The sequence below is a fragment of the Triticum urartu genome, chromosome 7A, assembly GCF_056163025.1.
Source record: "Triticum urartu cultivar PI428250 chromosome 7A, HENAU_Tu73, whole genome shotgun sequence".
Classification (NCBI taxonomy): domain Eukaryota; kingdom Viridiplantae; phylum Streptophyta; class Magnoliopsida; order Poales; family Poaceae; genus Triticum; species Triticum urartu.
The window spans coordinates 9,676,998-9,749,086 of record NC_141879.1 but is presented as its reverse complement, the minus strand read 5'-3'; the positions used below and the strand labels follow the sequence as shown (position 1 = coordinate 9,749,086).

At 44.2% G+C, this 72,089-nt stretch overlaps 2 protein-coding genes and 2 pseudogenes across 3 annotated transcripts; 2 read left to right on the top strand and 2 right to left on the bottom strand.

Annotated features, from left to right (window-relative positions):
• Window positions 1-10,183: 10,183 nt before the first annotated feature.
• On the bottom strand, window positions 10,184-11,991 carry LOC147956857 (UDP-glycosyltransferase 86A1-like). Its single transcript, XM_087537814.1, has one exon. The coding sequence runs from the start codon at window positions 11,889-11,891 to the stop codon at window positions 10,368-10,370; it is 1,524 nt and encodes a 507-aa protein (XP_087393940.1). The 5' UTR covers window positions 11,892-11,991; the 3' UTR covers window positions 10,184-10,367.
• A 15,775-nt stretch (window positions 11,992-27,766) lies between these two features.
• On the top strand, window positions 27,767-29,156 carry LOC147956856 (uncharacterized; annotated as a pseudogene).
• A 6,397-nt stretch (window positions 29,157-35,553) lies between these two features.
• Window positions 35,554-58,105, bottom strand: LOC125531340 (uncharacterized; annotated as a pseudogene). Its single transcript, XR_015612257.1, has 12 exons — window positions 58,007-58,105; window positions 57,782-57,854; window positions 57,468-57,703; window positions 45,371-45,629; window positions 45,050-45,272; window positions 44,821-44,971; window positions 44,471-44,725; window positions 44,122-44,380; window positions 43,572-43,803; window positions 43,341-43,491; window positions 43,050-43,235; window positions 35,554-37,620 (listed from the first exon to the last, which is right to left on the bottom strand). The product of XR_015612257.1 is annotated as an uncharacterized LOC125531340 (transcript).
• A 1,420-nt stretch (window positions 58,106-59,525) lies between these two features.
• LOC147956855 (uncharacterized) lies at window positions 59,526-61,856 on the top strand. The gene is made up of 3 exons (XM_087531492.1): window positions 59,526-60,366; window positions 61,113-61,741; window positions 61,848-61,856. Exons 1-3 carry the CDS (start codon window positions 59,526-59,528, stop codon window positions 61,854-61,856), a joined length of 1,479 nt encoding a protein of 492 aa, XP_087387618.1.
• Window positions 61,857-72,089: the final 10,233 nt, after the last annotated feature.

Genomic DNA, 72,089 nt, shown 5'->3' with positions numbered 1-72,089 from the left:
AAGGATGTGATGAATGATATATGTGATGTATGAGATTGATCATGTTCTTGTACAAGGAATCACGACTTACATGTCGATGAGTATGACGATCTACAAGGATGATCATGGAGCCCCAAGATGGAGATCAAAGGAGCTATGTGATATTGGCCATATCATGTCACTATTATTATTTGATTACATGTGATGTTTATCATGTTTTGCATCTTGTTTACTTAAAACGACGGTAGTAAATAAGATGATCCCTTACAACAATTTCAAGAAGTGTTCTCCCCTAACTGTGCACCGTTGCTACAGTTCGTCGCTTCGAAGCACCACGTGTTAATCGGGTGTGATAGATCCTTTCGTTCACATACAACGGGTGTAAGAAGTTTTACACATGCAAAAACACTTAGGGTTAACTTGACGAGCCTAGCATGTGAAGACATGGCCTCGGAACACAGAGACCGAAAGGTCGAACACGAGTCGTATGGAAGATACGATCAACATGAAGATGTTCACCGACGATGACTAGTCCGTCTCACGTGTTAATCGGACACGGCTTAGTTGACTCGGATCGTGTAACACTTAGATGACTAGAGGGATGTCTAATCTGAGTGGGAGTTCATTAATAATTTGATTAGATGAACTTAATTATCATGAACTTAGTCTAAAACCTTTACAATATGTCTTGTAGATCAAATGGCCAACGTTGTATTCAATTTCAACGCGTTCCTAGAGAAAACCAAGCTGAAAGACGATGGCAGCAACTATACGGACTGGGTCCGGAACCTGAGGATCATCCTCATAGCTGCCAAGAAAGATTATGTCCTACAAGCACCGCTAGGTGATCCACCCGTCCCACAAAACCAAGACGCTATGAACGCTTGGCAGACACGTACTGATGATTACTCCCTTGTTCAGTGCGGCATGCTTTACAGCTTAGAACCGGGGCTCCAAAAGCGTTTTGAGAGACATGGAGCATATGAGATGTTCGAAGAGCTAAAAATGGTTTTTCAAGCTCATGCCCGGATCGAGAGATATGAAGTCTCCGATAAGTTCTTTAGCTGTAAGATGGAGGAAAATAGTTCTGTCAGTGAGCACATACTCACTATGTCTGGGTTACATAACCGCTTGACTCAGCTGGGAGTTAATCTCCTGGATGACGCGGTCATTGACAGAATCCTCCAGTCGCTTCCACCAAGCTACAAGAGCTTTGTGATGAACTTCAATATGCAGGGGATGGTAAAGACCATTCCTGAAGTATTTGCAATGCTGAAATCAGCAGAGGTAGAAGTCAAGAAGGAACATCAAGTGTTGATGATGAATAAAACCACTAAGTTCAAAAAGGGCAAGGGTAAAAAGAACTTCAAGAAGGACGGCAAGGAAGTTGCTGCGCCCGGTAAGCAAGCTGTCGGGAAGAAGTCAAAGAATGGACCCAAGCCTGAGACAGAGTGCTTTTATTGCAAAGGGAAGGGTCACTGGAAGCGAAACTGCCCCAAATACTTAGCGGATAAGAAGGCCGGCAACACCAAAGGTATATTTGATATACATGTGATTGATGTGTACCTTACCAGTACTCGTAGTAACTCTTGGGGTATTTGATACCGGTGCTGTTGCTCATATTTGTAACTCACCACAGGAGCTGCGGAATAAACGAAAACTGGAGAAGGACGAGGTGACGATGCGCGTCGGGAATGGTTCCAAGGTCGATGTGATCGCCGTCGGCACGCTACCTCTACATTTACCTACGGGATTAGTGATAAACCTCAATAATTGTTATTTAGTGCCATGTTTGAGCATGAACATTGTATCAGGATCTCGTTTAATACGAGATGGCTACTCATTTAAATCCGAGAATAATGGTTGTTCTATTTATATGAGAGATATGTTTTATGGTCATGCTCCGATAGTCAATGGTTTATTCTTAATGAATCTCGAGCGTATTACTACACATGTTCATAGTGTGAGTACCAAAAGATGTAAGGTTGATAATGATAGTCCCACATACTTGTGGCACTGCCGCCTTGGTCACATAGGTATCAAACGCATGAAGAAGCTCCATGCAGATGGACTTTTAGAGTCTCTTGATTATGAATCATTTGACACGTGCGAACCATGCCTCATGGGAAAAATGACCAAGACTCCGTTCTCAGGAACAATGGAGCGAGCAACCAACTTATTGGAAATCATACATACTGATGTGTGCGGTCCAATGAGTGTTGAGGCTCGCGGTGGCTATCGTTATGTTCTCACCCTCACTGATGACTTAAGTAGATATGGGTATGTCTACTTAATGAAACACAAGTCTGAAACCTTTGAAAAGTTCAAGGAATTTCAGAGTGAAGTTGAGAATCAACGTGACAGGAAAATCAAGTTTCTACGATCAGATCATGGAGGAGAATACTTGAGTCACGAATTTGGCACACACTTAAGAAAATGTGGAATAGTTTCACAACTCACGCCGCCTAGAACACCTCAGCGTAATGGTGTGTCCGAACGTCGTAATCGCACTCTACTAGATATGGTGCGATCTATGATGTCTCTTGACGATTTACCGTTATCCTTTTGGGGCTATGCTTTAGAGACTGCCGCATTCACTTTAAATAGGGCACCGTCGAAATCCGTTGAGACGACACCGTATGAATTATGGTTTGGGAAGAAACCTAAGCTGTCGTTTCTAAAAGTTTGGGGATGCGATGCTTATGTCAAGAAACTTCAACCTGAAAAGCTCGAACCCAAGTCGGAAAAATGCGTCTTCATAGGATACCCTAAAGAAACTTATGGGTATACCTTCTACCTCAGATCCGAAGGCAAGATCTTTGTTGCCAGGAATGGATCCTTTCTAGAGAAAGAGTTTCTCTCGAAAGAAGTAAGTGGGAGGAAAGTAGAGCTTGATGAAGTATTACCTCTTGAACCGGTAAAAGGCGCAACTCAAGAAAATGTTCCTGAGGTGCCTGCACTGACTAGAGAGGAAGTTAATGATGATGATCAAGATACTTCTGATCAAGCTCCTACTGAAATTCGAAGGTCCACAAGGACACGTTCCGCACCAGAGTGGTACGGTAACCCTGTCTTGGAAATCATGTTGTTAGACAACAGTGAACCTTCGAACTATGAAGAAGCGATGGTGGGCCCGGATTCCGACAAATGGCTAGAAGCCATGAAATCCGAGATAGGATCCATGTATGAAAACGAAGTATGGACTTTGACTGACTTGCCCGTTGAACGGCGAGCCATAGAAAATAAATGGATCTTTAAGAAGAAGACAGACGCGGATGGTAATGTGACCGTCTATAAAGCTAGGCTTGTCGCTAAGGGTTATCGACAAGTTCAAGGGGTTGACTACGATGAGACTTTCTCACCGGTAGCGAAGCTGAAGTCCGTCCGAATCATGTTAGCGATTGTCGCATTCTATGATTATGAAATATGGCAAATGGACGTCAAAACGGCATTCCTTAATGGTTTCCTTAAGGAAGAATTGTATATGATGCAGCCGGAAGGTTTTGTCGATCCTAAGAATGCTAACAAGGTGTGCAAGCTCCAACGCTCGATTTATGGGCTGGTGCAAGCATCTCGGAGTTGGAACATTCGCTTTGATGAGATGATCAAAGCGTTTGGGTTTACGCAGACTTATGGAGAAGCCTGCGTTTACAAGAAAGTGAGTGGGAGCTCTGTAGCATTTCTCATACTATATGTAGATGACATACTTTTGATGGGAAATGATATAGAACTCTTGGACAGCATCAAGGCCTACTTGAATAAAAGTTTTTCAATGAAGGACCTTGGAGAAGCTGCTTATATATTAGGCATCAAGATCTACAGAGATAGATCAAGACGCCTCATAGGTCTTTCACAAAGCACATACCTTGATAAGATTTTGAAGAAGTTCAAAATGGATCAGTCCAAGAAAGGGTTCTTGCCTGTTTTGCAAGGCATGAAATTGAGCTCAGCTCAATGTCCGACCACGGCAGAAGAGATAGAAGAGATGAGTGTCATCCCCTATGCCTCAGCCATAGGTTCTATTATGTATGCCATGCTGTGTACCAGACCTGATGTAAACCTTGCCGTAAGTTTGGTAGGAAGGTACCAAAGTAATCCCGGCAAGGAACACTGGACAGCGGTCAAGAATATCCTGAAGTACCTGAAAAGGACTAAGGAAATGTTTCTCGTTTATGGAGGTGACGAAGAGCTCGTCGTAAAGGGTTACGTCGACGCTAGCTTCGACACAGATCTGGATGACTCTAAGTCACAAACCGGATACGTGTATATGTTGAATGGTGGAGCGGTGAGCTGGTGCAGCTGCAAACAGAGCGTCGTGGCGGGATCTACATGTGAAGCGGAGTACATGGCAGCCTCAGAGGCAGCACATGAAGCTATATGGGTGAAGGAGTTCATCACCGACCTAGGAGTCATACCCAATGCGTCGGGGCCAATCAAACTCTTTTGTGACAACACTGGAGCTATTACACTTGCCAAGGAGCCCAGGTTTCACAAGAAGACAAGGCACATCAAGCGTCGCTTCAACTCCATTCGTGAAAATGTTCAAGATGGAGACATAGAGATTTGTAAAGTACATACGGACCTGAATATAGCAGATCCGTTGACTAAACCTCTCCCTAGGGCAAAACATGATCAACACCAGAATTCCATGGGTGTTCGATTCATCCCAATGTAACTAGATTATTGACTCTAGTGCAAGTGGGAGACTGTTGGAAATATGCCCTAGAGGCAATAATAAAAGCATTATTATTATATTTCTTTGTTCATGATAATTGTATTTATTCATGCTATAACTGTATTATCCGGAAATCGTAATACACGTGTGAATACATAGACCATAATATGTCCCTAGTAAGCCTCTAGTTGACTAGCTCGTTGATCAACAGATAGTCATGATTTCCTGGCTATGGACATTGGATGTCATTGATAACGGGATCACATCATTAGGAGAATGATGTGATGGACAAGACCCAATCCTAAGCATAGTACAAAGATCGTGTAGTTCGTTTGCTAGAGCTTTTCCAATGTCAAGTATCTTTTCCTTTGACCATGAGATCGTGTAACTCCCGGATACCGTAGGAGTGCTTTGGGTGTATCAAACGTCACAACGTAACTGGGTGACTATAAAGGTGCATTACAGGTATCTCCGAAAGTGTCTGTTGGGTTGACACGGATCGAGACTGGGATTTGTCACTCCATATAACGGAGAGGTATCACTGGGCCCACTCGGTAATGCATCATCATTATGAGCTCAAGGTGACCAAGTGGTTGATCACGGGATCATGCATTACGGTACGAGTAAAGTGACTTGCCGGTAACGAGACTGAACAAGGTATTGGGATACCGACGATCGAGTCTCGGGCAAGTAACATACCGATTGACAAAGGGAATTGTATACGGGGTTGATTAATCCTCGACATCATGGTTCATCCGATGAGATCATCGTGGAGCATGTGGGAGCCATCATGGGTATCCAGATCCCGCTGTTGGTTATTGACCGGAGAGTCGTCTCGGTCATGTCTGCTTGTCTCCCGAACCCGTAGGGTCTACACACTTAAGGTTCGGTGACGCTAGGGTTATGAAGATATGAATATGCAGTAACCCGAATGTTGTTCGGAGTCCCGGATGAGATCCCGGACGTCACGAGGAGTTCCGGAATGGTCCGGAGGTAAAGAATTATATATAGGAAGTGCTGTTTCGGCCATCGGGACAAGTTTCGGGGTTATCGGTATTGTACCGGGACCACCGGAGGTGTCCCGGGGGCCCACCGGGTGGGGCCACCTGTCCCGGGGGCCACATGGGCTGTAGGGGGTGCGCCTTGGCCTTCATGGGCCAAGGGCACCAGCCCTACTAGGCCCATGCGCCTAGGGTTTCCACCAGGGAGGAGTCCAAGTGGTGGAAGGCACCCCGAGGTGCCTTGGGGGGGAGGGAAACCCTCCCCTGGCCGCCGCACCTAGGAGATTGGATCTCCTAGGCTGCGCACCACCCCCCCTTGGCCCTCCTATATATAGTGGGGGAGAGGAGGGATTTCAGACCTCAGCCTTTGGTGCTTCCTCTCTCCCCGTTACGTCTCTCTCTCGTAGTATAGGCGAAGCCCTGCTACTGTGACGCCCTGCATCCACCACCACGCCGTCGTGCTGCTGGATCTTCATCAACCTCTCTTCCCCCCTTGCTGGATCAAGAAAGGAGGAGACGTCATCCGTTCCGTACGTGTGTTGAACGCGGAGGCACCGTCCGTTCGGTGCTTGATCATCGGTGATTTGAATCACGTCGTGTTCGACTACATCATCCCCGTTCTTTGAACGCTTCCGCTCGCGATCTACAAGGTACGTAGATGCATCTAATCACTCGTTGCTAGATGAACTCCTAGATGGATCTTGGTGAATCCGTAGGAAAATTTTTGTTTTCTGCAACGTTCCCCAACAAAACATTGGTAAATGTTTTGATAGCTTGCAAAATTCGTCACCGTATGACATTCATGGAAAATGTGGAAAAATTTGATGCTCCAAATTGTTATTTAGAAACGCATTTTGAAGCATCAGTTTTTTATTTTGTTACGTTTTTCACAAATGTCATTTCATGATGAAATTTTGCAAGCTATCAAAATATTTGTCAATGTTTAACACAATTGTTTTTAGATGATTTTTTATTTTACTGATCACCCGAGCTTACATGAGCTAGTGATTAGAACAAGGAACATTTACATTCCCACCCCCCTTCTAATTTCGGCCTAACCTCATCTTTACTCCTAAAACAATAGTGCTCAACTTTGCCCCTCTTCCGTTAAGTGCGCTTACAGAAATACCCTCCATACAATTTCTATCTAGTCAAAGCCCTTTGACCATTAAGTGCGCGTATAGAAAAATCCTTTGACCGGTCGAAAAATGTACGAAAGGGTATTTCTATAAGCGCACTTAACGGAAGAGGGACAAAGTTGAGCACTTTTTTTAGGGGTCAAGATGAGGTCGGACCGAAATTAGGGGGAAAAATGGAATTGACCCTTAGAACAACACTTTGGTATTTTAGCTATTAATATTCACTACGATGTACAACTACAACATATTAAATAAAAACCACTTGGAATGAGTTGTTAGCTATCACAAAAATCAAACAACATATTCAATACAAATAATATTTACTTTGTGGCATTTCAGCGAACAAGTTGGGTGCGCTAGCCAATGGAGTTCATTCAAGACAGAAGACAAGTTGGACAACAAGGGATGGTGGCGGGAGGGAGGCCAAGGAGGCGCTTAGTTCCAACAGCAGGACATCCCCCGCACGTCGAGAGCTCGACTCAGGCAACAGCGATGCGCTGGTCATTGCCAGGCTCACACACGTACGGGGCTCGGGGTGTCCGACGGAGTGGCGGTGGGACGACATATCGTGTGGTGAGCTCAACGAGCATCAAGGCAGAGCAACAGACAGAGTTGAGGGGCGGGATGAGACCACAGGGTTTAGGTGTCCGACGGAGTGGCGGCAGGATGGCGCATCAGGGTGGCAAGCTCAACGATTGTCGAGGCGGCTGTGGCGGATGACACCGAGGGGGGGGGGGGGAGGGGGGAGGGGGCGGCAGGCAAGGTTGTCAGAATCGTGATTCTGAATCGAATCGGAGCTCCGATGGTAGGATTGCAAATCGTAGAATCTTCACTATCAGGATCGTAGAAACGTAGATTCTAGAGACTAAAGTCGTAGAATCGGAGGGGTTAGTTTGGATCGTAAAGTCATAGAATCGTACAATAGAATCACGATTCTGACAACCTTGGCGGCAGGGATTGAGGCGGCTGGCGGAGTGGCGACGGCGGCCGATCAACTGGTGTGGAGGTGGGGGTGGGGCGGCAATAGGCTTGCCCCATAGACTTATGGCAATATTCTGTGATGACCAAAAAAATGTGGACTTCAATATAACTCTTTTGGGCTAGAAATCTGACGCCCTCAAATACGTCATATTTCGATTGAATGCATGCAATTAATCGATGCAACATGGCAATTTTTTTGTTGACTTTTTACACTACATGAGAATTTTCACTGCAAAGCAAATCCTATACACAAGCATGAGAATTTTATCTGTTTACGCATGGAAAATCTGATTGTCTGATTTCTAGCGCTAAAAATCTGACATAAAAATTTTAAATTGTGAAAGTTATTGGTCATACGAGTATATTTTCTGGTGGAGCCATTTAGATGGGCAGTGGTACCTAGCCCACAATGTATCCGATTTGGTTTCTTTCCATGACGTTTTTGTCGATAGCGAGGAGTATGTGGTAACATCATTAATTTTAAGACATGTCGGCTCAATTTCTCGGACGTGACCGTAAGGATAGAGTGTAAGTGTCTGATGAGTGTATGTACATATTTATGAGTGTCCGAACGAATGTATTGCGTTTCAGAAAAAAAAAATTGCCGGAAAAAAATAGCTTTCTGATCATGCGTTTTTACCTCTGTTTGGAGATGCTCCAGTAGCGTGCTTGGACACGATGCCTCAGATACCACCAAAGAGGATACATGTTGCATACACACGTGTGTTGTGTGCTCATTCATGTACAGAAGTGCACCCGACAGTTTGTGAAGATGACTTGTGCCTTCCTTCGATGCATGCATGCATGCATGGGTGATTGTCCTTGTCGGCATGACTCGACAAATGAAATCAAGGATGTGGGGCCGGCACTGTTGCTGCCACCTATGCAATGCAAGGACTTGGTCTGGACACCGGTCATGCACATGCATGAACACCCCACAAGCAATTATAACAATAATAATAAATACCCTAAAAACAATAATAATAATACAAAAGTCAGGACTTGGCATCCTATGCAACCAGAGTGTGCTCCTAAACAAGGAACTAGAGTGAAGATAAACCCTCTACTCTGGATGCAAAGTATTCACGGACGGGTTTTTTCTTCGAAAAATATTCAGATCTATCTATTATAAAGATTTATTAAAAATACAAAGCATTCCGAACATAATGAACCTCATGCGTGCCAACACATTCAATATTTTGGAGCATTAGCTCTCCAGTTTGTAAACCAACGAACAACCACCGCCACGGCCAGATCGAGCCAGGTGACAACACATTCAATTTAAAGACGCCAAAAAAGCAACAAAACATTCTCATTTTAGCCACTGCTAATGCTACCTCTCTTCTCCCTTGCAAGCTGGAGCATTAGCTCTCCAGTTTGCAACAGAGGTTCAATGCAAAGGAAATCACAATTTTCGCAGACAACCTCATGCGTGCTTACCCCCAAGAATCCAATCATTCGTCCTAGTAATGCTAGCATTTTTCTTTTCCATTCGATGGTGGGGTTTTGTCAGCTTCTTTTTGTTCTTCGCCCATAGCAAGGTTCACCCCACTTGCTTTTATCCCATTTTTGTTTTGGTCTGGTTGTGTGGGATCCAGCTTGTCTGCTTCCTTTCCATGCTCCCATCCGTGCTCCCACTTCATCATTACGGCTGTCTTTTTTTTCCTTTCTAATCTAATGATCTCCCTCCCGGATTTTAAGAAGGTGGGGCCAGGTCTTATTTTGTTCAAATCAAATCAAGCCACGTACGCGGGAGCACGGATGGGCACACGCGCGGGGAGCAGGCAAGTCTCTCCGGTTGTGTGTGCCCACATATTTTCATTTGCTCGCCATTACCATATTAAAACTTTTCTGGAAGATGCATATGGTACAATCTACAAACCACATGACAATGAAACAAGGCTCTATATACTTGTACTTGCAACGACGATGATAATTTACTTGGATATTTTGTTTTTCTGCTACCATATAGGTCGGTATAGTGGAAATTTAGCTCAAAATTTTGGATGTACAACTAAACATACAATGCTTACTATGTGCAATGGATATCAATAAGGAAGAATCTAAGACCAAGAACATGCATTACTAACTCCCTAGGATACATTGAATGATTGAAATGCATGCTTAGCTCAACTTACGTCCGCCGCAACGGCAGTTCTGCTCGTCGACAAATTCATCGAAGCTCCTCTTCTTTTAGTCAACCGTCATCAAAATTGAACCGGAGCGTAAAGTTTTTTGTAAAATCGAGTACGTACAATGGCATTGCTCACTTGTTTTGGTGTGATTGTGCCCACATCTTTTCCCTTTTGTTTTCATTCGCTCGTTAAGTCGCTAGTGACATTATTGAAACTCTCATGGAAATGCATATGGTACACCCCACCAACCATGAACAATGAAACTTGTACTCGACAACGACGATGGCAATTTACTTGAAATGTCGTTTATAGCAGGTATATAGTGGAGGACATCTTCTATGGTAAAAAGAGCAATATCTCCATAACACGCAAGATCATTAGTAATACTTACTCCCTAGGATAGGATACAGTGCATTGAATGATTGAGATGCAGCTAGGCCGCCGATCGGATCGGGTTTTAGGTCATCAATGTACGTTGGCCGCCGCCGCCGCAGCGGTGGGTGAGCTCGTCGACGAAGTCGTCGAAGCTCCTCTGCGACGACCCGCCGGGCGCCGCGGCGGCCTTGAGCTTGGCCGTCACCTTCCTGAGCGCCTGGCGGAGCTGCTGGCCCTCTTGACCGGATATGACGCCCTGGATCCTGGCGCTCACCTCGTCGGGGAACACCTTGCCGCGGTCGCCGATGGGCACGCCGACGCGCCACTCGCGCACGACGAGCCGGCGGTTGGTGAACTGGTCGGTGAGCAGCGGGAAGCAGAGCATGGGCACGCCGGCCCACACGCTCTCGAGGACGGAGTTCCAGCCGCAGTGCGTGAGGAAGCCGGCGAGCGCGGCGTGGGCGAGCACCTCCACCTGGCAGCACCAGGGCACGACGAGGCCGCGGCCGGCGGAGGCGGCCGCGAAGCCCCCGGGCAGCGGGTCCGGGTCGTCGGAGCTGACGATGTCCGGCCGCATCGCCCAGAGGAACCTGGCGCCGCTGGCGAGCACCCCGGCCGCGATGTCGTGCAGCTCCTGCCGGGTGACGTGCGCGTAGCTGCCGAAGGAGATGTAGAGCACGGAGCCCGGTGGCTGCGCGTCTAGCCACTGGGAGCAGTCGGACTCGGCCCACATGGAGGTGGCGACGCCGCCGCCGCCGGCGCCGCCGCCGCGGGGGAAGCCGATGGGGCCGACGGCGTAGAAGGGCTTCTCGGCGCGCAGCGCGGCGACGGTGGACGGCTCCAGCTCCTCGACGGTGTTGCAGAGCACGTAGTCGGCGCGCCGGGCCTCGTCGAAGGCCTTGAAGATGATGCGGTGCACGACGCTGGTGGCGTCCGTGTCCTGCAGGTAGGACATGAGCTCGTGCGGCTCGATCGCCGGCACGCCGGGGACGTACGTGATGGTGTCCTTCCGCGGCGGGCCCTTGGCGGAGTTGAAGTGGCCGTGCTCGGCGAGCAGGTCCATGTGGTAGTAGAGGTTGAAGATGAGGGCCGGCTCGGTCCAGAAGGACACGTAGGGCACGCCGAGCTTCCGGGCGAGAGTCGCCGGCCAGACGAAGAAGGTGTCGGCGACGAGGCAGGTGGAGGCCGGGTCGACGACGACGCGGCGGAGCAGGTCCTCGACGTGCGCGGCGAGCACGTGCAGCTCGCCCTCCTTGAACTGGTCGTGATTGAGCGAGCGGTCGAAGCCGAGCGGGAAGCCGTCGCTGAGCAGCTCGTACCGCACGTCGAGCGGCTCCTCCTTGTGGCCCGAGGAGGCGCGCGCGCCGGCGAAGATGTCGTAGCGGTGGCGGTCGACGCCGAGGGCGCGCGCGGTCTGCTCGTGCACGGACTCCGTGTTGACGAAGGTGACGGCGAAGCCGCGCGCGGCGAGGCGCAGCGCGAGGTGCGCCGCGGGGATGACGTGGCCCTGGTACGGGTACGCGATCACCACGGCGTGCGGCTTGGTCGCCGTCCTCCGGCCGCCGCCGGCGCCGTTGCCGTTGGACGCCACCATCTCGTGCCCCATGCGTGCGTCTAGATTTTGGACTCGTGGTGCGCGTGATGGGTGGTGGGTAGGAAGGAGAGGACGATGGCGTCACGTAAATATACAGAAGAGAAGAGACGCTGGGATCCATGGCCGCGCTCCGACAGCAAGTGATGAGACAAAATGCTGGGCGGGCTCACATACCATGTGACATGTAGTGACCACTCTGTTGGCCTTATCCCATGAAACAAGATCTGCTCTAGCCCCTCAATCTCATTCAAGTTCATCAAAGATTTAAATTTTGGAGGTTCACATTTGTTGAAGCTTAAATTTATGAAACTTCAAATTTTTCCCTAAAGCTGTTTTTTGAAAGTTCCATTTTCATAATCTATGGCGTTTCTCAAAAAGGAAAATCACGAGAACAACCCTCAGATCGTTTTACAGAGTTTGAGGTGCCCTGCGTTTTCTTAGAGAGAGCCAATGTTCAGACGTGTTTTAGATTTTGAGAAAGTTATGTGGCGAACTACTGTTTTTTTGTTGTTACAGATCCGAATGGCCCGGAGCCGTTTGATCGCGATCGCGTGACTGTGATCTGTAGGAGTAATCGCATGGACAGTTGGTGCTATAACTGGATCGCCATTTTCACGGGATTGAGCTTTTAACGGAGATCACACGTGTGAAGGTGGGTGTCAACCATATTTCTTTCCCTTGCACGGTCTTAATTGGACCGCGATTTTCGTGGGATCGACGCTTTTAATGGCGATCGGGATGTGATTTCTTTCCATCGCACGGTAAAGATTTCATAGGCGATGTGAGCCCAGGCGGTCGCAATTTGCATGGCGAACATGGGCAAGTGGACGTGATGGTGGGCCCAGAGTACACTATTTAGTTTTGTAGGCCAAAAACTCATGTCCAAGCCAGTACTACCTCCGTCCTGATTTATTGGTCCATTTTGTAATTTGTGTTAAATTTTGATCAAATATTTAAAGAGCAAATTGTTAATGCATATCAACAAAAATTATACCGTTGGACTCATATTTGAACATAGTTTCTAATGATATAATTTTTTTATAATATGCATGGGCATTTTGTTAGTTAAATTTATGGTCAAAATTTGGCACAAAATATAATGGGGACCAATAAACCATGATGAAGGTAGTAGTTGAACTAAAGACTATAACCTTAAGACCTTCATCCATTTACCAACTACTCTTCTTTGTCAAGTTCGAAGAAAGTAGCAGTATTTGATCATATTGTCTCTTCTTACTAGTGCATAAATACATTACACTCTGGAGGCTGTTTAAGTGCTTTGCACATCCCTGAAGGAAACGTGCTAGTTGTGTCTTGTGTGCATGGGCCATGAAAAGCATGCACATGCATTACCAGAACCATGCTATTAACCCCGGTAAATAGCATGGTAATTTTATGCAACATAGACCTAATAGCTTATTTACAAACACCGTGGTAACTTCTGGCTCCAGGACTTTTTATTGAAACATACCCCTGCTAACTTGTGTGTAAATAATATGGTACTTTACACATCGCAGACATGATAACTAACCTACACAAACACCGTGATAACTTTGACCAGGGGAAAAATGTTGTTGAAACATATCACAGTAACTTATGTGTAAATAATATGATAATTTACGCATGGCAGACCTAATAACTTACGTACAAAAAAACGCAGTAAGTTTGACCCGGGGTAGGGGGAGTTGTTCAAACATACCTAGCTTCTGCGTAAATAACTTGGTAATTTAGGCATCGTAGACATGATAAGTTATGTACAACACCATGTAATTTTGACTTTGAAAAAGGTAGTTGAAACATAACCTGATAACTTAGGTGTAAAAAGCATGGTAACTTATGTAGCATAGGGTCTGGTTACTTTTGACAAAAAAAATCATCAAAATATACCAACATATGATCTACTTTTGAATGTCTCATCACGATAGACTTGATGGCGAAAACGAAATTTTGAATCAGACTGGCGGTTTAAGCTAAAAATGTTTTAAATATTTGAAATGGGGATAATCTAGGATGCCATTAGATTTTTTTTTCTCTAGTGTGTGTGGGGAGAAGGGTGAGGGAACCATTTTCTATGCTCCTCGTAACTTTATTGTAAACACCATGATAACTTACATACTGCATGCATGGTAACTTATGTAGCCCAGTCATGATATTTTGAACGAAAAAAGTCATTGGAACAGATCAACACATGATCTACTTTTGAAGATCTCTTCACGATAGATTTAATGGTGGAAATGGATTTTGAATTGGACCGACGGTTTGAGCTACACAATATTTTAGTTTTTTAATATAGGATGAAATCTAGGCTGACATCAACAGTTTTTTTAATATAGTATGAAATCTAAGCATCTATCTAATGAGAGAGGTGAGATTAATGGACGTATGTAAGAGAGAAGGAGGAGATGTTCGCTGATATCCCAAAAAACATAACGGTCATCATATGTTAGACTCATTTAAATTTTATAGGTCTGACATTGTTGAAGTGTAAATTTATGAAATTTCAAATTTCCTAAAGTTTAATATTGAAAAATGTTTATCATTTTTCAAAAAAAAAATCTCCGGAAAATCACAAGGACCATTTTTCAAAGTTTGAGGTGCATTGTAGCTCCTGCGCTAGCTAGCATTTTTCTATAGAGAGCGGAAAGAGTTTGGGAGAAGAAGACAATACTATTCAATGCGCACGTGTCCATTTTTGTTCCTCTAAATTAGGTCATGATGTGTGGACCCAGTGTCATATCTACCATGAAAGGGGGATAAAACGCGTGTTCATTGTTATTTCTCGTTGGTTACTTTTTTTACGGGAAACTGTCTATCTATTCATCTTCAATCATGGCAGTACAACGAACACCAGAAATAATAAAAATTGCATCCAGATTCATAGACCACCTAGCGACGACTACAAGCACTGAAGCGAGCCGAAGGCGCGCCGCCGTCATCGCCCCTCCCTCGCCGGAGCCGGGCACAACTTATTGTAGTAGACAGTCGGGAAGTCGTCGTGCTAAGGTACAATAGGACCAACGCCCCAGAACAGCAACCGTCGCCGATGAAGAAAATTTTAGATCGGAAGGATCCAACCTGAAACACATGAACAAAGACGAATAAAGACCGGATCCGAGTGGATCCACCAAAAACAACCAGCGACCAAATCTTGCGAGATCCGCCAGAGACACACCTTCGCACGCCCTCCGACGATGCTAGACACACCATTGAGACGGGGGCTAAGCGGGGAGAACCTTATTCCATATTCAAGAAGCCGCCGCCGTCTCGTCTTCTTGAGCAGGACACAAAACCTAACAAAACTTGAAGAAGCACCTGAAAACGGAGCCCTCCCGCCGGCAAGGGCCGGGATCCACCGCGCACCCATGGCCCTAAGGCCACAGGAGACGTGGGAGATCGGCGGCGCCGCCGACGGGAGGCAGAAACCCTAGCCGCCTTTTCTTGTAGGAGGGACAAAGGGAGGAGACGAGCGCCATAGAATCGATCCCTTTCTGGTTCTTTCTTCTCGTTGGTTACTTGAGGGTTGGTGGTTTTTTTTCTCAAATAGGTTAAAACAAGGTGGACCAGTAGTGGCGTAGATAGAATACTAGGACAAGCCTCGTGGCAAATAGTGCTGCTAAATAGTGCAAAATGGTCAAAAAACGCTGGAATAGCATTTAAAAAATGTTTCTTATGTGATGGTGAAGAAACTATCACCATTTGTTCCTTTATTTGCTCACCTGGTTTAGCGAGTGGCATTCATGGCTGTTAACCTTGCCTCCTACTAGTATTTCAAATATGGTTGGAAAGTGGCATTAGTAGACAAGTATGTTCTATTTGAACTTGTCGCAATGATATTTTTTTGATAATCAAAGAGTTTCTAATTTCTTGCAGGTTATGCATTAGTCTATGCATTATATTTGTAGGTGGTCATCACTTCTGTCTGTGAAAGCGCGGGTTATTTTGGACTTTGGGTGCACTAAATTGAGATGGTCGTATGGGCTTTGTTCAGCCGATTTGGGAGGCAGCATAGTAATAGTATTTGTGATACAAACGTGCATCATATAATCTTGTGATGCTTTTGGCAAGTGGACCTTTTTTTTTATCTCTCATGTACTCGTTCAGGTCTTTTATAATAAATTATGATTGTGTGCATCAATTGATGCAAAGGCTGGCATTTTCATTATTTTTAAAAGAAAAAGGAAAGTACAGTAGATTAAGACCGGACGTATCCAATGATCGGACCATTAGTTGTTTGTCTCACGTATGAGTAACTAGCACAAATGCCCGTGCGTTGCAACGGGAGCCGTTGTTACACATCTCATGCTTTTACCTTTTTTGCTACTTCCTCGTCTCGGTTCGTCACACGCCCATGTGTTGCAATGGACAAAAATTCCTTGCACTCCTATGGTTTGTTACTATGCTTTAAAAAAAATATGTCTGGTTGGTTGATGAGCACGTTAAATATGGTCATCGACACTTTTTCTTATGCTCAAGAGTGCTTCATATATTTTATTTTAATTATTGAAGCTTCCGTTGGTGCAACGCCTTACTTTTAATTATGCACCATTATGCAAGGCAGCCCACAATATCAGTCTAGTGGGATTTATGCCATTGGATTATGCAGCCTCTCCTTTAATTATGCACTTAGAAGATGGTGCAAACGTCTTCATTGTATGGAGTTAATATCCTTCCCGATTCTGACAAGTATTTAGTCTCCTTCTCCTCGCATCGCAGCCCCGTAATACAAGGAGTTCATTTCCTTCTCTATTCCAGGAACTAATAATTGATCGATGCAACTTTCCCTTTTACCCATGCAACAATCCTCACACAATCCTATCGATTTCCTTCATAGGAGCCCATAATTCCTGGGAGTTAAATTCCTCCCAGTCTTCCAGATATATATTTGCCTCTAGCTCGACCCTGTGTCACTGCCGACTTGTTGATTCCTGATCTGGTAGGTATATTAACCGGTCTGACTATGTTTACAAAGGTTAGGTGGGAGTGTTAATTATCACAAATGGTTGGATCTGTTGGTTATTGCAGTTGAGCGCCTAAGAGGAGGTAATGAGTTCGATTCCCCTTTGTGCACTTTATTTTTCGCTTCTAAATAGCCCGGTCGTTTGGTTGGCGGGCCAGAAGGCCCAACAACGCACATACACACGATCGAAGCGGACGAAAAATCATTCGATGGTGGTTTCCCGAATTAGTATCACCTAGCTGATATTTTAGTAAATATATAAAATTATTTAAGCAGGACGAAACCAAGAATATCACCTTACTTTAATAGTAAGTATATAGATTAAAATATAATATTAGGTTGGTGAACTCTACACTCTCATAATTTCTTACGATGGTTGTGATCTAGCTCACGTATGTCATAGATCTGATCTAGTCTTTTTTTAGGGGGACCTAGTCTTGTTTAAAAATGCAGCTCATCTCACAAGATCCAAATTAGCACGTAGTTACTTCTTAACAGGAGGTGATGAAATTAAAAATAGGACCATGATTGGTTAATGCCCACATTAGGACCTTATAAATTACATTGAATATAGTTAACATTTGACAAGTTGTGATCAGGTGTTCGATTGAATTCACATTCAACAGCTTTGAGTATATATTCTCGCTAAAAAAGAATATCTTAGTTATGACGTCGCATCGCGCACAGTGCATGTGGGCACAACCACGTTTGCATGTGGTGGCCCCGGGCGTGCTATACTTCTACACATGTCGCTGCCGCCTGCCGGCTACAGTACTTCTGCTAATCGGTATAGTGGTCACTGGTCATGGAACGCATGCGCCCGATGTGCTACTGTGCTCAGCTACACTGCGTTCCATTACCATTGTTACTCGTACTACTACCTTGGTCCTGTTTTAATTGATCCCTTTGTATTTTGTGTTAAAATTTGATCAAAGATTTAACTAAAAAATATTAATGTATGTCATCAAAAAATTATATTGTTGGATTCGTATTTAAACATAGTTTTCAATGAAATTATTTTTTGTAACATGCATTAATATTTGTTAGTTAGATCTATAATCAAAATTTGGCACAAAATACGATGTGATCAATAAACCAGGATGAAGTAGTATTTACTAAGCGAGGGAGCTAAACTAGCTGCATTTTTAAACGGTGACCATATCTAATTTGTGTTTCTTCAGCTGCCTTGTGGACATTGTACCGTCACCTCTCAATCTGCATGCATATCAAAGATAGCTTTTTCAATGCAGCTGCGTTGAACATGCTAGCTTAGAAGAATTTCACATAGTGGAATAAACGACGAACCAGTGCATCCAAGGTTTATGTCTGCCCCTAAATGTCCGGACCGCGTGGTCATCACACTTGCATCGAACGGGATGAACCAAACGTCCGCGGACCAGTTCAAAGCACCAAAATTCGCTAAATCAGCCTCAAACCTGGAGGAGCTTTGGGGGAGTAAGGATAGTCCCACTAGACCCACTGTCATTTGGACCATAGGTCCTCACAACGCATGTGTTTTTTTCTTTATGTCAGCCTGGCCCACGTCTGGCCATCCCGTTGTTCGGATTTTATACTTATGTGATCCATACGGATGGATGATCGGCTCCACTACCGCTGTCCACGGACACGCGTACAGATGTGTCCGTGGATGTTTCATCTGTCTGATTTGAGGTACTAGTCGTCAATCCGTGCACCTGCAGAGGCTAGCGAACTTGAGTCCAAAAACATGGTTATTAATACACTATGGAAAAAGAATAAATGGCGTAATAGTGTTCACAATTTCAACTTATAAGTGTTCTTTTGAGAATCACGGTCACATTCTTTAGCCTTCGAATCAACACACAACTATAATTAGTCGCAATGTATAAATTTGATGTATGTCCAATACAAAATGAGAAAATAATCCCTAATTCATGGTAGTAAACCCAAAAATTACCAAAAACAATCTAAGTTGTGAAAATTATTGGCAAAAATGATACTCCCTCCAATCCAAATTAATTGCCACGACTTTATTACAACTTAGGAAGTACATGATTTAAAAATAGAAAGTTAAAAATTGATTAATATTTTTGTTAAAGGGCACATTATTGGCAACTATAAATTTCTTCTTAGTTACGTTTATCAATTTGAAATAATAGGGATTCAGTTTTTGTGGGTCTGTAATTAAATAATATAGTTCCGCCACTTCAAAATAGTTTGATTCGCCAGTCTTTATCCATGGGCATGAGGTATTATAAATATTTGTGAGTATACATTATATAGTCAATATAGAAATTATTATTTGTCAGTAAAGTATTAGAAGTGTCAATTCTTTATTGAACGAAGAAATTGTTACAAGTAAAATTAAGGGGACTTCAGTCTTCGAGATGTGCAAATGAATGTCACACATTTGTATACCTAAAATTGCACACTACCATTTATTCTCCTTTTATATCCTGCAACTTGATAGGCTTAGAAATAACATTTGCTCAATCCCTAAGAAATAGTAAATTTAACTAAAATATTATAATGCAATACAAGTTATGAATACAATGTGGTTTATGTATGTCATTTGAATGAATCAATACAAAGTGGTTTTTATAGGTCGTTATCGAAGTTAGAAAATATATTTTGAATTACATAGGTCGTAATTAGAGTTAAAAATATCTAGTTTGGAAATGTCGTAGTTCAAAAGTTCATTTGACATACTTTGCATTACCTTTTTCTTGAATTGTGTTCTGCCTTAAATCATGAATCTTAGTTGGTACCTCATAAAGTGGGGAAATACAGTGAAGCTTTTTTCTGGGATAAATCATGAAGCAAATACCCATAGAAATAGAAGCATTGAAGTAGGTGAAAGAAATATGCATAACTTCAATGTTGATATTTTTTTTCTTTTTGGCTACATTCACGAACATTGGAGGAACCTCACCACATCAAAGCGAGAAGAAGTTGGCGATCGAGGGAGACAAAAGGAAATAATCGTCAACATCATGCACTGTATTATATCCTAAAGAGAGTTAAAATTAACTCTTTTTCTTGAGGGTGTATCCCAGAACTCTTGGCTTTTTTATTGTTCATATTAAATCTTTTCTTGAGGGTGTAGTCCAAATCAACTCTATTTTTTTGTGCTTTTATCACTTGTACGCATGCATCTTGTACTATGACCAAATCCTATACACATACACATGCAGATGCCCTATGTATGGATCGCTAATAAATCTCCTTGCTAAGTATACATTAGGCCAATCCAATCCATCCATGGAAACTTGCTGGGTATGGGTTCCTTTTTTCTTTCTTTTCTTTGGTGGCAAGCGGTAATGTGTCTGTTTTGGAAACTGCATAAGGACCAGAAATCCAATTTGCTCCCGGGAGCACGTGCTCCTGTGCGAGAAAATTTGTTTTTGAAATGTCAAAAGAATCCCAAGAATTTTTTTTATGTATTCATAGTCACGATCAAATGCTATCTGCAAAGTTTTAGGCAAAAAGGTTAAACATTTTGTCTTGTGCAAAGAAAAACAAACAAATTGGACACCAAATGTTACCCTAAAATGTCAACCCAAATTTATTTTTTCATAGACAGAATACCACTGCTCCGTTTCGCAAGAAATTTGCCAAGCATGCTTGCGACACTAGCACGAACATTGAGGGAAAAAAATCAGAATTGTTTGAAAACATTTTGCCACTTCTTTGCGATACTGTTCATCCAGGAGCAACCCCCCCCCCCCCCCCCCCCCCACACACACACACATGGACATGCTTTTGTACAGTGACTTCACAGGGCTGCTATGTAAAACATCTAGATTTCTTTTAATCCTAGACGTATATTAAACAATTCTATAGATACTAATATTGTTTATCTAGGATTAACATGGAGCCTTGTCTGGTGTTTACAATTAGTAAATACTAGTCGCCAATCCGCCCATTCACACAGGCTAGTTTGGTAAGCTAGTATTTCAACTTGACATATACTATAAAATATGTGATTCATTGTTTGAGATTATATTTCATTTACTGGGTCTAAGGAAATCAAGAACTCCAAAAATGATAGCATATTTTTTCCATCTCATCTAATGACCACATAGGTTTAATATTCAGATCTTAACACAATTAAACAGTTTAAATCAGATAAAAGAATATTAAATGAAATATATACACAGATTTTCTCTCTAGATTAGAAATGAAATTATTTCATCGCTTCTCATCGTGGTATACAATGTCTTTACAACACTGAAAATGTTTTTTTATTGTTTGTTCACCTGACACTACAGGAATCAGCTACTTTGCCGTCCTCCATAGCGGACGGCAAAGGCACGGATGGCGGACCGCGAAGACCTTTGCCGTCCGCCGCGGACGGCAAACGGTTCCGGCAAAGACAGGGTCGGCGAGGGGTCCGGAGGGCGCCGTGGCGCCGTGGCCGCGGGTGATGGGGCCTGAGGCGACGGGTGACGGTGTCGGGGCCGCCGGTGGCGGCGAGCTCGGATGCGCGGCCGGAGGAGCTCGATTGAGCACGAGCTCGTGGTTCCCTCCAGTGCCAGATCGAGCGGCCAACGTCCTCTGTTCGTCATATAGAGAGACAGGAGAGAGAGAGAGTGAGAGATACGAGAGTGAGTGGGGGTGGGGCAGGATAAAGGAGAGAGAGAGTGGTGGGCCAAGAGAAAGAACGTGGTGGGGTGAGCTGCGCGCCGTCCATGGGTTGGCTGCCCGTGCGATCTGATGAGGTGTGCTTTCTCTTTGCCGTCCGCAAGATCCATACGGCGGACGGCAAAGATAAATCGGACGGCATCCAACACGTCCATTTGACCCACGTCCAGTGGGGTCCAGCTAAGCTCTTTGCCGTCTGCCTTTTTGGGCCTTTGCCGTCCGATAGCGGACGGCAAAGAAGTGGCTGATGGCAATCTGGTAATTTGCCGTCTGCCTCTTCTTTGCCGTCTGCTTTTCGGAAGCAGATGGCAAAGACCCTCTTTGCCGTCCGCAAGCGGACGGCAAAGAACAGGTGGACGGCAAATTTCATGTTTCTAGTAGTGTGATACCTATTCCGACCTGTGTCTAGAGTGATTAAGCAATTTACTTTAGATAGATGATAAGAGAGCCTCACAGAATCAAGAACCAAAAAAAAAATTGATCTTCTATATTTACTAAGAAAGAGAGGCATCAATACATGCATAAGTGACCATTTTCGTATTAGCTTCTTTTCTTATTCCTTCATTTCCATAAGAAAAAAAATTCCTCACCTCCAAACTGGATATAGTAAAAAATTCATGCTTCAAGGGAAGATCATGTGGTCGAGCTTCTATGCCTTAGTGGCGGCATATTTGCGCATTTCCTTCAGTTTCAGCATATCATATTGTATAGCTCCAAATATGTTGGCTTTGGCTATATAAGTTATTTACTAAATCTGAAATGGAAATTGTATTTTAAACATTCATGTCAACATGGAAAGTCTATTGCAAAAACATGAGTTGTTGTAGACAATAAATGGTATCCAACAATGATGATACTCTGGGTAGATAATTTCTGTCACCGGAACTCCTGGAGACAATGATAAAGGGATAAAATTGAGAACAATAAATGCTTTTTATATAAAAAAATATTTAATAATATTTAAAGGAAAAAACAAATTTAAAATCATCATTAAAAAAGTTACTTAGAACTATTATTTTGGTATTCCAAACAATATTTCAAATTTCTGAACATGTTTCAAAAAAAATAGTAAAGTTCATAAAGGAGAAAATTGAATTAACAAAAAAGAGAAGAAAAACAAAAAAAGTGAAAAAAAAGTATGCTTAGGCCTTGGCCCAACTAGGCATGACATGGCTCCCGTTGGGCGGAACTGGCCCGCTCCAAGTGCTTGCTGATTTGAAAAAATGTCATCGATTTTGTTAAAAAATTCATGGATTTGAAATCGCAGATTTTTAAAACCAAATTCATTAAAAATAGTTGGAAAAAGTAGCGTTCCAATTTTGGAACCTTAGCTTCACATCAGATTTTTTGATTTTGGGAACCTTCTAGGATATTGCCAAGCCGCGTTTTTCTATTTTTCTTTTTTTTTCTCTTTTTATCTTCTCTCATATTTCCCCTTTCTTCTTATTTTTTGCCTTTTTCGTCTCATTTGACTTTTTTCCTTTATTATTATGTTTATTGTTTCTATTTTCATAAATTTTAAAAAAATTCAGAAATTACAAATTATGTTCAGAATTTTTAAATATTTAATTTTCAAAAAAATATTCAGAATTTCAAAAAATGTATTTATTAATCAATGTTCTAAAAACACATAAATATTTCAGAATTTCTAAATTTTGATCAGGTTTCAAGTTTTGTTCATTTCTATTAATTAATGTTCGAAATTCAGAAAAAAATATGGCGTTGTCAATTTTTCAGAGCTGCAAAAAGTGTTCCCATTTTAAAAATTGTTGAGAGATCCAAAAATGTTCACATTTTGAGCTATTTTTATAGGCACGAACATTTATTTGAAATTTCTGTTAAAAAGATTCACGAATTTAAGCAAATGGAAAACATAAAGTTCATGAATTGGGACCATTTCAAGTTCATCAATTTGCATTTTTTAACGATATTTGATTTTTTTATCAATTTGAATAAAATTTCATGAATTTGAAAAAAACTCACGAATTTAATAAAAAGTTCATAAATTTGAAAAATATTCATGAATTTTTAATAAAATTATGATTTGATTTGTTAGTGTATTCAAGCAAATGGAAAAGAAAAGACAAAAAGAAAAAAAACAGAAGATACCAGACATAGAAGACGGACAGGAAGAACAAAAAATAAATTAACTAGGCACAACAAAGTTGCTTTTCCAGTTGGTTAGATGGTGTGGAAGTATATTAGGAGGTCGGGAGTTCGAACACCTTGCTTTCCCAGTTGGTTAGATGATGTGGAAGTACACCAGGAGGTCAGGAGTTCGAACCCCACTTTGACGCACCTATTTTTTCGAAGGTTAAAAAAAGGTAAAAAGAATAGCTAATGGGCACATACAGCGTGGCTATGATTTGCCAAAGATCCATATTGACTTTTATACGTTTGGTGAGGATGTTGTACCGAAGCGGGACTCTGAATCTAAAAAATAACACACAAATGAGAATCCAAAGCAAAACAAAGGCCCCTAAATACACCCAAACTTTAGGCCGCTGCGCCGTCAAGCAAGACCTTAACAACTTCTACAATGCCACAATAAGGTCACTCTCGTCAAACGCGCATTCATGGAATGTCGCGACAAGCAGCAACGTTAATCAACGGGCACGAGGAAGCTCCCAAACAGCCATAGTAGCATGGTGTGGTTCCCGCTTTCTCCTTAGAACATGAATACGATGATCAGAAGCTCCAGTAGGGTTGGAGACAAATAGTGGTGGAAAAAGGAAACTCAAACACACATAGGCAAAGATCACATTCAGGGCCGGCCCTGGGCCAAGGCAGCCAGGCCATATATATGCTTGCTAAAGGCTTGGGTACAGCCGTAGAAGCCCAATATTAATGAAAAACAGAAAGGCCTGTGAGGCCCATCTGTGATATGTAGATTAGAAACCTAATGAACGACTTACCTCTCAAAACTTGAATAAAGTGTGGCTTAGCCCTAAAAAAGTGAAACCCAATGAACGAACACATAGCTTAATTCGTTCCGGAATACGGATCGGCTGTACGTGTGTGCACGTGTTTGCGCCGAGCCGTGGCTGTTTTTTTTTGTTTTTTTAGGGAAGGACCTTTCCCATGGCTGTTAGTTTGATTGCTTCTCCAATTCTTCAAACCCAATCTAGCAATCTTCTTCTTCTTTTTCTTTTTTGCAGGATCAATCTAGCAATCTTCACTCGCTCGGGGCCCATGGCTTTGTTTCCCGTCACACACGGAGGACGGAGCAGGCCCGTGCAACTCTGCCGCAGGCCGGAGCGTTGCAATGGCTGCCGGTTGCGCCTAGGGCGAGGAACATACGGACGATAGAGGTATTTCTTGACGAATTCTTTTATCCCTCAATTTTAATCTGGTGGTTGATAATTGAATTGTATTCTTGTTTTTATAACGCTTGCAGTTTCGTTGGAGGGGGGATTGGATCTTTTCTCCCACTTTACTTGAGGTTTGATGATTTGCCCCATGCCTGTCTCAATGGCAAGTGGCCCCGGCCCCACCCGTCATTCTCGGGGGGTGGGGCAAATGATCAAAGTTAGAAGAAAAGTGGGGCAAAAAATCCAATTTGTTGTTGGAGAACACATTATTGCTGCTAATTTACTCCAAAGTTGAGGTGTGCTCTTTTTTGGTTTTACAATCATGTTGCTTAAAAACATTTATCTAGTTCCAAGAAAAGAAAAAAGAGAAAATGAGCACATTAGTTAACCAAAATTTTAGAAGGAGGTTATGAATAAATTTATTTTTTGGAGTGACACTACTGATAATCTAAAGCAGTTAGATGTCAATATTATTGAAGCATTACAACCTATTATTATCAAATATAGTCTCCGTCCCAAATTAATTGTCTTAAATTTGTCTACATACCGATGTATCTAGACAATAAAAGATGGAGTACTATTTATAACAGAAAATTATATCGTAGTTTATGGCTTTACAAGAGTTGTTTCCATATCAAAGTATGGAATTCCTATTTTCTCCACCGCAGTCGTTGGGCCCGCTCTTGGAGTCCGCCCTGGGGCCCTCGAAACTCCAGGGCCGGCCCTGATCACATTCTGGAGGTGCCCAGCACACCAAAACAAAAAGTGTCTTGTGGAACATACACGAATTACAAATTGAATGAAAGGTGGCCGGCACGAAAAAATCCAGTTACATTCAATTGAGGAGGGGTGGAAACTATTAAGAACATCGGTCTCATTTGCAGCTAAATATGTACTGTAGCACACACCAGTTTAATTTTGTTTCATCTCTATATGAAGCCAAGCCTGGAGCCCCAGGATGAAGGCAGGGGCCAACTTCACCGGTGAGGGTGTTGTACCGAAGCGGGGCTCTGAATCTAAGAAATAACACACAAATGAAAAAATGTGGTCCGTCAAGAATTTGGAGACGGTGATGAGTGCGGCGAACAACATGTAGATGAACACGCGACTGCACCACTGGGCAGGCTCCGACGCCACCACCATGTTATGATCCTCGACGACGTCGGCCATGGATGCGTGCAGTGGCGATTCTATGTGTTGGCTGTGGGTCAGCTGACTTCACAACTTTAAAGAAAACGAACTAAAACACGTACATTGTGAAGAAAAAAAATTAAAACATTAGCAATTACCCCACACTGTAGATTCTTGGGATTCCTTCAACTCGTGGGGTATACCAAGCCAGTACTTCTCCTTGTCGGAGATAAACATTGTGAGTATGTCATGTTTGATTGCAACACCGGGTAAATATTGCCGTATTGGGTTAAGTTGATCAGCCATCACAAGAGTCCCTAAGAATAAGGCAAGCAGCCGTCGTCTAACTGTCAGATCCTAAAGACTAGGAGGAGTAACGTGTACAAACAGCCAACATATACAGCATGCGTTAGCACCGACATCGAAATCACACGGGCCGGTCGGACAGAGACCGGGACATGGCCGACGTTCAGCTGAATCTAGACGGTGGCGCGACGGCGGTGGAGGCGGAGCCCGTGGAGTGCAGTAGGCGTGCGTTCATATGCTTGGTGGGTTGCCTCACCGTCGGGCTCGGCGTCATCCTGGCATGGATGTTCGTGTACGAGAAATCCTGTCGGCCATTGTCGACCGCGGCCAAGCTCTTCGTCGTGCTTCTGACCGGCGCCGTCTCCTTCTGCTTTGCCCGCTCTTTCGGCGAGTTTGCTCTTCTCCTCATCCACTGGTACCGTGGCAATCCCGAGGGAGAGAGGTTTGTGGATAGCTTGATCCAATCCGATCAGCCCTTGATCAACATATTGTAGATGCATTTTTTTAAGGTTTTGTAGATGCATAGTTGGATCATCCTTTCATCATTAATTTTCAAACTCTTTGTTAATTAGCGTCTAGTAGAATATACCGTTATTAAAGTGTAATGATTTTTTGTTTAATTCTTTGTATGACAAATGAGACTGTTCCACATGTTGCACAAACGTATTTTTCGATGAACACCACGCTCATCTGCTCCACCCGTTGCCGACAATCACATCTCCTCCACCTGCTTCCTCGCCGATTCCTCCAATGCCTAGGGCGTCAGAATTCCACCATCACCCTTTTGTGCACCTACAAATCTGGACCTGGTACTAAATGGTATCCTCTCAGAGCCTCTCCATCTCACGATATCTGGACACAACAACAAGCGGACTCAATTCTCCGGTGGACACGACGGCAAGATAATTAAGCAACCACCTCTCGGTCCTTCCCAAATCCACACGGCTTAACAGTTAACAATGTTCCCCCAAAAAACAATGTGCCCCTGTAAACCAGATTGCTAGTTTAGGCTTTTATTTTACTTTCTCGGTCCTTCCTGCAATGAGTGAAGTCTGAAACAAACCCTGTCTTTGTACGACCCGTCTGAATCGAACCCCCAACTCCTAATCCCTGAAATCGACACCCCCACCTCTCAAATCCCGGTCGTCACAGCCCTTAAGCCCATTCCCAAACAGGGATTGCTGAGTCAGCCTGGGGTGTGGGTCCACTGGTCGCGGCGCGGGCCAAATCTGGTTGAGCCGGCCAAGCTCCGCCTCCCCGTCGCTCTCTGTTCCCCCCTCGCCTCCCTTCCCTGCAGCCTGACGCGTCAACTTCTCCGCGGCGGCCATGGTGAAGGACGGATGATCGCGGCCATCTCCGACGAGCACTCCAGCAGAGTAGAATCAGGTATGTGATGTTCTTCCTTCTATTGCGTTTGGCTTTTTTCCCCCTCTTTGTGGGCTAGGTTTAGGGTTCTACAGTGAGATCAAGTTTGGGTTTTTGGGTGTTTGAATCGGCCGACAATCGACACTGATGCATTAGTTGCTTTGCTTGTAATGTAGGGTTTTCTTGTTGAAATCATGGACCCAGCAGAGATCTTGAATGTTAGATTTCACTTTGGGGGTCACTTCATACGAATTGGTCCAAGTCTAGATTATGTTGGGGGAGAAACTGGAATGTCAGAGATTGAGCGGGACAAGCTCTCTTTGCAGGAGCTGAAAGGGTTTTTAGGAGATCATATGACAGTGAAGGAGAGCATGAAATACTATTTCCTGTTGCCTGGCAGAGATTTGGTAAATGGATTGCTTTTTTTACATGATGATGGTGGCTGCATGAAGATGTCTGACTACATTACAGAGGGGGGAGTTGGTGAAATATATGTGGAGTACAATGGTGAAGAAGAAGAACAAGGAGAAATAGACAGTGGATCAGATTTTGAGGATGAGCTTGATGAACTGATGAACATTGGCAGTGAAGAAGAACCTGATGCAGTTATCACAGCTGAAGATTGTAGTGCTGAAGTCAATGATAATGTCAATGCCACTGAACAGACTGGTACTGCAGGAGAAATTATTGAGCATATATTTGTTCCTGATGTAGGTGGTGCGATTTCTCAGGTGATAAACAGTCCATTGAAGCAAAATGTGAGAGTTGATTATCCTACTCAGAGTTCTCAAGTTCTTAATGTAAGTCAACCATGTCAAGCAGCCCAAGACATATCTGGTCCAGTTGCTAAAGTGGCAGAAAATGGTTCAGATTCATAGGACTCAGAGGACTATGAGTATGTGCCACATACTGATGATAGTGGGGAAGAATTAGAGGTTGTTGAGATGAGAAAACATGCAAGAAAATTTAGGAAAAAGATGGGAGATTCCAAGATGTGGGCTGATGCAGATGCAACAGGGGCCGTGCCCATTGATTTGGTAGAAAATGTGGAGGAAGTTGTGGAGGACATGGAGTTTGAGTCATCAGATGAAGACTACTCCTATGATGAGGATGAGGATGGCAACATGGTTAGGAGGAAGAGCCAGTTTGTGAGGTTTAACCCAGACTCTAACATTCCTCATTTTAGTCTTGGAATGGTTTTTAAAAGCAAGAAACAATTGACTAGAGCTATGAAGAGATATGGGCTTGCTACCAAAAGAAGCATTTCATTTTTAAAGTCAGAGGAGGCCAGAGTTAGAGCAAAATGTGATTGGCCTGGTTGTCCCTGGATGTTGTATGCAGCTAGGACCAACAGGTGTTCTAGGTTTCAAATCATCACATTTGGAGATGAACACCAATGTGCACAAAACAGAGACAACAAACTGGTTACTGCTAAGGTCATTGCCAAAAGGTATGAGCACTTCATCCTGGCAAATCCTTTGTGGAAGATTGATAGTATGAAAGCCACAGTGATGAAAGACATGTTTGCTGATGTGTCCGTTTCAAAGTGCAAGGCAGCAAAAAAACTTGTACTTGACCAGCTGATGAGTGGTATGAAAAGTGAGTACAACAAGGTGTTTGATTATCAGTTGGAACTTCTTAGGAGCAACCCTGGGAGTACTATGGCTGTTTGCTTGGATCCAAAAGAGAAGGAAGAAAATATTTTTCAACAATTCTACGTATGTTTCAATGCTATGAAGCAAGGGTTTAAAGTTGGGTGTAGGAAAGTGATTGGGCTAGATGGTTGTTTCTTCAAGGGAGCCTGCCAAGGTGAGCTACTGGCTGCAATAGCTAGGGATGCAAACAACCAAATGTATCCAGTAGCTTGGGCTGTTGTGGAGAAGGAGACAAATGAGAGTTGGGCCTGGTTCATTGGTCTTTTAATCAAAGACTTGGACATTAACGATCAAGGAGCTGGATGGGTCTTTATTTCTGATAAGCAAAAGGTTAAATTTATTTACTGCCTTATTCAATTGTTGAAAAGGTTTAGTTGTGTCGACGGAGCGTCAAGTAGTCATGGCTAGGTACATGTCGAAAAGGTTTAGTCGTGTACTACTTGACGCTCGGTCTACACAACTAAACCTTTTTCAATATGTACTATGTCACTCACTGTAGTAGTCCTAGTCCTTGTGTCACTGTATTGGTCCTAGTCTTGTCTCATTGTACTAGTCCTAGCCCTACTACTTTATTTTACTAATGAATAGTTATGTATACTACAAGGCTTAATTAACAGCATGAGAGACTATCTGCCTAAGGCAGAGCATAGGATGTGTGCTAGGCACATCTATGCTAACTGGAGAAAGAAGCATAAAGATCATCAATTGCAGAAAAGGTTTTGGGCAATTGCTAAGTCTGCAAACAGAGAAGACTTCAACTACAACAAGGCCAAGCTTTCTCAACTAACTCCAAAGACTTCAAAAGATATCATAGAAGCTAGGTTCTACCCCATTATTTCACAGCAAGAAAAGATTAGGAAAAAAATGATGGTTAGAGTTCAAGAGCAGAAAACCAAGAGTGAGAAGTGGAATGGCATAATTTTCCCAAACATCTTCAAGAAGATTAAGGCCAATATCAAGAAACTCAGTTCTTGGAGGTGCTCTGGAATGGAAAGGATGGTTTTGAGGTGAAGCATTTGAATAGCAGAGGCAGGAGGTACACTGTTAACCTTGAGAAATGGACTTGCTCATGTGGTTACTTTCAGCTTGCAGGCCTTCCTTGTTGTCATGCAATTTGTGCTATCTATAAGAGTGGAAGAAAAGTAGAGGATTTCATTGACAAGTGCTACTACATTGATACTTTCAAAAAAAAATTATGAGCATTGCCTGCAACCAGTTGAAGGAGAAGAAAGCTGGCCTATGTCTCAAAACCCTAGGCCAGTAGCACCTGGCTACATTGCCATGCCAGGAGCCAGGAAAAAGAACAATGATAGGAAGAGAGAAGAGGGGGAAGCACCCAAGGGGAAGAAACTGAGCAAGCATGGCATACAGATCACATGTGGAAGTTGTGGTGGTCAGGGGCACAACAAAACTTCCTGTATAAAGAATGGAGATAACACCAAAAAACAAAGTCATATCTTGGGAAGAGAGGGAGAAAAGTGAGGGAAACAAAGGTAATTTTATTTTCATGCTGTGTTGATCTTTTACAAAAAAGTGCAATTGTTGTTTGACTGATCTGTTTTCCTTGCAGGAAGCACAGACAGATGCATCTACAAGCAAGGCTGCAGCAGCTAGAGCTTCAGGCCCAGCAAGGTCTCAATCTGCAGCAAGATCTCAAGCTGCACCAAGCTCTCAAGCTACAACATCCAGGTTTAGACCTCCTAGAAGTTCATCAACAACTAACAATGATGTCCCTAGAGGTAGCACAACTGCAGTTAGAGGGAGAGGAGTGGGGAGAGGCAATGGCAGAGGAAGTGTGGGAGGAACTGGGAGAGGGAGAGGCTCAGAAACTGGGTTTACGGCCTTCTTTACAGCTAGTGGGAATTACTAAAGCTTATGGTGGATGGAGTTGTCTACATGAGAGCACTCTCTGCATGACCTACTACTCATGGAGTTGCCTTTTGGATGCTACTGTCAGTGTGTACTAGTTACTATTAATAGTTCGAATCACTAGTTATGTGTGGACTTGTGGTTTTGTAGTGGATATGTGTTTCTGCTACTGTCAAAATATCCATTCCCTCTGCTCTTATTTGTGGTTTATGTTTAATAGCTAAATTTTAGAACTCTTCTTGCTATAAAAAAAGTGCAAGTGTTCTTGCTGTTACATAAAGCATAATAGAAAAATTATTGAGCTCTACTTGCTATTAAATGAAGCATAATAGCAGAATTTTTGAGCTCTACTTGCTGTTAAATGAAGCACAATAGCATAATAGAATTTTAAAACTCTTCTTGCTATAAAAAAAGTGCAAATGTTCTTGCTGTTACATAAAGCATAACAGAAATTTTTTGAGCTCTACTTGCTGTTAAATGAAGCATAATAGCAGATTTTTTAGCTCTACTTGCTGTTAAATGAAGCACAATAGCAGAATTTTTTTAGCTCCACTTGCTGTCAACTGAAGCACAATAACAGAATTCTTTAGCTCAACTTGCTGTTAAAAAAAGCACAGTAGCAGAATTTTTTAGCTCCATTTGCTATCAAATGAAGCACAATAGCAGCCTTTTGAGCTCTAGTTGCTGACAAATAAAGAGGGAGAGCAATTATACATCAGCATCATGAGTTGATTTAGTAAAGAGACATCATCTCAATCTTACTTAGAATCAAAGTTCACTACTAATAGAGTACCACCTAAGTTTATTTTAAATTTTAATGTATCAAACTTCTCCTTTGACAAGTTCTCTTTTTTGCCAACTCTAATGTAAGAGATACTGTATATCAAAGGAATAGAACAATATTTTGCTATTACTCCTGTATATCAAAGGAACAATATATACTTCAAAGTTCAGTAGATAGCTACTAGTACAGAGGTAGATCAAGCAATGAATCATCACTCACATTTGCATGTTTAGTTTGCATTGTGTTCGCATCTTCTAGTGCGACTGCGCGACCTCCAGTGGAATCTCGGCCACCGGCTGCACGCGCTGCAGCTCCACCATCCACCATATCCCAGGGAGCGGGTCAGCCAGAACCTTGGCCTGCCGTTGGGTGCGCCGGAGGTGGGCAGCACTAGCTGTGACGGCCACCGTCTTGCCGCCATCAGCCAAGGCCACGGCCAGGCGTGGCGCAGCGCGCCTGACGCGAGCGATCAGAGCGCGCCTGAGGCGAGCGAGCGGAGCACGCCTGAGACAACGGCCCCAGCGCGCCGGAGACGGGTGTGGCTACCATGGCAGCTCCGGGCGGAGAAGAGCGTCGGAGACGGACGGCGCTATACAGCTCCGGTCTTGCCGCCGGCCACGGCCCTGAACGGCGGATTTTACCTGGTCAGAATCCTCCCTCTCAGTGGAATGAGTGGCTATGAGCGACAGCAGCGGACCAGCGGTACACTGGGATAAAGCAAAGAACAATTATTTTCACCAACCCGACCCCATTAATCACCAAACCCTGCCGCCAGCGGTGCCATGTCACCGATCCCACTCTTAAAACGGGCTTAAGGGCTGTGACGACCGGGATTTGAGAGGTGGGGGTGTCGATTTCAGGGATTAGGAGTTGAGGGTTCGATTCAGACGGGTCGTACAAAGACAGGGTTTGTTTCAGACTTCACTCTCCTGCAATAGTCAATGCACGTTTTTGCACAGATGGCACTTTGTTTTCTCTTATACCTTTGCAGAGAAAGACTTCTATACACTCAAAGTTCATGCCAACCAGCATACTATGTATGACACCTGAGCTTGTGAAAACATATGATGCCCTAGCACTCTACTGGTTATGAAGATGGCCTTGTTCTTGCTTTGACAGAAGAAACTAACATGAGAATCACCAACACCGCTCATGAAAAAAATATTATCTCCGTTGTAGCCTTTTGGGGTGCCTTTTTTTTTAAGGAGGATATACCCCTGGCCTGTGCATTTGGGCGATGCATGCAGTTATTTTATTAATTATCTACAAAGACCTTACAAAATAATAAGTCAGTATGCCTCAAGCCATCATCTTGGCAACACACATGCCGCTACTCCTATCCATTGATGAAGGGGTGCCAAATATCTGAGCCTATTACCAAACAGACATCGCACCAAAACCGAGAGAATTCCTTATTTGGCCCTTTCTTAAAATCTTCTTCCCTTTTTGGCCCAAAAAACGATTTTCTTCCTTTTTTGACACGTAAACTTTATTTTGTTCCCTATGTGACACTTCCGTCAGATTTGGCTAGTAACGGTGTTAAGTTTGACGTAAAAAGACACTTTTACCCCTAGTGTAGTATGTGACCAGATTATTCACATGCAAACAAAGAGGTAATGTGATATATTTTGTCGTGGTTGGATAAATAAAAAAGTACTATATGACTAATCATCAAAAAAAATTGCGGGGGACTAATAATAATAGGATGAGTGGAATAATAACTACCCATTCAGCTTCTACTGTAGACTGTAGTGTATAAATTTGTGCAGATTAATCATGCGGGTGATAGTTTAGACCTTGACGGATGATGTCCCTGAGCCGTGTTCGCGCCTCAATTTGCTGCACAAGCTCACGCCACCATCGAGTAAAATGTCTCCATCGAATCGTTCCAACTAATATCTCCTCACTATCATGTATATACACAAATCAGCAGGATAGTTACGAAAGTATTCCGCCGAGATCGAATTGATCCGATCGATTAAGAGCTAGCTTTTACTGGTTTGCGTACGCATGTGAGGTGCCGGCTAGACGTGCGTTCACTGTTCACGCGAAATCAATCAGGCTGCTAGCTTGCATGCTTCTTGTGCTAGCTTTGTACCTACTCGTGCGTGAGCAACTGCGTGCCGCGCTCTCGCGGATCGAGCTGTGCAACGCGACTGGTCGGGCGCTGGTGCATATGAATATTTGAACGTGGAATCTCCGACGCGCAACACTTTCATACATTCATATTCACGCTCATTCTCTTCCCTTTTTTATGACATATATTACCATCAGGGATAAAATTGTCTTTGTACATTATAGTTAACACCATCGGATGGAAAAATGGATGAAAGTGTCACGTAGGGAACAATATGAAGTTTAAGTGTCAAGAAGGGAAAAATGAAGTTTTTTGGGCCAAAAAGGGAACCAAATTTTAAGGAAGGGCCAAATAAGGAATTCTCTCAACATCTATAGCCGGATGCACCAACCAAGCCAACGCCGGGACTGGGTCATACACCGGTCTGGCGGACTCTCAGTGGCCGCTGCCACCGTCAACCACTGATCCATCTCCAGAGCAGATACTGACGCACCAACCTTGCCAGGCCTGCCGTCGACGTCACCACAACGTCAGAAAGCGTCACCATCCTGCACGTGTCCATCCACAAGCGCCCGTCGTCGAGACTCCGCAGCGCCATGCCGCCGTGATCCACCATTGGCCTTGCGGTAGATGCAACACCGCTCCTCCTCTTGTCCCCTCCAGCCATCACTTGCTCCAAAACGATGCCCCCAGGAGGGAAAGCGATACTGCGAACACCATTATCGTCCGATCCGGGAGACCCAGATCTAGGGTTTGCCCCGGAGCATCTTGAGCCTGATGATGCAAACTGCAACGTCGATGCATGCCTCAACAAGGGAACAACATCTAAGATGCTGCCATCGTCCGCCATGACCGTAGTCGACGCGATTTTCATCGGCAGTTGCGCCACCAGGCATGCGCTGCTGGCGACGTTGGTCCCTTCAACCGAAGCAAACTCCAAAACAATGCATGGAGAGGGAGTACAATGCAAAATCACCGCCATCGCTCGATGCCAAGGAGATCTAGGGTTTCCCCCGGAGTTGCCCGCGCTATCATTGACCAGACAAGGGTAGAATCCCGGCGGATCCGCCCAGCTGCCGACGTGTCCCACCCGCCACTGCGCCGACCGCAATCCAGGGACCAAGGCTGATGCCTGGGCCCCGATCCGACCGCGTCGCCGCCGACCGTTCCGGACACGTCGGCGCCGTCCCTTAGTGACCGCGGCGATTCTATGTGTTGGCTGTGGGGTCAGAAGACCCCACAACTTTAAAGAAAATAGCCTATAAACATTGTACATTGTAAAGAAAAAAATTAAAAAAATTAGCAATAACCCCATATATTCTTGGGGCAATCGTGTAAAAAGTACTCCCTCCGTTTTAAAATAAATGATCCAATTTTGTACTAAAGCAGTATAAAGTTGGGTCATCTATTTTGGAACGGAGGTAGTATGATTGAGTATGTATTTTCGTGGGATCTACAGCTGTGGAGATAAATTTATGCGAAAAGTCATTTATTCCTTCAACTCGTGGCACGGGTACCAAGCCAATACTTCTCCTTGTAGGGCACGTCATGTTTGATTGCAACACCGAGGAAATATTGCCGTATTGAGTTAAGTTGATGATCAGCCATCACATGGGTCTCTAAGAATAAGGCACGCAGGCGACGTCCTCCTAAAGACTATGGAGAAGGAGTAACGTGTACAAACAGTCAACATACACAACATGCGTTAGCACCGACAATCGAAATCACACGGGCCCGTCGGACACGAGACCGGGACATGGCCGACGCTCAGCTAAATCTAGCCGGCGGCGCGACGGCGGTGGAGGCGGAGCCCGTCGAGTGCAGTAGGCGTGCGTTCATATGCTTGGTGGGTTGCCTCACCGTCGCGCTCGGCGTCATCCTGGCATGGATGTTTGTGTACGAGAAATCCTGTCGGCCATTGTCCACCACGGCCAAGCTCTTCGTCGTGCTTCTGACCGGCGCCGTCTCCTTCTGCTTTGCCCGCTCTTTTGGCAATTTTGCTCTTCTCCTCATCCACTGGTACCGTGGCAATCCCCAGGGAGAGAGGTTTGTGGATAGTTTGATCCAATCCGAACAGCCCTTGATCAACATATTGTAGATGCATTTTTTTTTTAGGTTTTGTAGATGCATAGTTGGATCATCCTTTCATCATTAATTTTCAAACTCTTTGTTAATTAGCGTCTACTAGAATATACCGTTATTAAAGTGTAATGATTTCTTGTTTAATTCTTTGTATATGCAATAAGACTGTTCCACATGTTGCCAACAGCCGGCCACGTCTCTCCACTTGCTTCCTCGCTGCCTCCGCCATCTCCTCCGGCGTCAGCAAGGCCATCATCACTGTTTCTTGCACAAACGTATTTGTGGATGAACACGACGCTCATCTCCTCCACCCGTTGCCGACAATCGCATCTCCTCCACCTGCTTCCTCGCCACCTCCTCCAACGCCTAGGGCATCCGAATTCCACCGTCACCTTTTTTTGCACCTACAAATCTGGATCTGGTACTAAACTGTTTCCTCTCGGAGTCTCTCTCTATCTCACGTTATCTGGACACAACAAGAGGACTCAATTCTCCGTTGGACACGACGGCAAGACAATTAAGCAACACCTCTCACGCAGCATGGTTAAGAACAAACACCGGTGATTTCCTGCTCCCCTTCCAGTGGGGTTGCCTTCCTTGTTGCTATTTCCAGTAGCTACTCATGTCGTCAAGACACTGGTGGGGTTCCACAAATCGGATCGGCCATTGCCGGCGCTAACCGCCGTTTCCCCACGACATCGCCCATAACCCCCTCTCTACTACACAGATCGCAGAACAGGGCGAGCACGTTGACCACATGCAAATTAGCCCTAGTCTATAACATCTGACCAGCAGGCCCGTCATACACTTTTTTACAGATAAATGTTACCGCAAAGAAATAAGCAGAGAGTACGATTAGTTTAACCAACACTTCCTTCTTTCCTCGATCCCAGAAAATCCCCAAAGTGTACCAAATTACCACGAATGTCCTCAGTTAACAGTTAACAATGTTCCCCTGTAAACTAGATTTCTAGTTTAGGCTTTTCTTTTTCTTTCTCAGTCGGTGCTTCGTGCAATAGTCGACGCGCGTTTTCCCACAGGTGGCATTTTGTTTCTCCTATACCTTTCCAAAAGAGAACTTCTCTACACTAGATGCCAACCAGCAGACTATGTATGGCACATGAGCTTGTGAAAGTATGTAGATACCCCTAGCACTCTACTGGTTCTGAAGATAGCCATTTGCTTTCTCCACAGCAGAAACTAATACAGAAATCACTAACAACACTCCTTTACAAACTATTCTCTCTGTCGTCCCCTTCTTGGGGGTGACTAGATGAAGGCATTGAGTATGTACTTCAAGCGCTGATGTGCATGCATGTTCTCCTTGTAATACCTCGGCACCATGAATCTACAGAATTCGAAGATTTGCGCACATTCATTGAAGCCAAGGGACTTGTGTGTTGATACAAGCAATCATGTTCGGTTACGATGCGTCGATACATGCAATCTTGTTCAGCTATGATGCGTCGGTACCTGGGGCGTATTGATACCATGCGTAAAATATGGCAATTGCTGCGACTAAGAGGAACATCCAATGCTTGAAGTGAGAAAGGTCTTCAACGCAGTCAGCTTGTTTGCCCACTGCATCCAGAGAAACGAGCGGTTATATCATGCATGAATCCATACGCGCGCGCGTGCACACGCCTTATGTTTCTTAGGTATACATGGGATTCATGGGAGAGTGCACGAGCTTCATTCTAAAAAATTGAACGATGTTATTTTTAAATAGACACCCAAAAGCCTATGATAAGATGAGTTGGTCTTTTCTCCGGCAGTTCCTGAGAATGAAGCTCTAAAGCGAAAATCCATTTCTGCACCCGAGCTCATCTGCACCCGCGCCGACGAAAAAAATCAAAACAAATACTAGAACAATTCAAACAATTTCAAATAAAATTTGTGTGGTAGATAATTTGATGCGTGAGGCCCGCTCCAAATTTCAAGTCATTTGGACATATGAGCAGCTCTCAGCCAAAAAGACAAATTGGGGGTCTGTAAAAATGTTTACTGTTCATGTGCTATTTTGGCCCGATTTGTCTTTTTTGCCGAGAGCTTCTCATATGTCCAAATGACTTGAAATTTGGAGCGGGCCTCACGCATCAAATTGTCTCTCACACAAATTTTATTTGGAATTTTTTGAATTTGTTTTGAATTTTTTACGAATTTGTTTCTAACCGGGTGCAGATGAGTTTGGGCACCAAAACGCCCTACTCGCTCTAAAGGCCTAACTGCTGGTATCTTATATTTAGTCTGTGGAAGTAATCAATGCACTCAGAGACCATCCACATAAACCCTACAATCATTGAGGATATGTTTGCTAACTGGCTTTTAGGCATAGCAAAAGCAATCCTAAGGCCAACTTCCATATGTTAAGGTTAATTCTGTTAATGATCTCCTGGATCTTGAAGCAGGTCACGCTTTAGATATGATTCACAACATAGCGGCTGTTAAACCTATGAACGATTCCGATATTGATGCGTTGGGAGTCAGGGTGTTAGATACTCTCTGTGCTGATATTGACTCATCCCTTCCTGAGACTGAAGAGGATGACAACTCTATACCTCTTGGGGATAGTGAACCCATCGAGGATCAGAGTGTTAGGTCCACGGACCCTGGTTATGACGACCGGGTGGATGATCATAATAAGTCTAAGCATAAGTGGAAGCGCAAGATTTATCTAGCGTCGGCTGTACGTAGAAGCGCTAGGATCCGTACGACCAAAAAAAATTCCATGATGAGTTATGAGAGGATTTTTTTGGAATAGCAGAGGTCTGAGGGACTTGGCTAAAAGAAGATTTCTAGCAGATGCTTCTACTGACCATAGGTTGGATTTTATCGCCCTGTCTTAAACAGGCAGGGCTAATTTATCCCCACAATTCCTAAATACGCTATCGGGAGGTGTTGATTTTGATTGGAACTGCTTACCCCCGAGAGGAAGATCAGGCGGGATCTTACTTGGGGTTAGATGCGAGACTTTGGAAGTCCGTAATGTGGTTATGGGTGATTTTGCCGTCAAGTTCCGGGTCAGATCGAAGACCGATGGGTTCAACTGGGCATTGGTGGCGGTATATGGGGCCGCACAGCCAGAACTCAAACCAGATTTTTTGGCAGATCTGGCTCGCATATGTGGGTCTGAGCAGCTTCCAATCTTAGTTGGGGGTGACTTCAATATTATTAGACGGAGAGACGAAAAGAACAATGATAATTTTGACGGCAGATGGTCGTTCATGTTTAATACCATTATTGAAAGCTTGGATCTGAGAGAGATAGAGCTTTCTGGTAGAAATATCACATGGGCTAATACCTTGCCAACCCTTATGTTTGAGAAGCTTGATCATGTGCTCGCGAGTGTCGACTGGGAACAGAAGTTTCCTCTGGTAATAGTCCAGGCGTTATCACGCGGAATCTCGGACCACATCCCTTTACTGGTTGACTCTGGTGAGGCAACGCATGTAGGGAATAAAAATACCTTTTCTTTCGAATTAGCGTGGTTCGAGAGAAAAGGTTTCTTCGACCTAATAGCCAGGGAGTGGGCTAAAGAGGTAGGAGGGAGGACTTCCATTGAGAGATGGCAGAATAAGATAAGACATTTGAGAAGTTTCTTGCGTGGATGGGCTAAGCATCTTAGTGGGATTTATAAGGTTGAAAAGGAAAGACTCCTTACACTTATTCAAGCCTTAGATGTAAAAGCCGAGTCCACAATCCTAGAACCCACGGAACTTCATGATAAAGTAGATGCGGAGATGAGATTGAAAGAACTCCTGCGAGAAGAGGAATTGAAGTGGGCATTGCGGGCTAAGGGTCGCAAATTTGTCCAAGGGAACGCCAATACTCAATTCTTTCATATGATAGCTAACGGCAAGCACAGAAAGAAAAGAATCTTTCAGCTTGAGCAAGATGAGGGGACGATCTTAGGGCAGGAGAACCTAAAATTATACATTACCAATTACTATAAGCAGCTTTTTGGACCGCCGGAGGATAATTTTATGTCCCTGGATGAGTCGAGGATTGAGGATGTTCCTGAACTAGTTGCGGATGAGAACGATATTTTGACTGCATCGTTCTCGGAGAAAGAGGTGTTTGAAGCTATCTCTCAGATGAAGAACAATAAAGCTCTGGGGCCGGATGGATTCCCAGCGGAGTTTTATAAAAAAAATGCTGGCACATTATTAAGGGGGATTTGCTGCCGATGTTCCATGACTTATTCTCTGGACAACTTCAGTTGTTTCATCTGAATTTTGGAACTATTACTTTGCTTCCTAAGGAAACAAAGGCCGTGCGAATTGAGCAGTTCAGCCCGATCTGCCTTCTTAATGTAAGTTTCAAAATCCTCACCAAGGTTGGGACAAATAGACTCACGCAGATTGCGCACTCTGTGATGCAGCCGTCCCAAACTGCTTTCATGCCGGACAGGAAAATCCTAGAAGGGGTTGTGGTCCTTCATGAAACGCTCCATGAAATTCATGCGAAAAAACTAGACGGGGTTGTTTTCAAAGTGGATTTCGAAAAGGTGTATGGCAATGTCAAATGGCCATTTCTTCAACAGGCCTTGCGTATGAAAGGTTTTGATCAAGCCTGGAGAAAACAGGTAGAGTCTTTCACGCAAAAAGGGAGTGTTGGAATTAGAGTAAATGATGACATAGGTCACTATTTCCAAACACATAAAGGTCTGAGACAAGGAGATCCGATGTCACCTATTTTGTTCAACATTGTAGTTGACATGTTGACGATTCTAATAGGTAGGGCCAAGGATGCTGGTCAAGTAGGCAGTCTGGTACCTCATCTAGTTGATGGAGGTGTATCTGTCCTACAGTACGCCGATGATACTATCATCTTTATGGAGCATGACTTGGCAAAAGCGAGAACCATGAAGCTGGTGTTATGCTTATTTATACAATTGACCGGATTAAAGATTAATTTCCATAAGAGTGAATTGTTCTGTTTTGGAAGAGCCAATGAGGAACAAGAGGCATATAAGCAATTGTTCGGATGTGAATTGGGGGCTTTGCCTTTCATCTACTTGGGTATACCAATTCATCATCGTAAGCTAACAAATAAAGAATGGAAAAGCATTGAGGATCGTTTTGAGAAGAAACTGGGATGCTGGAAGGGCAAACTGATGTCATATGGAGGCCTTTTAATTCTCATTAATTCGGTTCTCACAAGCATGCCCATGTTTCTTCTGTCTTTTTTCGAGGTTCCAGTCGGAGTTCAGAAAAGACTGGATTTTTATCGCTCCCGCTTTTTCTGGCAAAGTGACGATCTCAAGAGGAAGTATAGACTCTCTAAATGGGACATTATTTGTCGACCGAAGGACCAAGAGGGACTTGGTATTGAAAATCTTGAGGTCAAGAACAAATGTCTTCTCAGCAAGTGGCTGTATAAACTATCTAGTGAGACTGGGGCTACTTGGGCATAGATTTTGCGTAATAAGTACCTTCATTCCAAAACTTTATCCCAGGTGACAGCGAGGCCGGCGGATTCGTCTTTCTGGAAAGGACTGATGAGAGTTAAATCAATCTTTTTTAATCGGACGAAGTTTGTTATTGGGAACGGTACATCTACGAGATTTTGGGAGGATATGTGGCTAGGAGATACGCCCCTCGCGCTTCAATATCCTTCTCTCTATAGCATTGTTCAACGGAGAGATGCAACCGTTGAGACAGTATGTCAGTCCACACCCCTTAATACTCACTTCAGGAGAGCGCTAGCCGGAAGCCGTTGGGAAGCCTGGCTCCATCTTGTGAGAAGATTGATGGATGTTCAACTAACTCAACGTCCCGATCAGTTGTGTTGGAAGCTAACTAGGAATGGAGAGTTTACGGTTAAATCCATGTATTTGGATGTTATTAATTCTAGCTCTATTCCTATTTCGAAACATGTGTGGCATGTCAAAGTTCCCTTGAGAGTTAAAGTGTTTATGTGGTTTGTACACAAACAAGTCATTTTAACTAAGGATAACTTGATAAAACGCAACTGGACTGGATCCACTAGATGTAGCTTCTGTGACCAAGATTAATCCATCAAACACCTCTTTCTTCATTGCCCCTTGGAAAAAATTCTTTGGCAGTCTGTGCACATAGCCTTTAATATTACTCCTCCGATTAGTATCAACACGTTATTTGGGACGTGGCTTGATGAGGTTGAGCTCCAAATAGCAAGACACATTAGCGTAGGAGTATGTGCTTTACTATGAGCTATCTGGAATTGCAGAAATGATTTGGTCTTTAACAAAACAACAAACACTCATTTTTTGCAAGTTATCTTCCGAGCTACGGCGTCGATCCGTATGTGGTCGCTACTCACTCCGACGGAGGCTAGGGAGCGTTTGGTTACTGGATCAATCCGATGGGAGATGATAGCACGGGATATTTTCAATCGGTTTGGATGGCGGTCATGTAATAGGATAGGCAATTAGTTTTCCTATCCTTATCTTGCTAGCCGGTTGTGGCTTTATTTGTGTTCTTTTGCTCTCTGTGAGCCTTTTTGGTACTTTGTTGAGACTTGTAGACTGCCGTCGAACCTTTTTGTTTGGTAATAAAGTTGGCCGTATGTATCGTTCTGATGCAGAGGCCGGGATGCCTCCTTTTTGAAAAAAAAACTTCCATATGTTAAGGTATTGGAAGACAATAAAAATGTTTCTAACTCGATGCAGGTAATTTACATGGCCTCCTCCGTGTTGCATTCATGGCGGCTGCTACAGGGATTTGGTGGAGACAGCCTGCTGCGGGCTGGAAAAAGTATCTCACGAAGAATACTATATTTCTCAAAGAACTACATTTCCAAACAAAATACTAAATGTTTTTCCTACACAATTTATAATATTTGAATAGTATAAATTTGCTTCAAAATTCCTTTGGTGCAAGTGCACATGTTGATAATTTCAGATTATGGCAGGGAACACCCCTAAAAAAAGATTATGGCAGGGAACATATGAATTATAGTAGGATGATGAAAGACGTAAGGCCAATCATAGTGAAAAAAGGTGGTCCGCGGGAGCAGAGAATACATACCTGACATATCGGTTTACTTTTAGCGATGCCAATGTTACTTAGCTCATTGACAATCTGGGCTATAGTAGGCCTTCTGGTTCGGTCGTCCTCCACACATTTTAATGCTATTTCGATGCATGTCCTCACTTCTTCAGATAAATGGGATGACATTGTTGCTTGCAGCCTCATTCGCCAGTTTTCACATACCTAAAGAATTGAAACATAATGCCAAAAAAGGCATGCACGAATAGGGGTAAGCCACAATAAAATATTTGGGATTTTTTCCCGTGACATCGGATCTTTTTTCCTTACATGCTTAATAAATTCTTTTGGAGGTGTGTCTGCACAGTTGAAGTAGCCATCCTTTCCTGCCATTATTTGTATGATTATGACCCCGAGACTGAATATGTCAAACTTCGGACTGATTTGTTGTCTGTTGATGTATTCTGGTGGCATATATCCACTGCACTTCATCAAATATAGTTATTTTTCTATAAGTTTGAGAAAAGGAGTTGATTAATTACTTCTGAGTTATTAACTTACCGTGTTCCTTTCATATCTCGGGATTCTGTGATATAGGTTTGCATCGCATCAAATAATCTTGACAAACCAAAATCACCAAGTTTTGCTACCATATCCTTATCCAACAAAATATTGGCAGGTTTTAAGTCCAGATGGTAAATGGGAGCATCAACATTATGAAGGTAATGTAAACCCTCACATATATCTTTTATTATTTTGTAGCATTTGTCCCAATCAAGTGTGCAAGGTTCAGCTGCAGACGTAAATAAAAAACATGTTACTGTTAAAATAGAAGGTATATTAGTACTATCAAGTTTGTTTTCTATAAAACATAATCCGCCGTACTGCCTATTTTTGCTCCTAGATGCTACCAAATAATGGTTCTGTTATCTACCTCAACCCTAACCCCTTATCTCATTTCTTGTTGGTTGCTAGCTCAACAGCTAGCCCAAGAATGAATCATGTGTATGGATCCAAGGGTGAGTAAGTAGATCATGTTTACCCCCTTATGTAGTTATTTATGCTGTAGAAAATTCAAATATAGTTTAGTAGAAGTAGAGCAGAATCATACCAGAAAGTTGATCAGCAAGGCTTCCACCCTGCATGTATTCCAAACAAATCGCTCTTTCTACCACACTAGCAGAAACAGGTTTTCCTTTGTAATCGACAACTATCTGTGCTGTATGGTAGCAGTAGCCAACTAACCGTACAATATTTTTGTGTTTGACCCTCATTAGAATATTAAGCTCATTCTTAAACTGCTCATCATCAATCCACACCACTGGATGAAGTTTTTTAACAGCAATCTCTTCTCCATTTTCCATGACCCCCTGTTAAAAATCTCAGACTTTATGGCACACCATTCGTGTTGTCAACGGTAGGTTTCATTTGAAAGTTGGAAGATGAAGTAATAACCATACCTTGTAAATAACTCCATATCCACCACGGCCAACTATGTTTTTCTCAGAAAAATCATTTGTAATATTTTCTATGGACTTGAATGACCACTCAACAATATCAATCTTATTCAGTTCTTCTATGATCTCATTTATAGTATGCCTCTTCACTAGATTGAACTCCACGCATTTTAGAGCTATTTCGATGCATGTTTTAACTTGATGTGAAGTACGCTTCGATATTGTGGCTTCCATCCTATTTACCCATATTTCATATATCTGCAAAATTGAAACACAATTCCTTAGTATGCATGCTCAGATGTTTTTTCTTAGTGGGAAAAAAAAGATTCCATAATATAAGTGCTTTTTCTTACAAGCTTAATAAATTCTTCAGGAGGAATATCTGCACATTTGATGTAGCTCTCCCTTCCTGCCATTATTTGCAAGATAATAACGCCCAGACTAAATACATCGAACTTTGGTGTAATTTGCCGTTTACTGATGTATTCTGGTGGCATGTATACACTGCGTAGTACAAAAGGAATTTATTTTCACGAAAAGCTCATAAAAGAATCCGATTACTTCTCATGGTTGTTAGCATACCTTGTTCACAAAACTTCTGATGTGTTGAAGGTCTCTGTTGAACGTCTAGAGAAACCAAAAACCCCAATTTTGGGCATCATGTCGTTATCCCGCAAAATTTTTGTAGGTTTTAGTTCCAGATGGTAAATAGGATACTTGAATCCTTCATGAAGGTAATGTAAACCCTCACATAATCCCTTAATTATGTTGTAACATATGTGCCAATCAAGCGTACACGATTCATCTATATTAGTAAGCAAAATTTGTATTACCAAGATGTAAAGTTAAGGTACCATTGTTCTTACATGAAAAAAAGATAGTGTAAGTAGAACATAATCATACTCGAAAGATGTGTGTCAAGGCTTCCTCCCTGCAAGTATTCGGAGCATAAAGCTCTTTCTTCCACTCTAGCAGAAACATGTTCTCCATTGTGCTCAGCAGGCACTTGTTCTATATGATGGCAGTAACCAACTAAACGTACGGTATTTTGATGTTGGACCCTCATCAGATTATTAAACTCAATTTTAAGTTCCTCGTCGTGAAGCCCCCGCATGAGATGAAGCTTCTTCACAGCAATGCATTCCCCATTGTCCTGTACTCCCTGTTAAAACATATCTATTAGGTTACTATATGCTAACATATAGTGTTGTTAGTTAAGAATTTAATATTATGGATGATATAGGTATTAATAGATATTAATATAGATATTAATGATCCTAGGAAGTTTTGTGTTGGAGAAGTAGGATCGCCATCAGGATATCTCTCTCGTGAGGCGGTCAGATTTCGCCCGCGGACTTCCGGTCGTTACTGTGAGTGTGTCAGAGATCCAAAGAGAACTCGACAGCACCGATAGTGGGTAGAAGCACGGGAGAGCTAAAATGTGTTGATTGTTGACATGGTTTGGCATTGGCGGTTTGGCGTCCTTGCTGAAGGGGAACATTGTCTCGGATTTCCGAGGACGTTTTTGCTTGGGTGTGCCGGTGGTGCGCGTAGTGAGATCACACCATTCTCCAGAGAAAGGATTGGAGCCAAGTGCGATTTCCGCTGGATGCGGTGTACGTTGTGTGTGGTTGCTGGGCCATAGGAGCTGAGGTGGACTTCCGAACTTAGAGCATCTGCAGCCGGGCGCCTCAAACCCGCCTTATACGTCCGGGCGGGCCGACCGGTCATTGTCCGGTCATGATTTTTTGATCCAGATGGGCCCTCAAACGCCCGGGTTGACCGGCACCCCCATATCCAGCCCTAATATGCATGCCCACCACGTCGGATCCGGCCCACGCTGGCCCATCTGACCCCACGTAAAATCCTCTCCATCCGCTCGCCGGACCAAACCCTAGCCCCTTCACTCCCCCCCACTCCCCTGCACCATCCAAGCTCGTCTCCGGCTCCTTCCGGTCGTCTCCAACATGGCGGGCAACGGATCTAAGTCCTTCCCCTCCAGATCCGTCGACCCCTAGCTCATCCCACACGGCCCCGAGGAGGAGATCGCCGTCCGGCTTGCGCTCCGCCGCGCTCGGGAAGAGGCCCGTGGACGGCTGCGCTCGAACTCCATCTGTCGGGAATCCATTGCATCCGCTTAAATGGCGCATGGATCCGGCGCTAGGCCGACCATAGTTGCCTCGTCGGAGGCCATGCGGTCCGTCTGGAGTCTGAATGCGCTGGCGAACGCGCAACCCCTCCGGTGGCGCGCCGATATTGGGGACGCACCATCGTCCCACGAGGCCATGGCACAGCGTGCCCGCCGTGCAAGGCACCGGGCGCGGGAGGCGGCGGCGGACGTCGGCGAGGCGGAGCCGCAATCTCCGGTGCTCCGTATGGCGCATCAGTCAGGGTGGCACAACCGCATCGTCATCGACGTCCGTGACTCGTCCTCGGAGGGATCCGTCATTGATCTGACGTTCACCGGCACTGTTCGGGTTCCGGTCTCCGACGAGGAAGAGTATGGCATGGGAGATGGCGGCGCCTTGAGTCTCGTGAGCCGACTCGTGTACCATGCCCTACCCTACCTTCCCGGCGACCGGACCAACACTCTGAGGGGCGTAGCCAGCCGCCGAACATGGCCAGGGCAGAGCCGGGCGGGTGGGAGCAGAACCGGACGAAGCTCCCGTCAAAGATCGTTGCGTTGCATGTAATAATATGGATTTGAGGTATCCAGATGTGAAATGCGTTTTTTGAGAAGTTACCGGTCACTATCCGTCCGCGGGCGTTTGATGGGTCGGATTTGCCAAGTCCGGCTGTAAATGCTCTCAGTTGGGCTTATGCCTCGACTACACACGCAGCCAGAGACTCAGTTGGAGAAGGGAATCAAAAGGATCTGGTGTGCTGGAAAATATGAGATGGTTGAATATTGTGTTGTTGTATTGATCTGGCCCGTGTATGGGGTATATATAGAGGTACAATGAAGGGAGAGAGACTTGGAGTAGAGGGCAAGTCGTACACGATTTAATCCTATTCTATCTCCAACTCCTAATCTCTAACTTAAACATAATTATACTTTTAACATTCCCCCTCAGTCGTAGCGGGAGTGAAACGGACGATTACGACTGAATTTGAAGTCTTGCTCTTTTGTCCTCTTCTCCGCTACGCCATCATCAACTGCGGCTCTGATGGGTCGGCAGTTAAGGCGGTGACTGTGTCCCCTTCTGGTGCATTCCTGCCTTCTCCTCTATTCCCTCCCGCAGTCACAGCGGGAGTGTCATGGACGCAAGTGACAAGGCAGATGCTGTTGACTGGAGTTGTTGCCGATGAGTTGCTGTAGACGTAGCCCCGTATGTCGATGTCGAGGTAGCCGATCATGATGATGTAGCCGTGGTCGAGGTAGTCATGGTCGATGGTGTGATCGTCGTAGATGATGAAGCCGCACAAAGCCGGAGGCGCAAAAAAATGTGCTATGACGGAGCTGCAGACGTGGACGATGCACCTTGCGGATGTCAGAGGATGCCGTCGGCGATGAGTCCACCGATTTTGCCAAGACCGGAGGAAGCCCATCGAGTACACATCGGTTTTGCCAGAACTGTGTGACCGTGTAGGGTCGTCACTGTAGTGACGCCGTGTCGATGCAGTCGTGCCGTCGTGGATGACGCGGTCGATGCCGTCGTCGTGACGCGGTCATTGCCGTCGTCGAGGTCACGTCTTGCAGAAAAGTCCGTCAGAGGATGCTAGGTGTCCATCTTCTGGACGAGGCGGTGTGTACTCGATGCCACCCTTTTCTGTGGGCATTATTTGATGTTCTCATTGATATATTTATATATAATTTTTGTTTTTTAAGCATGGAGTTGCAAAGTTTAATTATTTTAAGTGCATGAGCAATTTGAAATGTTAATTTTTTATACATTTGTGCTCCGGCACAGTTAAGACAATTTTACAGGTTGCATCTTTCTGGAAGTTAAAACTTGAATTTTGTAATGTGTTAATGTTACAATTATTATTATGAGCACACACAAGGCCCCCTAGCGTCGCTCGTCAGGCGATGCCAGGGGAAAACCTAGTGCCGCCACGTTTGTTCTCCCTGCCCTGATCTGTTTGCCGCCACTGCCGCTGGCCTCCGCAGCGCGGTGGCGTCGGGCCCCGCTGTCGAAGCTGCTCGGGAGTCGGGAGGGGGGGGCGGTGTTCTCTCATGGGGCACTGGTGGTTTACTCCGCGGTCTGGGGAGGTGGTGGTAGGCCTTCTAGCGGGAGAGTGCCGGGGCGGCGGCCCTGGGCTGGGCGTGGCGTCGTATGGAGGCGGCTCGAGCGGCAGGCATGGTAGTGCTCTGCCGAGCGCGTGCTCCGTGTTGGGTGGCTGGTGGCTTCCTCCACTGGTGCGTGCGTGCTCAGTGTCTGGTGGATTGACTTCTTGTGCGGCACCGGATCTGGTTGGCGTGTGTGCGAGGTCTGTGCGACTCCAGCGTGGGTGGCTTGGCATCGGCTGCCGGTGGCGTTGTGGCTTGGTGGTCTCTGCGGTTGTCCAAATCCACCGGGATCCGGATCTGAACCATACGGGTGCGACGGCGCCGGTGTGGTGGTCCTCTATGCTGTAGGCAAGATGGGTTGCAGGCTCTTTCGCAGCTGCACAGATGGAGGTTGGTGGTGCGGTGACGACGTACTTGGAGGTGGGAGCGGGGCTGCCATGGCGGCATGAGGGGTCATAGTGGTATTGCCAGCCGTATTGGTGGTTATTGGCAGCACTGGGCTGGCTAGCGCGCTTGGTTGCAACTGGTGGCGGCTGGCTGGATTGGCTATGCTGGCGACGGGTTTGGTGAGTTCCAGGTGAAAACCTCGTCCTAGGACGTCGCCTCCCGTGTCATCTCGGTCTCCATCTCTTCGGCTGAAAACCCAAAGCTTCGGCCTTGGTTGAAGAGCTACGACATCGATGGCGACCGTCGTCGCTTCTCCCATGGGAGCGATGCCTTGGAGATCCCTTCTATCGTTAGTTTGAATGCAATGACCATCGAGTTTGAATGCAAATAGGATATGTGCTTGCCCAAGTGGCCATGTTTGCAGGTAACACCTCCGAGTGGCCTATATTTTGAGTGTTGATTAATTTTCGTTCCGGCAAATTTCAGGCGCTCGATACGTCCTTTTTTAGCAAAGTTCATGCAGGATTTTTCCGTGTGCTAGATATGAGAGAGGAAGAATCCCGACTGTTGTCGTGGGGGGTCGTTTCTCCTTCTTCTCCTTGTGATATATCTTTGTTATGCACTAGGGGAAGAAGGAGTAACGACCATCACCGATGGTCGAAAAATTAGTGAGGGAGTGTGTCCACCATATATGAGAGAAGAAGAATGCCGACTGTTGTCGTGGGGGTCGCTTCTCCTTCATTCTCGTGTGCTAGACATTTTGGCTTAATGCACTCGGGGACGAAGGGAGGAGCGACCATCACCAAGGGTCAAATATATACACCACGTGAGCTGAGAGTTTTCAAAAAAGACTCGACGGACCGATAGTCAACCCGTGCTGAATAATAAGATCTAATTTAGTTTTTGTAGTACATATATTGAATTTTGGAAGTTTAATCTTTGAACTATGAACATAGGAAATATCGTCGGACGACGAAAGTCTCGTGGAGTGCTCCTGGTGTGGCGACAACCGGGGTTTCTACGACATGCCTCACTTGGTAGAAAGTTGGCGCTTCAGCATTAAGCTCTAGGAGACCTTCGATGTTGAAATGGTACGCAACGACACCAAGTGTTTTTTTTGTAATTAAGGTCGACTTCTTCTTCAACGTGTATTTTTTGTTTTTTACAATTTGACTAGCTTATCCCATGCCATGCAAGACACTATGTTTTGGAGAGGATGAATTTTGAAGATCATGAAAATATGGAAACAAACATAGTTCACCTAAGGACCCATCATGGTTTTGATTTTTCTGTAAATCTATACAATTCTGTGAGCGTATCCCATTTTGGTTGCCCGAATTGTGAAGCACTTTGCAAGGCATATGATTTCCATGAGGGTGTGCTTGCCACCATGGATCTTGGTGATCCTAACATCGAGGAAGACAATATGTACATTTGGGTCGTTGTTGATACGCTTCTAATTCTACCGCTATGTGAGTTTCTTAAACATAGTTATTAAGTAATTTATATTGTTTATTTCAAAATAGTTGACATCTTATTTCCATTGATAACTTATTTTCATTCTTCAAAGGATGTGCGAAAGATGGTAGACAAAACCTACTACATCCATGGCGCATAATTAACTTATCAGGAGAAAAGTCATCTGATCTCATTTATTAATGATCTTTAGAATTACAATATCTATAATCAAACTCTTGCACATTATGGTCAATACGTGCCACTAGTGCACGTGTTGAACTACGGTAACATCCATGGAGATGGCATGGTAAGATGTATATTGCTAACTACGAAGTTATTACTATGTTTTCAACAGAAAATCCCAAAGGATTGTGTGCCTCATCTGATGTTTTCGAAAGGTCGCCTTGATGTTATGAGCTTACGGCCAGGTCATCCTATGCATCACAGCTGTTCATACCAGATTTCTAAAACCGATGAAGACATGACAATCAATGATTGGAAACAATTTATGGTCAGTCGTAGGGAGGTACTTGGAAGAAACATTGTGCGACGTGCAAGAATTGAAGACAGGATAATCTCCATTCTCCATAATGGAGAGTCAGGGCCTATCTTGTTTTATGCTATTTTACCTAAGAGAGTGTAGTAGGTCCTATTAGAGAGGAGTAGGTCCGATACAATGTGTTATTATGTGGTACAATGTGTTAGAGTTGATGATGATGATGAGGAGGAGTTGTGATTATGACTAGTGACCAACTTGCTATATGATGTCTTATTGACGAAAATAATGATCATGAGGAGGTGTTATATGACAATGATGTATTATGATGATAAGTTATTAATGATATGATGATGATGATGTAATAATTCATTATGATATAATAACTCATTATGATGGAAAAACAATCTCTAAATTGCTATGTATGAAAACTTGTATAAAGATATATGAATACAACATGAAATAAAAAAGAAATAGAATCGGAATAATAGTAGTAGCGCGGGCTGCGAGAAGCGCTACTACTAAGTGGATGTACCAGTAGCGTGGGTAGACCCACGCTACTGCTAACCGTTATCTGTAGAGTCGTAGCAGTAGCGCTGTCACCCGCGTTGCTAGTAGGCCAAAAAATCGCGCTACTGCTAGGATTTTCCCTAGTAGTGATCCCCGCCCCTCAATAGAGTAAAAAACCACGGGGACGCAGGTTTCAGGCCCCCGTTGCCATCCTGAGGCCAAGAGGTGTTTTAAGTTTCGTGCGGACCAACTTTTTGTTGCGGCCCAGCCAACCAAACAGGCTGATTTCTTCTCCCATGGCCTGGCTGTGGGTAATGCGACTAACCAAATGTCTCATACAAATTACTAATTAAGGAGTACTCTTTGCAAAAAACACTCCACTTTTGCAAGTCGCGACAAGTGGCACACATGCAGCGCGCCACTTGTCGCAACCTGAGAGTTTTCCCTTTTTCATAGATTCGTTTATTTAGAACATTTTATCTTTTAAACCATGCATTCAAATCTCGAACCGTTTTCACCATTGGATTCCTTGCATCGAGATCTTCAAAACTAGATCTCATGTTGATAGGTTTTGACGAACTTTTTTTTTCACGAAAAAAACCGCATGAAAAAAACCGGGCGAAAAAACAGAACCGGAAGCACGGTTTTTTCCCTTTTAGAAAGAGGCACACCTGTGCCTCTCGCAAAATCACAACCGTGCCTCTCGTGGAAGCAAAACCGTAACTCTCGTGGAAGGAAAAAAAACAAAAAACGCTTTTTTTTCGTTTCCGAGAGACACGGCCGTGACTCTCGCGAAAGCACTACCGTGCCTCTCGCAAAAGCAAAACCGTGACTCTCGTGAAAGAAAAAATAACAGAAAACACATTTTTTTTTCTTTCTGAGAGGCATGGCCGTGACTCTCGCGAAAGCACAACCGTGCCTCTCGTAGAAGCAAAACTGTGACTCTCATGAAAGAAAAAAAATAGAAAACGCGTTTTGTTTTTCCCTTTCTGAGAGGCACGGCCGTGAATCTCGCGAAAGCACAACCGTGCCTCTCGCGGAAGCAAAACCGTGACTCTCGCGAAAGAAAAAAAACAGAAAATGCATTTTTGTTTGTTTCCGAAAGGCACGGCCGTGACTCTCGGTAAAGCATAACCGTGCCTCTCGCAGAAAAAAACCGTAACTTCCGCGGGAAAAAGAAAGAAATGTGTTTTTTTCGCGCAAACATTTTTTTCCGATTTTTTTATCGAAAAGCTAAGGAAGACAGGGGGAAACAAAAATATCGAAAAACCCCTGAAAAAAGAACGTTTAAAAAGCCAAAAATGCACGCGGAAAATAAAAAAAACAAAATCCGGAGGAAGCGTCCAAAGCGTGACACGTGGTGAATAGCTGAGAGCGCGCCAAGTGCCGCTGATCGTTGCGAGGCTCGCGAAGGAGGTGCTCCTTAACTAGTTGCTCCGGCGTCTCATAAGTGATCACCAGTTTGCAACCTTTTATAAACTTTTCTCTATATGGGCCAGACTATATGGGGTGCCTCAGAACCTCCATCCCGAAGATGGTTATGTGGAAGTTGGATCTCTGGTGTAGATATGGCAAGTTTAGAGAGAATGACTTGACTAGGATCCTAGCTGAACTCAATGATGATCCTTCCATGTTTCGTATCAAGCTGAGTTACAGCCATCTAAAGAAAGTTTGAGTTACAATATATAGTAAATTCCAGTTTTTGCCACATTTTACCTCATTTAGTGTTTTCCCCAATTTTCGCTAAATACCGGCCATTTGGCCAGAACTGTTGCTGCAATTTTTGCTAAATACGATAGGCTCCCATGGTGCTAAGGATAGCAGCTGAGGGTTGTGTTTTGGCTCCAGTTTCTGTAGTCTTCTGGCAGGAAGAGGTATATATGTTTAAAGACGAATATTGCCAAAGATGAGAAACAACCCGAATTTTTAAACGTGCAGCTGTGTTGGGTCGTCGTCTTGAGCGCATGCTCATGTCCGTCAATTTCCTTCCCGACATGTGGTTAATATAAAGTGCAATTAAGTCAACCCAATCATAGAGTCCACAAAGAGGATTAACACGCATGAAAAGCACATGGTCCCCGACGTATCCGTGTACCATCCCATCCCTTGAGTTTCTCAGCAAGATATCACGTGCATGCATTTAGTGCGTGTTTCAAATTTTTAAAAAGCTATAACTTTTGAACCGAGTATAAAAGTTAAGATCCGCTTTCACCGCTAGGTTCCTGGCGACGAGCCCTTTAAAACTAGATCTCATATGAGTATGTTTTGACTAACGTTTTTAGCAACTTTGGATACTACAGAAGCAACTTTAGTGTTATAGGAAAGCAACTTCTAATTAGTCTGTGTAGTATGAATGCCTATCATCGAAAATTCCTTCAAAGTTGATTACCATACTACCAGGTTAATTAGATTCACATCTAAGTTTTCTACCATAACTAGCAAGTATTCTACCATAACTAGTTTCGCCTCCAAGTTGATAGTATTATACGCAACTTAGTTTCTGAGGTAGGCTACCAATATCCTAAGTTGTGTGCCATGACTAACGAGTAGCTTAACATCATCCTAAGTTGCCCATATATGGAAGGATTCATCCACTATAGTACGTTGATCTTTCACGAACTCGTCCGACCAACTATATGAACCCAACAATGACATAAGATGCATTAATTTCATTACAAGAAAATTCTAAAAGGATATAACTTTCAAACTGCGTGTTGGAATTATGATCTGTTTTCATCGTTGGGTTTCTCGTGATGAACTCTTCAAAACTAGATCCCATATGAATATGGTTTGATTCTTTTTAAAGCAACGTTGATGCTAGATGAGACAACTTAAGTGCTAAATTGGAGCAACTTTGATGCTAGATGAAGTGCATTGTGTGTATTAGTGATTCACCTACTAGCATACTAATAGTTGTGTGCAATAGTCTAATAGATGGTTACCATGGTTGCTAAGTTGCATACATCAAGAACTAAGTTGTCGATAGTTTAGTTGCCTACGATACTGTGAAAGTTGCTTGCCGCAGAGTGGAAAATTTCCTAACATGGCTTCTAAGCTGCCTGCCTCAGAAACCAAGTTGCCTATATTGCTATGAAGTTGCCTACACACCCCAATTGCCTAAATAGTATGAAAGTTGTCCATCAAGGGACCGAAGTTTCCTACAATGTTGAAAAGTTTTTGTGGGTTATAAGTTGTCTATCATGATTCCAAATTTCAAAACTATGTGGAGATGGATGGTGTGATAGCCTTATTCTTTCCTTTTCTTGGGGAGTGCGTGTGGGTGTTGGCTAGCCAAGTCGTGGATGTTGGTTGGTTGCATAAGTAGTGACATATGATAAGTTGCATAGCGAGTGATGAGAAGTTTCATAGGGGCGGATCAGACAGTTTCCCACAAGCCTACACAAGTTGTTCATAATTTTTGCATGAGTCGCCCATGAAAATTATTGAAATCTCCAGATATAATGATGGAAAATACACATGAGTTGCTTGTTGAATGCACTGGAGTTGCACAAAAACACCCCAAAAGTTGCTAACTTTTTTTGTCTAATATTCGGGTTGCATAACGATCTTAAAATGCCAGTCATCCGAGCATCACCTATAGGTAACTTCATAGTGTTTTAGATAACTTAGGAAAAACACAATGATAAGCAGCTTCACAATTGTAGGCAACTAATTTGCAAAGTTAGACAACTAAGCAGTAATGATACGTAACTAATTATCAATAGCAGGTAACTGGACATCAATGGTTGGTCAATTTCATAGTATTGTAGGCAACTGGGCATCACTGATAGGCAACTGAATATCCATGGTAGGCAACTGAGCAACCATGGTAGGCCAGTTGTGATAATTTTAGCAAAATTCATTGATACACATAGTGCAATGAAGTTACTTATATGTAGCACTAAAGGTGCCTCATATTTTTGTGTGATTTTCTAATTTTTACACAAACCAACCTAATAGATAGTCCTACTAGGCTAAAAATGAAGTTGCTTTCCTATAGCACTAAAGTTGCCTCTATCGTACCCAAAGTTGCCTTGAAAAAAAGTTGCCCAATCCTCATGAATAGAAACCATGTATCCAGTTGCCCACAATCATCCATACAGTTGTCTAAAACCATGTATCCAGTTGCTCAATCCTTATGAACAGAAACATTACGAAGACCATAATTTGGCTTATATGTAAAGGTTTTAGATACCTTTCGATTTTGTGTTGTGGAGATGTGTCAAGAACTTATCTCCTCGGGATGGGATCCCTTGATATGATCGTAAATACTTGGCAAATAATCATAGAGGGGGAGCGGTATGGAGCTGGTCATGGGGACGTAACTAAAACCGTGAAGTGTTTTTAGTGGATTAAATTTATCTGTGAAATCTACAAAAATGAACATGTGTATGTTGTTTATCCCTTTTTCAGGCGCCATGGTTGCCCGCAATCACCTACACAGTTGCCTAAAACTAACTATCTAGTTGCCCACAATTAACCATACAATTTGCCTAAAACCATGTATCCAGTTGCCCAATCCTCATGAAAAGAAAACTGGTCAGGTTTACTAGCTGGAGATATGAGGCACATGACTACGTGTGTGTGTGTGCACGCGCGCACATGTGTGTGTGTTTTCTCATCTGCTACTGCCTATGTGCCCAAGGAAAACTGTGGAGTTCTTCATGCATGGACTACACACGAGTTGCCAGGTGAGCTTAGTCTTTTCTACATCTAGTCGCTTTATCTATATACCAGGTCAGACTGGGGCTACATACGAGTTGTCTGATAAATACATTGTAGTTGCACCAAAACACCCCAAATGTTATTGGCTTTTTTAAGTACAACTCAAGTGCATATATGTCACGTAGTTGTTTTTCTTTTCTACCCCCAATAGGCTCTGTTGGGTGAACATAGTCTTTTCTACATGTGTCTGTGTTTATCAATATAGGAAGTTGTTGTTGTCACCTCCTTATTGCAACGGAAATGGTTGGCTCAGTGGGGACAATGTCTCCCCCTTGGCGCGTCATCTAGTTGTGAACGTCGTGTTTGCTCAGGAGCAGCGGAGAGGGCATCATCAGACAACGGTCATAGGTTGACGGCTAGATTAGCATCTCCATTTGTAGTGTGGACTCTTTGTCCATTGCGGGGACCTTAATTAGGAGGGGCGGATTTTGCTCCTCTTTTCATCCGAGGAGACGTGATCTGACTTGATTCGGAGGGAGCAATGGACGCTGAGGGGCTCTGAGAACGCCCCCTCGTCGTTTGGAGAATTTCGGACATACATACTTGTTTGGACAAATTAGATGACCGTCATTGGTTAAAAGTGTCTAGAGAGGCCGATCCCGACATTTGGGGTGATTTGGTGATCCGCGTTGGAGTTGTCCTTATGATAAGCGACTTAGAGGTGTAGCTAGTCAATTGGTAGTCATGGTACCAACTTACAAAGATCATCCGCTCATAGGTAGTCATACTACCGAAAAAATGAGTTGCTTTCCTGTAACACTAAAGTTGCCTCAATAGCACACAAAGTTGCTCGGAAAAAAAGTTTGTCGAAACCTGCTCATATGGGATCTAGTTTTGAAGAACTCGTCGCGAGAAACCCAACGGTAAAAACTTTTTAAAGTTTTTGATCCCAGAATAAATGCAGGTGGGATATATAACGTGAGCACATGGGACAAGTCGTTTTCCTTTTCTAGGTGTTCCTGTGGGACGCGTGGGTGCTCTTTCCTATTATGAGAGAACGCTCGCTCCCCCGACCGGGCGCTCGGGCGCCGACTAGTCGCGTCTGAGAAACAATGCTCTGTTTTTATGTTTTTGTGTTTCATAATATACTTGAGTAAGAACGTTTTTGACATTAGTGTAATGTCAAAAATGTTCTTATATTATGGGACAAAGGGAATAGAAAGCAAAATATGCTAGTAGTAATCGTACAGTACCTTGAAAACTACTCCATGGCCACCACGACCAATTATGCGCTCCTCGGAGAAATTGTTTGTGATATGGTTCAAGAACTCGTATGTAATTTCGTTCGTCTCCATGACGGGCTCGACGGCGACGATCTCAGCGTTCGGAAACAACTTCTTCCGCAGCCTGCCCAGGACATCGACGGGGTTAACCACGCCGACGACCGTGATCTTCCCATGCTTCGTGTTCACAGAAATCACCTCGATACCTGAGGCCCGTACGTTGTTGTCCACGTCAGAAACGGATTCACAAACAAAACTGGAAAGAAGAGAAGTTGTAGTAGTACCACGGAGAGTAGAGAGTGCTTTGATCGCCTTCCTGCTCTGGCTGTCGTCTACCTCAACCTTCACCACGATCTTCTGCAATCGTCAGAGAACAAAACGAGATGAGCAAAGTCTGCAATCCTTCCTTAGAGAACAGAGCGAGATGAGCAACCGAGGCCTGCAAATCAGCATCTACAGGGCATGCAACAACTACAAATGAATCAGCAAGAGTTCTCAGCTATAATCACCTTCCTGGCAGCCATCAAGTCAAAGCCAACGGGGGTAGAGAGAGAGAGAGAGAGAGGAAAGGAGAAGGCAAAATAGATCTGAGTCGGCCGAAGGGAGATCCAAAATCCTGCTCGACTGGAAGAGTACTAGTACAAGGAGTCAATTATTGGCAAGCAAAATATCTTGGTGGCCGTGACATCGCTATCTCCCATCTGCTGCGCTGTGGTTTGCCCTCGCACACTCATACTGTGGGGTCCGTTGTTAGCCGAATCAGACCAGAAACTTCCCATCTATTCATCTTATCATGGCAATACAGCGAATACCAGAAATAATAAAAATTACATCCAGATTCGTAGACCACCTAGCGACGACTACAAGCATTCAAGCGAGCCAAAGGCGCACTGCCGTCATCACCCCTCCCTCGCCGGAGTCGGGAACAACTTTTTGTAGTAGACAGTCGGAAAGTCGTCGTAAGGCCCCATAGGACTAACGCATCAGAACAGCAACAGTCGCCGATGAAGATAAGCTTAGATCAGAAGAATCCAACCTGAAGACACATGAACAAAGACGAACAAAGACATGATCCAAGCAGATCACCAATGACAACCACCGACCGAATCCCGTGAGATCCGCCAGATACACACCTCCACACGCTCTTCGATGATGCTAGACGCACCACCGGGATGGGGGCTAGGCGGGGAGAATCTTATTTCATGTTCAAGAAACCGCCGCCGTCTTGTCTTCCCGAGCAGGACCGAAACCCTAACAAAATTTGAAGAAGCACCAAAAAATGGAGCCCTCCCACCGGCAAATACCGAGACCACACCAGACTTGTTTCCGTGGAGTATCTAAGTTCTGTACCCACCCCCATTCTTCTCAGGGCCGGCCCTGGGGCATGGGCAACGGGGCGACGGCCCAGGGCCCAGGCGAGGGGGGGGGCACATGATGGAGTATATACATATACTATAGCCCAGCAAAAAGCAAGTTAAAAATTACAAAAGAATTAAATAAAAGAAATAGGATGGCCCATGGTAGGCGGCCCAGATATAGCTAGTGATCGCTGATCAGGCCTGTCGCTGATGGATACGCGTAGGCGAAGCCGAAGCAGCGCCGTGACTCACGCCCGTCGTCCTTCTCGCTCGCTCCGTCGCTCGGCGCCGTCGCCCTGCCCTCGCCTCGCCGGCTAGCCGTTGCCGCCACACAGCAATCTGGCAGGCAGGCGGCAGCCCGGCCAATCAGCCATCCGGTGATCCGGCATCCGGCACCGACTGGAAGTCAAGACTCAAGAAGTCAAGAAGTCAAGAAGTACGGCAATACGGCAAGAAGTACGCATCCCTGTCCATCCCAAAACCTCAATTTGACAATCTCAGTAGCAGGTTATTTATTCTTTATTTAGTATGTACGCATTGTAATCCAATCTATCAATTTTTTGTCATTCTATGTAACATGTCTAGGGTTCCAATCATCTGATCTATAAATTTCTAATTTTTTGTATGCTCTTTTGATCTTTTCTTCATGATTTTAGGACATTAGCCTGCCATGTTACCTAAGAAGAAGCAATTGTCGGGTGCTGAAAAAAGGAGGAAAAAGGAAGAAAGTGATCTAAAAATTCTAGCACTGAAGGGTTCTTTGAATAACTACTTTACATCTTCAAGCAATGTTGATGTCAGTGAAGAACAAGGGCAAGAAACTACTTCTGAGCATGCAAATCCAGATGTTGAGGTGAATGAAGATGGTGCGAGCACAGGGGAGCAAATAAATTTTGAAGCTGATGCTGACAGTACAATGGAGGAAGAAAATTTGCAGCCTTTGTCTAATGATGAACAGGAAGATTCCCTTTCATTTATTTTTGATCCAAGAACATGGGAAGTTCTTGACAATAGCAAAAGGGATATTTTAATTGAGAAGGGACCTATTAGAGTACCGGATCTGGAGTTCGAGAAGGACACCATTGGTAGACACTTTTCATATGCTTTTTACTCCAGGAAGTTAAGTAATGGTGAGTTTGTTGACAGAAAGTGGTTGGTTTACCACAAAGGTGCAAACAAAGTATATTGTTTTTGTTGCAAGTTGTTCAAATCAAAACTGAGTAAGTCTATGCTGGCATCTGATGGATTGAATGACTGGAAGCGTTTGAGTGCGCGTCTCAAAGATCATGAGAACAGTGTTGATCATTTAACAAACATGAACACATGGAATGAAGTTAGGTTGAGACTAAGCAAAAATCAGACAATTGATGATGATATGCAAAGGGGGATTGCAAAGGAGAAGGAGCGTTGGAGACAAGTTCTGGTAAGAATAGTTTCAGCTGTGAAGTTTCTTGCAAAACATACTTTGGCTTTTCGTGGATCAAATGAGAAGTTGTATCAAGATAATAATGGTAATTTTTTGGGCACGATTGAAATGATTGCTGAATTTGATCCTGTTATGCAAGAACACATCCGGCGTATTCAAAATAGTGAAATCCATCATCACTATCTTGGCCACAAAATCCAGAACGAGTTGATCTCAATTCTTGCTAATGCCGTGAGAAATGTAATTTTAAAGATCATCAAAGATGCCAAGTATTTTTCAGTTATTCTGGATTGTACCCCGGATGTGAGCCATGAAGAACAAATGACTCTCATTGTGCGTTGTGTCAATATGTCGAGCAACCTTCCGAGAGTGGAGGAGTTTTTCCTAGAGTTCCTAAAGGTTGAGGACACATATCGGGGTTGGGGCTTTTGAAGGTATTGATGGATACATTGAGTTCTTTTGATTTGAATGCTGCTGATGTGAGAGGTCAAGGTTATGACAATGGTTCCAACATGAAAGGACAATACCAAGGTGTTCAGAGTCGCTTCCTTAAAGAAAACCCCAAAGCATTGTATATGCCATGTGCATGTCATAGTTTGAATCTCACTCTTTGTGATATGGCAAAATCTTGCAAACAGGCTATTACATTCTTTGGTATTATACAACGGATATACGTGTTGTTTTCACGTTCTACTAAAAGGTGGAAGATTTTACTTGACAATCTTCCAAAAGGAACAAAACTAACTCTCAAGCCTTTGTCCAGTACTCGTTGGGAGAGTCGAATAAAGAGTGTGCAACCTATCAGGTACCAAACTATCCATGTAATTTCAGCTTTGAAGGAATTGGAGGAGACTTCTACTAATGACCCAGCAGCTGTAAGTGATGCTCAATCTTTGGTCAGTGCACTTGAGAATTTTGAAACTTTAGTTGGCATGGTTATCTGGCATGATGTTCTGTTCTCTGTAAATATGCTGAGCCAAAAGTTGCAGGAAAAGATGGTGTGCATTGATGCTACTATAAAACACATTGACGAGGTCATATTATATTTTAAGAAGTATAGAGATGAAGGCTTTCAAGCTAGTATTGAGATAGCAAAAGCCATTGCATCTGATATGGACATAGAGCCAGAATTTCCTTCAAAACGTCAACGGAAAAGAAAGAGGCATCATGATGAAATCAATGATCAAGAAGAAGAAATACAATTGTCAGCTATGGAATCCTTCAGAGTTAATTACTTTCTAGTCATCGTTGACAATGCAATTCTTTCATTGACCAGTCGCTTTGATCAGTTGAAGAAATTTGAAAAGGTGTTTGGTTTCTTATTCAATTCAAAAAATCTGAAGTCCTTGGATGATAGCAAACTACAGGAATGTTGCGCTACTTTTGCAAAAGCTTTTTCTGATGATAAATCATCTGATGTTGATCTTCATGATTTTGTCTCAGAGTTAAAAGTGTTGCAGGTAACTTTGCCAGATGGTTTGATGTCAGCGCTTGAGATTCTTCAGTTTGTTATGGCTGTAGATTGCTATCCAAATGTCTCTGTTGCCTATCGGATCCTCTTAACAGTGCCTGTGACTGTAGCCTCAGCTGAAAGAAGTTTCTCTAAACTGAAACTACTGGAAAATTATTTGAGGTCAACTATGTTGCAAGATAGATTGAATGGCCTGGCTATGTGCTGCATTGAGAAGGATATCTTGAACAATGTTGATCTTGATTGTGCCCTTAATGACTTCGCATCAAGAAATGCCCGAAGAAACTTTTTTTTGAAGCATTGAAGTATTATTGTTGTCGATGGAGTCAGTCTAATTTCATTCTTATTTGAGGTAATCATGTCATGTTAGTTTCATTTTGCTATCTTTTTAGTACCATTGTTTTTTATGGAGTCGGTTCGAATTTGGTTATTATTGTTCTCGATGGAGTCGTTTGAATTATTATACTCATACTTAAAACTAAAGATGTGTGATTGAAAGTTACTTTTAATAAGTTATATATATAACACACGCATACATATATATTGTCTTAGGACTTAGAACATAAGGGCCCATGTCGTCGAGTTCGCCTAGAGCCTTCCGAAACACAGGGCCGGCCCTGATTCTTCTTCCCAATACTAATTACCCAACCATAGAAATATCTTGCTGGTTGGCGCCTCCACCACACGTGGACTAGCAATTACGTAATCGCAATAAATGTTGTGTTGATTTGCCCGATGAATACCTATTGGACATAGAACCCATGGACATGAGCATGAATATGATGGTACCCGGGTATAGGTATACGCCCATGGTATGACTATAAAATTATTGGTACCGGCACCATACCCTACTAGGAGAAAAGTCCGGTGGAGGCTCTCTCCATCCAGCTGTGTGTGTGTGGAGCACGAACGTTTTTTCTCCAATTAGAACATGATCGCATTTATTGGGTGACTGGACTGGAGCACGTGACGGGAGAACCCCGAGGTACCCAAAAAGGAAGCTGAACGCGGGGACACCACACGGAGCGTGCGAAAGTTCAACGCGAGCACGTAGGCTAAGAGCATGTTCAACAGACGCACTACATAAGTCGCGTGCTGGAAAAATTGTCTACAAAGCACGTGCAATTAAAACTAGCGCTTTAGCAGCCGTGCTAATATCTGCGCGCGGTAAACAAGGTTCGGCGTATTGAAGAAAACAGCATCGCCCGCTGCATATTTGGTGGGCCTGCTCGCCCGCGCTGTAAAATCTGAACTGCTGTAGGTGAGATCGCCAGATTGGGCGTTATATTTTTACAACGCCGGCTGAAGCAAGCGTCTTGCTGCACACAAAAAAGGCTATTTCCGCGCTATAAAAATAATTTTACGCGTCGTGTGGTTGTCCGCATGTTGAAGATGCTCTTAGAGCAGAGCCGGATAGGCGCAGCCGACCAGGCATGTGAACGCTCACCTGCACCACTCGGCGGGCGCCGCCATCAGGAATCTGGACGTTGGCCATGGATGCATGCATGCATGTACGATCTCCAATACCATCATCTTCTCCCCGACTCTCCCGGCCCCACGTACGTGTCGTTTTCTATTCTGGAGACGGATCCGAACTATGCAACGTATATATATGACAATAAACCAAGCACATATATACTCACCTGGACACGGTGGTCATCAACACGGACGGCACAAAGCGATCGATTACGTGCTAAAGCTAGCTACAGATCAAGACTTGGCAGCCGCGGCAGCCATAGATAGTAGTTCGGCCGATGGCGGACCTCGTCCCGCTGAATAATAATCCGTACGACGGCGGCGGCGGCGAGGCCGAGGCCGTGGTGGCGGAGCCTGAGGAGCGGAGCAGGCTTAGCTCATCTGCGCGGTGGGTCTCTACTACCTTGTCTTCCGCGCCTTCTCCAACCTGCTTCTCCCGCGTCTAGTGACCTCAGTACCTCACGCTGTGAGAATAAATTTGAAGCGCACAGTCGATCTACCAAGAATCAAGCAATCACACGAGCACGACATCGAGATTTGTTAACAAGATTCATCATCTTGGCTACATCCCCGGGCCTGACTACGGGCGCTCCTCCCCGTGACACCGTCATAATACCGCACACCAGCCACCCGGGCGCCGGCTCCCTCTACGTGCCTGTGCTATTATGTTGGCATAGATTACATAGTGTGTCTACCCCGCTATATATGAGAGGCCTAAGATACAAGTGTCCTATTAGGACACGACTTCATATCCTATCTAAACACAATACAACTACAAGTCCAACTGTAACCTACCTCGTACACTATATTCGACACAACTCCAACAAACTCCACCTTGGCGAATATACTCCATCACCCTGAATTCGGCAATGCGTCAAACTTCCATGTACATTGGACTTGAACTTATCCCATGAGTACCGCTGCTACTCCAAAGACTCCATATGACTCCACCTGCAACTTGTAATCCCTTCTTTTCTTGACCACAGTCAACACTCGAGCAAAAATTAAGTTCCTTGCTACTCTAGTTTGTGCTCCCAACTTCCAGAGTATCAGTCTAACGACATCACACACTGATCACTGACCTGCGTGAAAGTGAACAACTCACATATTGGGTGCCACACATAAAAGTTACCTGAACTCAACATCACCGCTCCTTTCTTGACTGTCAGTCTGAAACTTGAAGGAATTTAACCATTGCCTTTTGTCATCCCAAGTCAAATTCGCAGTTTTCTCACCACATGTATGACCACCAGAGCCCTGGCCCGTCTCCATGTCCCGTGCGCGCCGCATGCCTCGCCGCTATTACCGCGTCGAGCCTCCGCTGTCCCGGTCGAGTCTCAAGGGTCGTGAACCCACACCACTCAACCCCCACTGCAGAGTACCACCGATTATCACCGATCGATGACGAGTTTCACGCTTCCATCAGACCATTGGGATCCAGTCCGAACTACGTGCCCCTCGCTTTTCCCACTGAATAGGCTTCGACTCTCTGTGCACTTACGCCGTAGCCCCTCAATCCAGCTCCACCTTCAACATGACTCCATGGTAGATGATCAGTCCACCCCTACGCCCCGTCGACTTCAAGCTCCGTGTGTACATCACCTTGAATCAACCCCGCGCCATAGCCTTGTCGAAGCCACACAAGCCATCGGGCCTGCGCCACGTGTTTTCACGCCCCAGAAGTCGGTCACCATTAGCATCACGCTCCTATGTCGTCGTCGCCGATCCCACCACCGTTTTCTGTACCAACCGACTTATGCCGATCTGTCAGACTGCCAAGTCAGACCCAGCCGAACTTGTCCGGCCGCATGACATACTCCAGACTCCACGAGCCTCGTACGCACGTCATCTATCTTGATTTCCCTTCGACCATCATGCTGAACAACGCCGTCGCTGACCATCTTCATACACGATCTACGTACAAAGCCAAAAACTCCAAAGGAAAAAGCACATAAGTGTTTGATAGCAAAGTATTATATAAACCAAAGTATCAAAAACTGCAATAATTTTGTCTCTAGGTATGAGATAACATGGTTTTACCATAACAGAGTTTTTTTGAAGTATTTACAATACATAGAACATGTTTGGTCGTCGCCACAAAACACAGTATTGCAGCCTAGCCGTTGCGTTCAAACTTCAAACACTCACAGCTGCCTAGCCGTTAGCAGTGCAAGCACACGCAGCGGCCGGCTGTTTGAATACTATTTCTGTTGAGCTTTTATAACTAGCTAGCTTGATATCCCTAACCATCAGCGTATATAACAAACCGAGGGTAGCTTGTGTATACAAAAAAGATCACCCATGGCACGGCGTCTCACCTGGTGGTGAAGCTACACATAGACGGAGCGGCTTGCCCTTGTTCGCGTCACCATTGAGGCGCAGCGGAGCTACGCGTGGAGGTGGCGACCCAACACGTGGCGTAGTTGGTCAGTCATCCGTGTCACTGTCGGGGGGGGGGGGGGGGGGCACGAAGAGCTGCGCGGGAACTGGAATCACGCGGCCATCGTCGGTGCATTCACTACTTGCATCGTCTCTGTCCTCTGTAAGTCCTCCTAGTTGCTCCATCAATGTGGGGGAATTTTTTGAAGCGTAAACACCGAGAAGATGATGAGTTAGCCATCATCGAAGCCGTATACAAAGGCGAGAGAGGTTCAAGCAATCGCCAACGTATTCACACTTCCATCCTTACGGGGCATGAGTACGTGAGAGAAATTTTAGAGGGTCATGAATTGAGATGTAAAAGAGATTTTCGGATGGAAAAATATGTATTTCATAATTTGGTTAAGTGCTTCCGAGAGAGACAACTTCTACGAGATGAGAGGCTTGTCTCCGTGGAAGAACAAGTCGCAATATTCTTATATACCCTTTCGGCGAATGCAAGCAACCGTACTCTACAAGGGCGATTTCAACACAGTGGTCAAACCATAAGTACCTATTTCAATAAAGTGCTACAAAGTATCATGTCATTATCTGGACAGCTCATGCAGTTGCCACCAGTTAATGTTCCTTTGAAGGTTTCAAGCAACCCTAAATTTATGCCGTACTTTCAGGTATGCATCTTGTATCTTGTTGTTCTTACATATAATTTATAAATATTGTTACGTATTTTCATTAGTATTTCTTGTCTTTATGAAGGATTGTATCGGAGCAATTGATGGGACGCATGTTCCAATTAGCATATCTCCAAGACTACAAGACCCATATCGCAATAGAAAAGGAACATTATCACAAAATGTCATGGTGGCATGTAATTTTGATAATCAATTCGTCCATGTTAGTGCGGGCTGGGAAGGTTCAGCTTCTGATGCTCGAGTGCTACAAGATGCACTAGAAAATAATTTCTATGTGCCAGAGGGAAAATTTTATTTGGTTGATGCAGGATATGCAAATACACCTAATTTTATTGCACCCTACCGAAATGTCAGGTACAAACCAGTTCTTCTATTAGAGCAACAACCCTAAAGTGCAAATACATCTATCTTCATTATGTTTTGAATTTCAGGTACCATTTGAACGAGCAAGCCAAATGCAACCAAAGGCCACAAAATGCTAAAGAGCTATTCAATCTCAGGCATGCACAACTCCGTAATCACATCGAGCGCATCATTGGCGTTGTGAAGCAGCGTTTCCCGGTATTGAAGTGTGCTTCACATTACCCAATTGAATCTCAACCTGATATTGTCATAGCATGTTGTGCACTTCATAACTTTATTCGCAATCACGAGGGGGGCGAACAATGGTTTGACCAGGTTGGCTCCAATATTGACCCAATACATATAGTTGATATTCCAAGTGGGGATGCAAAATACAGAAGTGATGTACAGTCTCTCAATGAGCGGCGTGCATTGGGTCATTCAAAAAGAGATCAAATTGCTGAATCAATGTGGAAAGACTACTGTGAGTATCTCCAGGAGCGTGCTAGAAGAAATAGCACATGACTTGTGCAATTGTTGAAGAAAGAATAAAACTCATACGATCAGCGGAATCATTTTATGAAAATAATGTAGTAGCTTTCTCATTCATGAATAATGTACTTTACATTTCTATGAGTAGATATGTAATATATAATGCAAGTATCAACTTGTGCAAGAAATATTAGTTAGTCATGTACCATGGAATTTTCTTCTAAGGACCTGATCAAATGCGCAAGGTCCACCAAAAATATTATTGCGCTATATATACAACTTACATATACTATCACCTACAAGCCGGGTGCACAAATAACATGGCGGAGGTAACAAAAATAAAACGACTGTAATTTTTAGGAAAGGAACTGGAGTGCCATCAAAATAAAAGTTTAGAGATGAGACAAATGTATGCTGAGATACATTCGTGTTCCTCTTTTTAACCATGCACTAGTAGAAAACATGGCTATGGTCCAGGCCGGCTCAGCCCATTAGTCCCGGTTCAGTGTAGAACCGGGACTAATGTGGGCATTGGTCCCGGTTCGTGAGCCCAGGGGGCCGGCCGGGCCACGTGGGCCATTGGTCCCGGTTCGTCTGGACCTTTTGGTCCCGGTTGGTGGGATGAACCGGGACCAATGGGCCTCGCTCCTGGCCCACCACCATTGGTCCCGGTTGGTGGCCTGAACCGGGACCAAAGGCTCCCCTTTAGTCCCGGTTCTTGCCACAAACCGGGACCAATGAGGTGCCTATATATACCCTCGCCCGCGAGCAGAGCACTCCAGTGCTCTGTTTTTCTCTGGCCGGCGAGGGGAGGGGTTTGTGGTGCTCTAGCTCACCTCCTATGCACATGAGGTGTTCGATGGAATGCCCGAGCCACACTACTTAAACTTTCTCCTCTCGAAGCTCGACCTCCAAGCTCCATTTTCCTCGAGATTTGTCTAGATTTAGCGGTCCGTCACGCCCCGTCCCCGTCTTCACCGCCGTCGATCACCCGCGCTGATCTCATCACCGACACCACCGTGGTGAGCCTCTTGTTCTTATCTTCTTTCTGAAAGGAAAAATATTCTTACTTGTCTGTTTAGATAGATACTTGTATCATTTTCTTACATTTATTATTGCATCTTATATAGTGCGATGGTTTTGGTATCCGCCCCCGTCGGCCCTCGTCCTGTCTATGATTCGGATTTGGTATGTATATTATCTTCATAACTATTGGTTCATTTATTGTTTATGAAAATTATGCCGACCAACGTGACATAGATTTTATTTATCTAGGATGTATGTGAATCGGAAATGCCAACCGACCCTATTGTCGAGAGGTTAAATTTAGTTGAAGAAGAAAACAATTTGTTGAAGGAAAAAATAAAAAAAATTGAGGAGGAGATGATGATATTGGAGTTGCATGTTGCGGATGTCGTCGATGATCACAAGATCAAGATGGATGCAATGCGCTTGAAGATTAGAAAGATTACAAAATATGCCATTCATACCGAGGCTTGGTATCATTATGCCGTTGGATCAATTGTTACCTTGGTTGCGATTATGATCGCATTTGTTTTCGCATTGAAATGTTTTATATAGTTTCAATGTATGGTTTAATTAATTAGATGCTCTCGAGAGCTATATGTTGTTAGATGAGAACTATGTATGCACTTTGGTTTTAATGTGATGATGAACTTCTATTAATTTGGACACTTAATTATATATAATGCACGCAGATGAACCGGCAATGGATGTACAATGACAGACACACCCGCGAGTACATTAAGGGCGTGCATGAGTTTCTCGATGCAGCTGAGGCAAACAAGCAGAATGGTTTTATGTGTTGTCCATGCACTGAATGTGGGAATACGAGGTCTTACTCTAACTGGAAAATCCTTCACTCCACCTGCTTTACAAGGGTTTCATGCCACACTATAATGTTTGGACGAGGCACGAAGAAATAGGGGTTATGATGAAAGACGGCGAAGAAGAAGAGTACGATGACAACTATGTGCCCCCTGAATACGGTGATGCTGCAACGGGGGGAGCCGGTGAAGATCAAGAGGAACCAGACGATGTGCCCAATGATGCTGCCACGGGTGAAGCTGCTGAAGATCAAGAGGAACCAGACGATGTGCCCGATGATGATGATCTCCGCCGGGTCATTGTCGATGCAAGGACGCAATGCATTAGTCAAAATGAGAAGCTGAAGTTCGATCGCATGTTAGAGGATCACAAAAAAGGGTTATACCCCAATTGCGAAGATGGCAACACAAAGCTCGGTACCGTACTGGAATTGCTGCAGTGGAAGGCAGAGAATGCTGTGGCTGACAAAGGATTTGAGAAGCTACTGAAAATATTGAAGAAGAAGCTTCCAAACGATAACGAATTACCCGACAGTACATACGCAGCAAAGAAGGTCGTATGCCCTCTAGGATTGGAGGTGGAGAAGATACATGCATGCCCTAATGACTGCATCCTCTACCGCGATGCATACAAGGATCTGAACGCATGCCCGGTATGCGGTGCGTTGCGGTATAAGATCAGACGAGATGACCCTGGTGATGTTGACGGCGAGCCCCTCAGGAAGAGGGTTCCTGCGAAGGTGATGTGGTATGCTCCTATAATACCACGGTTGAAACGTCTGTTCAGAAACGAAGAGCATGCCAAGTTGATGCGATGGCACAGTGAGAACCGAAAGAAAGATGGGAAGTTGAGAGCACCCGCTGACGGGTCGCAGTGGAGAAAAATCGAGAGAAAGTACTGGGATGAGTTTGCAAAGGACCCAAGGAATGTATGGTTTGCTTTAAGCGCGGATGGCATTAATCCTTTCGGGGAGCAGAGCAGCAATCACAGCACCTGGCCCGTGACTCTATGTATGTATAACCTTCCTCCTTGGATGTGCATGAAGCGGAAGTTCATTATGATGCCAGTTCTCATCCAAGGCCCTAAGCAACCCGGCAACGAAATTGATGTGTACCTAAGGCCATTAGTTGAAGAACTTTTACAGCTGTGGAATGGAAACGGTGTACGTACGTGGGATGAGCACAGACAGGAGGAATTTAACCTTAAGGCGTTGCTGTTCGTGACCATCAACGATTGGCCCGCTCTCAGTAACCTTTCAGGACAGACAAACAAAGGATACCACGCATGCACACACTGTTTAGATGACACTGAAAGTATATACCTGGACAAATGCAGGAAGAATGTGTACCTGGGCCATCGTCGATTTCTTCCGACCAACCATCAATGTCGAAAGAAAGGCAAGCATTTCAAAGGTGAGGAAGATCACCGGAAGAAGCCCGCCATGCGCACTGGTGTTCACGTGCTTGCTATGGTCAATGATTTACACTACGTAATCTTTGGAAAGGGTCCCGGTGGACTAGCTGTTCCGAATGGCGCTGAGGGACACGCACCCATGTGGAAGAAGAAATCTATATTTTGGGACCTACCCTACTGGAAAGACCTAGAGGTCCACTCCTCAATCGACGTGATGCACGTGACGAAGAACCTTTGCGTGAACCTGCTAAGCTTCTTGGGCGTGTATGGGAAGACAAAAGATACACCCGAGGCACGAGAGGACCTGCAACGTTTGCACGAAAAAGACGGCATGCCTCCGAAGCAGTATAAAGGTTCTGCCAGCTACGCTCTTACGAAAGAAGAGAAAGAAATCTTCTTTGAATGCCTGCTCAGTATGAAGGTCACGACTGGCTTCTCGTCGAATATAAAGGGAATAATAAATATGCCAGAGAAAAAGTTTCAGAACCTAAAGTCTCATGACTGCCACGTGATTATGACACAACTGCTTCCGGTTGCATTGAGGGGGCTTCTACCGGAAAACGTTCGATTAGCCATTGTGAAGCTATGTGCATTCCTCAATGGAATCTCTCAGAAGGTGATCGATCCAGAAATCGTACCAAGGCTAAGGAGTGATGTGGTGCAATGTCTTGTCAGTTTTGAGCTGGTGTTCCCACCATCCTTCTTCAATATCATGACGCACATCCTAGTTCATCTAGTCGACGAGATTGTCATCCTGGGGCCCGTATTTCTACACAATATGTTCCCTTTTGAGAGGTTCATGGGAGTCCTAAAGAAATATGTCCGTAACCGCGCTAGGCCAGAAGGAAGCATCTCCATGGGCCATCAAATAGAGGATGTTATCGGGTTTTGTGTTGACTTCATTCCTGGCCTTAACAAGATAGGTCTCCCTAAATCGCGGTATGAGGGGAGACTGACTGGAAAAGGCACTCTGGGAAGAGACTCAATAATATGCAGGGACGGATATTCTTGGTCTCAAGCACACTACACAGTTCTACAGAACTCTACCTTGGTGACCCCGTATGTCGATGAACACAAGAACAGTCTGCGCTCCAAACACCCGGAGCAGTGCGACGACTGGATTACATGTGAACACATCAGGACTTTCAACAGTTGGTTGGAAACACGTCTCAGAGGTGACAACACTGTTTGTGATGAGTTGTACTTGTTCTCCAGGGGACCATCTTTGACTGTATTGACTTACAAAGGATACGAGATAAATGGGAATACATTTTACACGATCGCCCAAGATCAAAAGAGCACCAACCAAAACAGCGGTGTCCGCTTTGATGCAGCAACCGAGAGCGGAAAGGACACATATTATAGTTACATAGTGGACATATGGGAACTTGACTACGGACCTGATTTTAAGGTCCCTTTGTTTAAGTGCAAATGGGTCAATCTGTTAGGCGGCGGGGTACAGGTAGACCCACAGTACGGAATGACAACAGTGGATCTGAAAAATGTTGGGTACACTGACGAACCATTCGTCCTAGCCAATGATGTGGCACAGGTTATCTATGTGAAGGACATGTCTACCAAACCGAGAAAAAGAAAAGATAAGGAAGCGAATACATCATACGATGAGCCAAAGCGCCACATAGTTCTTTCAGGAAAAAGGGACATCCTGGGAGTGGACGGCAAGACAGACATGTC

What these genes read in the sequence shown, in the direction of transcription:
- LOC147956855 (XM_087531492.1), top strand. Translation starts at nt 59,526, where the DNA reads ATGTTACCTAAGAAGAAGCAATTGTCGGGTGCTGAAAAAAGGAGGAAA. An exon ending in GTTGTATCAAGATAATAATG is followed by an intron (nt 60,367 to 61,112) that starts GTAATTTTTTGG and finishes ATGTAATTTCAG; the next exon opens with CTTTGAAGGAATTGGAGGAG.
- LOC147956857 (XM_087537814.1), bottom strand. Translation starts at nt 11,891, where the DNA reads ATGGGGCACGAGATGGTGGCGTCCAACGGCAACGGCGCCGGCGGCGGC.